The sequence below is a fragment of the Aegilops tauschii genome, chromosome 5 (assembly GCF_002575655.3).
Source record: "Aegilops tauschii subsp. strangulata cultivar AL8/78 chromosome 5, Aet v6.0, whole genome shotgun sequence".
NCBI lineage: Eukaryota > Viridiplantae > Streptophyta > Magnoliopsida > Poales > Poaceae > Aegilops > Aegilops tauschii.
The window spans coordinates 150,419,324-150,491,412 of NC_053039.3; the positions used below are offsets into that span (position 1 = coordinate 150,419,324).

The 72,089-nt window shown below is 46.1% G+C and overlaps 1 protein-coding gene and 1 long non-coding RNA gene across 4 annotated transcripts; one reads left to right on the plus strand and one right to left on the minus strand.

The window, feature by feature from the left end:
* Positions 1-13,655: 13,655 nt before the first annotated feature.
* On the minus strand, positions 13,656-22,479 carry LOC109781076 (uncharacterized). Of its 3 annotated transcripts, none has more exons than XR_005756637.3 (5): positions 22,043-22,479; positions 21,012-21,658; positions 20,793-20,881; positions 15,454-15,586; positions 13,656-14,117 (listed from the first exon to the last, which is right to left on the minus strand). It is a non-coding gene; the product is annotated as an uncharacterized lncRNA (long non-coding RNA). The 3 variants fall into 3 exon arrangements; XR_002237148.4 differs by having other exon boundaries at positions 21,012-21,710; positions 22,043-22,465; XR_002237149.4 differs by having other exon boundaries at positions 21,012-21,661; positions 22,043-22,449.
* On the plus strand, positions 16,819-20,683 carry LOC141023329 (uncharacterized). The gene has a single exon (XM_073500048.1). It carries the CDS (start codon positions 18,608-18,610, stop codon positions 20,411-20,413), a length of 1,806 nt encoding a protein of 601 aa, XP_073356149.1. The 5' UTR covers positions 16,819-18,607; the 3' UTR covers positions 20,414-20,683.
* Positions 22,480-72,089: the final 49,610 nt, after the last annotated feature.

Sequence of the window (72,089 nt, forward strand, 5' to 3'; positions counted from 1 at the left end):
CAGCTACTGTGCCGAGGCCACGGATGCCGATGATTGGCTCGTGGACATCTACAAGCATTTTGAATGTAGCAATGTCAGGCCTGAGGACTATGTCAAGTTCGCTTCTTTTCAACTCAAGGACCAAGCTGCTGATTGGTATCAACAATACAAAGATTCCAGAGGAGGTCGTGTGATCACTTGGACTGACTTCTGTCAGGACTTCAAAGCGCACCACATTCCACAAAGTGTTGTTGAGAGCAAGCGTGAGGAGTTCCGCAATCTCAAGCAAGGCAGCATGTCTGTGTATCAATTCAACATCCAGTTTCAGAAACTTGCTCGCTTCGCTAAACAAGACGTTCTTGATGAAAAGAGCATGATCTATCACTTCAGAGGTGGCCTTAGAGAGGATCTGCAGTTAGCTCTCGTTCTTGTTGAGCCTACTCAGTTTGATCAATTCTATAACATGGCACTGAAGCAAGAGGCTGCTCAGCTCAAGTGTGAGGCTTCTAAGAAGAGAGTCAGAGACACAGTTCAGTCTTCTTCTTCCTCACTTGTGGCAGCTAAGCAACAGAAGTTCTGGTTGCCTCCTCCTCCTCCGTTTCGTCAGCCTTACCAGCAGAAGAACAAAGGTGGCCATGGTTCTTCCAACTCTTCCAACTCTAGCTATCAGAACAAGTCTCAAAATCAAGCTCCAAAGTCCAATGCTCCTTATCACCGTCCACTCTCAGAGGTGACTTGCAACAAGTGTCAGCAGAAAGGTCACTATGCTAACAAATGCTTCAACCAAAGGCGCCTTCCGCCTCCTCCTCCTGTCAGATCTTCCAGCAATGCAGTGGTCAAGCATAATCCAAAGTTTGCAAAGGTGAACATGATGAATGCAGCTCAAGCGGAGGAATCGACTGATGTGTTAATGGGTAATCTTCCTGTTAATGATATTCCTGCAAAAGTTCTTTTTGATACTGGTGCATCGCTTTCTTTCATATCAAGACCATTTGCATCCAAGCATGAGTTGGTTTTCAAGGTTTGCCTAGACCGTTAGCAGTTGTCTCTCCGGGCAAATGCATGAATGCAAGCTACTTGGTTCCGGATGTTTCCATCAAGATGGGGAACTATAAATTTCTGTCTTCTCCAGTTGTTCTTGGTGACTCGGATATTGATCTTATTCTCGGGATGGACTGGCTTTCTAAGCACAAGGCTCAACTTGATTGCACTGCTAGGGAAATTCAATTGACACACTCTTCTGAGGATGTTATCATTTATGCCGCTCGTGATGAAACCATTCGGTTATTTTCTCTCAATGAGAAGGGCGAATTGAATGCCATCTCTCAAATTCCAGTCGTTTGTGAGTATCAAGATGTCTTTCCAGAAGAGCTTCCGGGTATGCCTCCTCACCGGCCAGTTGAGTTCGTTATCGATCTTGAGCTGGGCACTGAACCCGTTTGCAAGCGTCCATACAAGCTTGGACCCAAGGAGCTGAAGGAATTGAAGAAACAGCTCGATGAACAAGAGCGTCTGGGTTTGATCAGACCGAGTTCTTCTCCATGGGGTTGTGGTGTTCTTTTTGTCCAGAAGAAGGATGGCACGGACCGACTTTGTGTCGACTACCGTCCATTGAACAAGAAGACAATCAAGAACAAGTATCCACTTCCCAACATCAATGAGCTATTCGAGCAACTCAAAGGGGCTAAAGTATTCTCCAAGCTTGACCTTCGCATGGGTTATCATCAGATTCGCATTCATGAAGAAGATATTCCCAAGACAGCATTCAGAACAAGCTTTGGTTCTTATGAATATACTGTCATGTCTTTCAGCCTTGTCAATGCTCCTCCAACATTCTCTCGGATGATGAATTTCATCTTCAACCCCTATACCAATGAATTCGTCCTGGTGTATCTCGATGATATATTGGTCTTCTCCAAGAATAAGAAGGATCATGCCAAACATTTGCGATTGGTGCTTGACAAGCTCAGAGAGTATCAATTTTATGCGAAGTTTTCCAAATGTGAGTTTTGGCTTGATGAAGTTCTTTACCTTGGTCACATCATCTCTGCCAAGGGCATCGCTGTTAACCCCGAGAAGGTGTCTGCAATTGTGAATTGGGAACCTCCTCAGAATGTCAAGCAGCTCTGCAGTTTTCTTGGTCTTGCAAGCTATTGCCGAAGATTCGTTGAGAATTTCTCTAAGATTGCAAAGCCTCTTTCCAACCTCCTCCAGAAGCATGTGAAGTATGTCTGGTCTCCTGAGTGTGATGTTGCTTTCAACACTCTCAAAGAGAAACTAGTCACAGCTCCTGTCTTAACTCCTCCTGACGAATCCAAGCCATTTGAAGTTTTCTGTGATGCTTCTCTCCAAGGTCTCGGTGCTGTGTTAATGCAAGAGAAGAAAGTGGTGGCCTATACCTCTCGTCAGTTGAAGCCCAATGAAAAGAACTACCCCACTCACGATCTTGAGTTGGCGGCAGTTGTCCATGCATTAATAACGTGGAGACATCTCTTGTTGGGAAGGAAAGTGGACATTTTCACCGATCACAAGAGTCTCAAGTACATCTTCACTCAGCCCAACCTCAACCTCAGGCAGACTCGGTGGGTCGAAATGATTCAAGAGTACAATCCGAGTATTGAGTATACTCCAGGCAAGGCAAATGTCATTGCAGATGCTTTAAGCAGGAAGGCTTATTGCAACAGCTTAATTCTCAAGCCATTCCAATCGGATCTTTGTGAAGCTTTCCGCAAGCTGAATCTCCAAGTTGTTCCTCAAGGCTTTCTTGCCAACCTCATAGTCTCTCCTACTTTGGAAGATCAAATTCGTGAGGCACAACTTCTTGATGCCATGGTGAAGAAGGTGAAACGTGGTATCGACAAGGGTCTTGCCAAATACAAGTGCTATCGCATTGATGACAGAGACACTTTATTCTTCGAGGACCGGATTGTGGTTCCTAAAGGTGATCTAAGGAAAGTCATTATGAACGAGGCACACAATTCTCTTCTTTCCATGTACGAAGATGTACCATGACCTCAAGCAGTCGTATTGGTGGACTCAAATGAAGCGAGAAATTTCCCAGTTCGTGAATGAATGTGATGTCTGTCGAAGAGTGAAAGCAGAACACCAACGACCAACTGGTCTCCTCCAACCTCTTGCTATCCCAGAGTGGAAGTTTGATCATATCAAAATGGACTTCGTGACTGGTTTTCCAAAGTCCAAGCGCGGAAATGATGCTATCTTCGTTGTCATCGACAAGCTTTCTAAAGTGACTCATTTCCTTCCAATCAAAGAATCTATCACAGCAGCTCAGTTGGCAGAGCTATACACCTCCAGAATTGTCTCCTTGCACGGCATTCCACAATTGATTTCTTCAGATCGTGGAAGCATCTTCACCTCTAAGTTCTGGGACTCCTTCCAGAAGGCCATGGGCACCAACATTCGCTTCAGCACAGCTTTCCATCCTCAAACTAGTGGCCAAGTCGAGCGAGTCAATCAAATTCTTGAAGATATGCTCAGGGCTTGTGTCATTTCCTTTGGCATGAAATGGGAAGATTGTCTTCCATATGCCGAATTCTCCTACAACAAAAGCTTCCAAGCGAATTCGAGCAAAGCCCCATTCGAGATTCTCTATGGCAGAAAGTGTCGTACTCCTCTCAATTGGTCAGAGACTGGTGAACGCCAACTTCTTGGCAATGACTTAATCACTGAAGCTGAAGAAATGTGTAAAGTCATCCGTGATAATCTAAAAGCCGCGCAATCGCGCCAGAAGAGTTACTATGATAGTAAGCACCGTGATGTGGCTTTCGAGATCGGAGACCATGTCTACCTCCGTGTCTCTCCAATAAAAGGCACTCGTCGCTTCGGTATCAAAGGGAAGCTTTCCCCTAGATACGTGGGTCATTTCAAGATCATTGGCAAAAGAGGCGACCTCGCCTATCAACTTGAGCTTCCTTCCAACTTCGCGAACGTGCACGATGTGTTCCACGTGTCACAGCTTCGCAAGTGCTTCAAGACACCTGAGCACACTATCAACTTCGAAGAGATTGACGTCCAAGAAGATTTGTCTTATCATGAGCACCCCGTTGCTATTCTCGAAGAAACTGAGCGCAAGACTTGCAACAAGTCAATCAAATTCCTGAAAGTGAAGTGGTCACACCATTCAGACCGAGAAGCCACCTGGGAACGCGAGGACCACCTCCGTTCCGAATATCCAGAGTTCTTTCAGTCCTAGATCTCGGGATGAGATCCTCTCGTAGTGGTGGAGTGTTGTAACACCCCGGATGTAACTTTCCATATTTGTAACTCCAACTCTTGCCATTTTCGGCCATGTGATATGATATTCCCTTAGTGGTCGGGTTTTGTCTTTCGTTTTGCATTTTGTTCATGCCTTGCATTTCATATCATGTCATCATGTGCATCTCATTTTGCATACGTGTTCGTCTCATGCATCCGAGCATTTTCCCCGTTGTCCGTTTTGCAATCCGGCGCTCCCATCTCCTCCGGTGCATCCCTCTTGTTTTAGTTTCATGAGCGGGTGTTGAACATTCTCGGAATGGACCGAGTCTTGTCAAGTGGCCTTGGTATACCACCGGTAGACCACTGGTCAAGTTTCCTTCCATTCAGAGGTCGTTTGGTACTCCAACGGTTAACCGGGTAACCGCAAAGTCCGTTTGTGTGTTGCAGCAAAACCCCCCTTAAAACCAGCCCAAAACCCACCAAACTCTCTTCCATGCTCTAGGCCGTTCGATCACGATCGTGTGGGCGAAAACCGCACCTCATTTGGACTCTCCTAGCTCCCTCTACCTATATATTTGCATCCCCTCCCGAAAACATTCGCAGTCCAACCCTAGCCTCGCTCCCTCTCCGCCGCCGGACGCGTCCGGTCCGCGCCGGACGAAGCCCGCGCCGCCGCCCTCGTCCACTCACGCTGCGCCACGTGGCCCCCCGCCGCCGTCCACCGCCGTAGGCCTGCAGGCCCACGGGGAGCCCGCCCGAGCCGCGCCCCGGGCCAGATCCCGCGCCGGCGCCCGCCGCCTGTCCCCTCCAGCGCCCCGCGGCCTTCGCCTCCCGCCGGCGCCGCCGCGCCCGGCACCGGCCGCCGCCGCCACCATCGCCGTCCGGCGTCGCGGCTCCCCTGCCGCCCGCGCCTCCCGAGGTTCCCGCCGCCGGGCCCGTGTCTTCCTCCGCCGCCCGTCCGCCGTCCTCTCCATCGCGTCGCCCTCTCCTCTCCCGTCGCCGGCGAGCAGAGCCCGAGCCCTAGCCAGATCTGGATCGATCGAACGGGTTGACTTTTCTCCCCCCCCCCCCCGAAATTTCTAAGTCTTTTATTTTCACAATATGTGTACCTGCTCATAGCATCATAACTCTCTGCATATAGAGTGCTAGTTGTTGTTGTCTGCTGTTACTTAGCAGAACTTGTGGATTTGTTATTTTTGTTGCATTTAATCTGTGCATCTTATGGGCATGAGCTCTACATGTGTTTTGATGTATGTCATGCCATCTTTCCAGTGGTGTATGCCATGTATTTTTGTGATCTCTGTGGTGACTAGCACAAGCATGCAAACTAGGCTCCGTAATGTTTTTGATTTCAGGGACAGTAATTTCTCCAAGTCTTTGTCTGCTGTTATTTTGTTGCCATATAAACTTGATGCTACAGAGAGATCCATGCATATTTTGGAGATGTTCAGTAAGGATGTTTTGTAAATATTGTTGTAATTGATCCATTCCTGCCCTTGATTGCAATTATGGAATGTCATAGCATGTCTTAATCTTGCTCTACTTTTGCTATAAAATATTTCTGGCAGATTCCTAACATGATATTCAATTTTTCCAAGGCTGTTGTAGTCGATCCATACATGCTATGAACTTTATCTTGCCATGGTTAGCTTCATAAACATGCCATCTTGCTGTAGGTATGCCTGTTTTGTCATGCATTGCTTTGTCGTGAGTGCCTCAAGCTCAAAAAGATGCCCTCATTATGTCTGTTTCTGCCATGCTCTGTTTTCTGCTAAGTCTGAAACCTGTTAACGAAACTTGCAATATTTACCTGGTTCCCATCACATCTTCTGGTCCTTTTTGGCTTATGGTCAGTAAGGGACTTTTGTTCTATGCATTCAGTAGATTCATGCCATGCTTTGTTTTGCTATGTTAAGTTCCTGTAGCATGTTGATTTCGTGCTCTGAACATTGCTACCTGATGTTGTTTCTGCCATGTCCAGTAATTTCACCAAGTCTGTGAACCTGTTATCTTTTGCACTTTTGTCATGCTTGTTTGAACCTGCTGTGGTGTGATCTAGCCGTAGCTCGGTGTTCATCTTTTGTCAAGCATCTCCTGTAGATTACTTCCATATGCTTTGTTGCTATGGAGTGTTGTAGCTTTGTTACTTGTTGCATTCTAAGTGCTATCATGCTGTTAATCGCAGATTCGTGTCACTTGTTTTGCTTGCCATTTGCAAACCGTGCATCCGTTTCCGGTGATCTTTATATTGATTTCGACCGAAATCATTTCATCTTTCCAGTGGCATGCTTGGTTTGCCAAGTTACTGCCTTGTTCATCATTTTCCCTTCCGGAGCACGCATATGCATCGCATATCCCATCTCGCATATCATTCTTGTATTGCATCATGTTGCTTGTGCATTTCCCGTGATTGATTATGGTTCCGTTGCTTGTGTTCTTGTTTTGGGTAGAGCCAGGAGACGAGTTCGTGAACGAGGAACCTGTTGAGTACGCTTACGAGGATCAAGTTCTCGACAACTCTGAGAACCTTGCACGCAAGATGACCACCCCTCGAAATCACTTCTATCTTTGCTTTGCTAGTTGTTCGCTCTTTTGCCATGCTGCGCTACCTACCACTTGCTATATCATGCCTCCCATATTGCCATGTCATCCTCTAACCATCCTTTCCTAGCAAACCGTTGTTTGGCTAAGTTACCGCTTTTGCTCAGCCCTTCTTATAGCGTTGCTAGTTGCAGGTGAAGTTGAACTTGGTTCCATGTTGGAATATGGATATGTTTGGATATCACAATATCTCTTATTTAATTAATGCATCTATATATATTTGGTAAAGGGTGGAAGGCTCGGCCTTATGCCTGGTGTTTTGTTCCACTCTTGCCGCCCCTAGTTTCCGTCATACCGGTATTATGTTCCTTGAGTTTGCGTTCCTTACGCGGTTGGGTGATTTATGGGACCCCCTTGACAGTTCGCCTTGAATAAAACTCCTCCAGCAAGGCCCAACCTTGGTTTTACCATTTGCCACCTAAGCCTTTTCCCCCGGGTTTTCGCGAGCCCGAGGGTCATCTTTATTTAAACCCCCGGGGCCAGTGTTCCTCTGAGTGCTGGTCCAAACTAGAGCCACTTGCAGCGCCACCTTGGGGAAACTCGAGGATTGGTTTTAGTTGTACGTAGTGTTCATCCGGTGTGCCCTGAGAACGAGATATGTGCAGCTCCTATCGGGATTTGTCGGCACATTCGGGCGGCTTTGCTGGTCTTGTTTTACCATTGTCGAAATGTCTTGTAAACCGGGATTCCGAGACTGATCGGGTCTTTCCGGGAGAAGGTTTATCCTTCCTTGACCGTGAGAGCTTATGATGGGCTAAGTTGGGACACCCCTGCAGGGTATTATCTTTCGAAAGCCATGCCCGCGGTTATGAGGCAGATGGGAATTTGTTAATGTCCGGTTGTAGAGAAATTGTCACTTGACTTAATTAAAATACATCAACCGTGTGTGTAGCCGTGATGGTCTCTTTTCGGCGGAGTCCGGGAAGTGAACACGGTTTGAGTTATGTATGACGTAAGTAGGAGTTCAGGATCACTTCTTGGTCATTACCAGTTGACGACCGTTCCGTTGCTTCTCTTCTCGCTCTCATTTGCGTATGTTAGCCACCATATATGCTTAGTGCCTGCTGCAGCTCCACCTCATCTCACCATCCTTTCCTACAAGCTTAAATAGTCTTGATCTCGCGGGTGTGAGATTGTTGAGTCCTCGTGACTCACAGATTCTACCAAAACAGTTGCAGGTGCCGACGATGCCAGTGCAGATGATGGGATCGACCTCAAGTGGGAGTTCGATGAGGAACGTGGTCGTTACTATGTTTCTTTTCCTGATGATCAGTAGTGGAGCCCAGTTGGGTCGATCGGGGATCTAGCATTTGGGGTTATCTTATTTTCATTTGGATCTTGACTGTAGTCGGTCTATGTGTATATTTTGGATGATGTATGTTTCATATTTATGTATTGTGTGAAGTGGCGATTGTAAGCCAACTCTCGTTATCCCATTCTTGTTCATTACATGGGATTGTGTGAAGATGACCCTTCTTGCGACAAAACCACAATGTGGTTATGCCTCTAAGTCGTGCCTCGACACGTGGGAGATATAGCCGCATCGTGGGCGTTACAGACTATCGGTCTGCTGAGTCTTTTCTTGAAAACTCTCAGCTCACGTGGTGTATACATTCGACCGTTGGTGATGATCGCTCCTCCTTTCGTCCCCGAGTGCATTACACCAAAATGTCTAGCACACGGGAACGAAGGAGAAGCGACCCCCACGACAACAGTCGGGATTCTTCGTCCTATCATACATGGTGGAGACTCTCCCTCACTGAGTCCTCTCTGACATTTGCGACCGTCGGTGATGGTCGTTACTCCTCCTTCCCCTAGTGCATAACAATGGTCTAGCACAAGGAGAAGGAGAAACGACCCCCACAGCAACAGTCAGGATTCTTCATCCTCTCATATATGGTGGAGCCTCGACAGACTTAAAGTTAACCCAAAATATCGTTTAATTATCTTTCTAGGAAATCCAGGCCACTCGATATTTCCTACATATTCTAGCACAAGTCATGCCAGAATTCACGGAAAAATCCGGCATGACCTTTGCTAAAAAAGGACATATCGAGCGCCAGAAATTTGCCGGAACGGAAATTAATCAACACTCCAGCAAAACATAGGCCACTCGGAGGTGTAACCTGAACATGACCGGCCACTTGGGCAACCACAAATCCTATTTAAGCAACACAAGATATACATGTTTTTATCTACATCATATCTTATAGGACTCATATTGACATGGAGATTTGGCTGGTCTCACCTCGAGGTCGGAGGGGGTCGGTGACGGGGATGATGGAGGGGCTCCTTGATTTCTGCAAAAACAAAAACCCTATAAGTTATCACTAATACATCCCGAATAATTGCTTAAACTAAAAAAATAACAACAAATATGACATGTTCAACTAGTTCTATTAATTCAACTAGTTCTTACTAAATATAAACTTACTATAAATAGAAAAAACTAGTTGTTTCTAAAAATAAAGTAGTTCAACTAGTCATATTAATTTTCTTACTAAAAATACATTAGTTCTATTAATTCAACTAGTTTATTAATTTACTTACTAAACTAGTTCAACTAAAACTAAACTAGTTCAACTTGTTTATTAATTTACTTACTAATTATTTTAAACACTTACTAAAAACAGTAAAAAAACTACATTATACAATAGTAAAAAACATCTACTATTAACCATACTGCCCTAGTTAACTAGTACCATCACTACTACTAATTAACATCTACTACTACTAAAAATCATTATCTATGAACCCTAAATTAACATCTACTACTACTAAAAAACATCTACTAACTAAGTAGAGAGAGAGGGGCTGGGGGAGGGGTGGGGGCTTACAAAGAGGGGAGAGACGGTGGCGGGGAGGTGCTCAGCGACGGAGGTAGGGGCGGCGAGGGCGGGCTCGGGATCGGGAGGCGGCGGTCCTGGGCGGGCTCGGGCGGCGGCGGTGAGGTCGAGGGCGGCGGCGGTGAGGTCGAGGGCGGCGGCGGTGAGGTCGAGGGCGGCGACGGTGAGGTCGAGAGCGGCGGCGGGCGGCGACGGCGAGGTTGAGGGCGGCCTCGGGCGGCTGCGGTGAGGGCAGGCTCGGGCTTGGGCGGCGGCGAGGGAGGAGTAGGGGAACAGGGGGAAGGGAGGACTTTGCAAAATTTTGAGCCTGCGGGTGGTTAAGTCGAACTAGCAGTAGCGCCCTTAAGGAAACGCGCTATAGCTAATTTAGCTATAGCGCGTTTTAGGGAAAAACGCTACTGCTAAAGGAAGCAGTTATTTCTTTTGTTTATCCCAATATCAGTAGCGCTTTGTCCTGGAAAAACGCTATAAGTCTAAGCATGTAAAAACATCAAAAATATACATTGAACATCATTGATCTTTTTGTGTAGAATCTAAATAGTCAACATGAATCCTCACTGTACCTGTATAGGTACAGATGAGGATTCATATTGCAGCCACAAATCCTACACATATAGTTCAATGAAGACCAAGTGCTCGAGATAGTTTGAGAAGTAACATATTTAAGGTGGTAAACACCTTGTTCGCTTAGCAGTATGGGACTAAACTTAATTAGTTGCGGTGATACTTAGCAGCAGCGAGTTTCAAAGAAAAACGCTGCTACTGAGTACTTTAGCAGTAGCGCGTCCAGGAGAAGGGTGCTACTACTATATCTAGCCTGGAGGCAACGCCGTTGCAATTATAGTAGTAGCGCTTGTTTCACTTAGAGCGCTACTTCTATCGGGATGTTAGTAGCGCGGTTTCCTGGAGCTCGCTACTGCTAATTAGCAGTAGCGTTTGTTTTTAAACCACGCTGCTGCTAAGATTTTGTGTATAAGGTTTTCCCTAGTAGTGCCTTCCCGCCTAATATTTGGGAAGAGGACTCGGGCCTTTATAAATAGGATTAGCCACCACCATCGGAGGCAACTGATTTGGCCCCAACGGATCTTGGATCAGACCCATTCCACCCACACACACAAGCTCACCGAGCTCAAGAACACCTCTCCTCAGGAGGTAGTTCTTCCTTGTACTTGTTCATCCAGCCATCAAGGCAATCCACCACACCACACTGGAGTAGGGTATTACACCACATCGGTAGCCCGGACCAGTATAAACTCTTGTGTCCCTTGTTATTCGGGTTCGGCGAGCTAAGCTTGAGATCGTGGTGAGAGCGTGAGCTAGGGTAAGAGAGATCTTCGTGCGCACCCCAGAGTTCGAACCTCAAGGGTTTTGCCGGAACCCGCAATCCGACACAATCTAGACACCATCACGGAGGGGTTCACCACTTCCATTGGTGCCTCTCCGATGATGCGTGAGTAGTTCTTTGTAGACCTACGGGTCCGTAGTTAGTAGCTAGATGGCTTCCTCTCTCTCGTTTGATTCTCCATACAATGGTCTCTTGGAGATCCATATGATGTAACTCTTTTTGCGATGTGTTTGTTGGGATCGGATGAACTTTGAGTTTATGATCAGATCTATCTTTCTATCAATGAAAGTTATTTGAGTTTCTTTGATCTCTTATATGCATGATTGCTTATAGTATCGTATTTCTTCTCCGATATTTGGGTTTTGTTTGGCCAACTTGGTCTATTTATCTTGCAATGGGAAGAGGTGCTTTGCAGTGGGTTCGATCTTACGGTGCTTGATCCAAGTGACAGAAGGGGAACCGACATGTATGTATCGTTGCTACTAAGGATAAAACGATGGGGTCTATTTCTACAGAAATAGATCTTGTATACATCATGTCATCGTTCTTATTGCATTACTCCGTTTCTCCATGAACTTCATACACTAGATGCATGCTGGATAGCGGTCGATGTGTAGAGTAATAGTAGTAGATGCAGGTAGGAGTCGGTCTACTAATTACGGACGTGATGCCTATATAATGATCCTTGCCTGGATATCGTCATGATTATTTGAAGTTATATCAATTGCCCAACAGTAATTTGTTTACCCACCGTTTACTATTTTTCTCGAGAGAAGCCACTAGTGAAAGCTACGGCCCCCGGGTCCCTTTCTCACATTATTTGCCTTTGCGATCTATTTTTGCTTTGCTTTTATTTTCAGATGTATTAAACCAAAAATACAAAAATACCTTGCTGCAATTTATTCTTATTTATTTTATCTCATGATCCAATCTATCATATTTTTATCACGTCCGTTTGCCAATTTCCGGCACCACTACCCGAAAGGGATTGACAACCCCTTCTACACGTCGGGTTGCGAGTATTTGTCATTTGTGTGCAGGTGATGTTTACGTAGTGTTGCTTGGTTCTCCTACTGGTTCGATAACCTTGGTTTCATCACTGAGGGAAATACCTACCGTCGCTGTGCTGCATCATCCCTTCCTCTTTAGGGAAACACCGACGTAGCTTCAAGCCGCATCAGTATGAACCATGGAAAAGTTAGGATACAGTAGATATTAGACCAATATAAATAAAGAATGAGTTCACAACAGTACCAAAAGTGGTGATTTATTTTCTTATACTAACGGAGCTTATGAGATTTTCTGTTGAGATTTGTGTTGTGAAGTTTTCATGTTTTGGGTAAGGATTTGATGAACTATGGAATAAGGAGTGACAAGAGCCTAAGCTTGGGGATTCTCAAAGCACCCCAAGGTAATATTCAAGGACAACCAAGAGCCTAAGCTTGGGGATGCCCCGGAAGGCATCCCCTCTTTCGTCTTCGTCTACCGGTAACTTTACTTGAGGCTCTATTTTTATTCACCACATGATATGTGTTTTGCTTGGAACGTCTTATATGATATAAGTCTTTGCCTTTTAGTTTGCCACAATCATCCTTTCCGTACACACCTTTCGAGAGGGACACGCATGAATCGTGATTCATTAGAATACTCTATGTGCTTCACTTATATCTTTTGAGCTAGGCCATTTTGCTCTAGTGCTTCACTTATATCTTTCTAGAGCATGGCGGTGGCTTTATTTTATAGAAATTATTGATCTCTAATGCTTCACTTATACTCCCTCCGTCCGGAAATGCTTGTCCTCGAAATGGATAAAATGGATGTATCTATAACTAAAATAAGTCTAGATACAACCATTTTGAGGACAAGTATTTCCGGACGGAGGGAGTATTATTTTGAGTCTTTAAACAGCATGGTAATTTTCTTTGGTTATAAATTTAGTCCTAATATGATAGGCATACAAGAGGGATATAATAAAAACTTTCATATAAAGTGCATTGAATACTATGAGAAGTTTGATTCCTTATAATTATTTTGAGATATAAAGATGCTTATATTAGAGCCATGCTAGTGAGTAATTATGAATTGGAGAAATACTTTTGTTAAGGTTTGTGATTCCCTAGCATGCACGTATGTTGAACCGTTATGTAACGAAGTTGGAGCATGAGGTATTTTTTATTGTACCTTATGAGTGGCCGTCGGGGACGAGCGATGGTCTTTTCCTACTAATCTATCCCCCTAGTAGCATGCGCGTAGTACTTCGTTTCAATAAATAATAAATTTTTGCAATAAGTATGTGAGTTCTTTATGACTAATGTTGAGTCCATGAATTATACGCACTCTTACCCTTCCACCATTGCTAGCCTCTCTAATACCGCGCAACTTTCGCCGGTACCATACACCCACCATATCTATACCTACTATTAAAGGGAATAGATATTATTAAAGGGAATAGATATTCTTGGTTTGGTTTCGCTTTATTTCATCCCGTTATGAGGCTTTTGTATGTTTTAGCAAATCAAACGTGACATACGCTTGCTGGCCGGCCCATATATATATATATATATATATATATATATATATATATATATATATATATATATATATATATATATATATAATTGCCAAAACAAACGTAGCCACCGGACCGTATCGATGAAGGAAAGGACAGGCGTACAATTGCTGGTCGGCCCATGTATATATATTTTTAATTGCCAAAACAAATGTAGCCGCCGGACCGTATCGATGAAGGAAAGGACAGGCGCCGCTCGCTTAGAAACAAATGTAGCCGCCGGACCGTAGCCATGGATAATCCTATTTATATTCCTACAGGAGTCTTGAAACCTACTTAGAGGCAGCCATCTTTGGTGCTACAAATACATCCTATCTCCAATGATTTTTTATGTGACACAATCCCAGGTCTTTGGTTCAATTGACCTGTCAGTTTCGCACGTTGACACCTTCGGTTCAATTAAACTGTTTCACGAGTCAGCTTTACAATTAACCTGTCAGTTTCACAGGTCGTCACCTTCAGTTCAATTAAACTCTTTCACAAGTCAGCTTTACATCAGGTATTTTTTGTTATCTGTTTCCATATACGACATCTTCAACATGTCTATGAACACTGGTACCTATAATGAAAAAGAAATTAAATTTATAATCAGCTATTTGGATTATCCAAACAAGTAGTATACCAAAGTTTACTTTCAGCAAGAAATTTACAAGATTTTATATGCGACACATTGAATCATATTTAAACACTGATGCATATCATCGTTGATCAGCAGTAATTTTAGCTTATTTAACAAATAATGAGAAGTCAGCATTTTCGCGTATCTATTTTGTTATGCACAACCATAAGCAAGTTGATTTAGAGATCAATCGTTTGAGCAAAAAGATAGAAATAGAAGTTCCCCTGGGAAGCACCACATGTATGAGCTTAGCATATAGAAGGTCAACAGATTTAAATTTTGAAAATAGGAAAACACAATAATAATAGGACTAACAAAAAAATAGCAATATGTCTATACTTATTCCCCACAAATAACTTATATCCTCTGTTTTCATTTCACTTGGAAAGATAAGTGTTGTTTCAAGAGTAAATACTATATCAGCAAATGTCTGTGCTAATCAAGTTCCCATTTTTAATAAATAATATTTGTTTACATTTTTCAAAACTCTCATGCCGGCAGGCATTTTTGACAATATCAAATAATGAGTGCTAAGGAGCAACGGAGGAAGAGAGAAAGAGAGCGCTATGCAGAGATGAACGACGAAAAAAAACAGGAAAAACTCAAAAAACGCCGCGAAGCCTATCAACATCAGAAAAAAAAAAAGCAAAGCTCTATGCACAGATGAACGATGAAGCACAGATGACCAATGAAGCACAGATGACCGATGATAAAAGGCAGCAAAAACTCAAAAAACGTCGTGAAGCCTATCAACAAAAGAAAGAAAAAATAGCAAAGCTCAATGCACAGATGACCGATGGAGAAAAGCAGGAAAAACTCAAAAGACGTCGTGAAGCCTATCAACAAGAGAAAGAAAAGATATGTGCACAGCATAGGCAGATATATGCAAATATGCAGTCAGACCAAAAGAAAGCTAGAATAGAACATATAAATGAATTGAAGCGCAGCACAGCAAACAAAGACTCAATTGCGATGCAAAACCCTGCATATAGCTCAACTGAACAAGAAGTTAGTATTTCTACCCCTTCTGTAAATCACAGAAAGCATGTCACGCCAGGAGAAAGACAAACATTGCTGCACCACCGTAACAAACAATTCACGACAAGACGGAGGAAAAATGTTTCAGTATCATCAGAAGAAGATGCATCCATGACGGAAACCGGCAACAATTTCACAGAGCCTCTACATCAACCACAAGTAATGATTTACGGTAAAAATATAAATTTGACACAATACTAGCATTCAAAGTAAATATACATGTGCTTGTACAACTAACCATATTTTGTGGACAGACATCCCCTCATCAATGTTTCCAAGCATGAAAGAAGCAGATACCCCAACACAGACATTATACAATGGCGATCACAATAAGGTGGCTTTATGGCCAGACATCCCCTCTTCAATGTCTCCTACAATCAAAGAAGTAGATGCACGAATAGAATCATTCTGCAATGATGTTCGCAGTATGATAATCAATTGCATATACTTTTATACAATACTTAAACTATATGCATGTCTATATAAATCAAAAAATTCTACACAGCAAATAATAAAGTTATGTGTGAGAAAGATGCAGCCATCCAAGAAGCAGACGCACCAACACAATCAATCCACAACGAGGATCATGGTAAGGTTATCAATTTCATATATATTCTTATGCAGTACAGAGAAATATATATTTATATATATAAGATTACAACACAGGTAATGACGAAGTCATATTTGAAGAAGATACAAACGAGGACGAATACATGTTCTCTGGTGAAGGTATGCTCAATACAATTTAAATAGATTCGAAACATTATATTTCTCCTTTACTAAAAAAATTATGCTACAAACCATACTAGAATGGGGCAGAGAAGTGGAAGTTGAAATCAGAGAAGACGAAGAAATTCACAACCCTGATCCATATGATTTTGTCTACAGCAACATACCAAAAAATACACATGTGCTCAAACCGGAAGAAAATTGCAGATTATGTCATGCAAAAAAATTCAAGTACGAGACTAAGGGGTTATGCTGCAGAAAAGGACGGATAAGACTAGCCAGTCCAGATACACCACCTGAACTCATGAGACTTTGGACAAGCAACGACTCTGATGCAAGACATTTTCGAAAAAATATAAGATTTTTCAATGGACACTTCTCATTTACTACTCTATACTGTCACCTTGACAGAGACACAACTGACATGCGAACAGCTGGTATTTACACCTTTCGAGCTCATGGTCAGATCTATCACAACATACATTCATTTGGTAATAGTCACTCAGATCCAAAGCATTTGGAGCTATACTTCTACGACGATGATCCAAGCTTAGAGCATCGATATCGTCGTTGCCGCGAGGAAATGTACGAGCAAGACAAGCATGTGATTGGAATAATAACCGACATCCTACGCGGTAACCCGTACTCTCAACAGTATAGGAGTTTGGGACAAGCCCAAAACCTTGAGGACTACAGAGTCATCTTGAACCTTGACCAAAGATTGGACCAGAGAACATACAACGCACCAATCAATTCGGAGGTAGCTGCAGTGTGGATTGAAGGAAATGAAAGAAGAGATACTTATGACAGGAGTGTAAAACTACATGGGAACAACAACGAAAAAGAGCACATTCGATCATATTACGGGTGCTATGATCCGTTGTCGTATCCTCTATTCTTTCCAATAGCTGAACTGGGTTGGCATAGGAAAATCCCAAAGAAGAATACACAAGAGGAAGATATTGGTGCTGATAATATCAATAATGACGACAACCCAGGTAAAATATTCATATACTATTATATTCAAAATTAAATTTTCATATATGGTACAGTACAAACTTATGCAACTAACTTATTATGTTGCAATTTTTGCGCAGATTCGGTCAACGGCTTGTGGGTAACCATGAAAGAATACTACTCCTATAAATTCCATACATGACCAAGCATATTCAACCCAATATTGCATGGCGGACGGCTTTTCCAACAGTTTGCTGTAGATACATACATCAAGATTGAAATCTCCAGACTGGATTACATGTGGCATCATCAAAAGAAAATAAGAGCATATCTATACCAAGGCCTTCTAGACAGCATTCAAGCTGGAGAACAGAATGGAGATGCAGTCAGAAAACGGAGAGTACTTGCCTCATCATTTATTGGAGGGCCACGAGATAAACTTCGTCGGTATCTGGATGCTATGGCTTTAGTTAGAAAATATGGAAAGCCAGACATATTCCTAACAATGACCTGCAACCCCAACTGGGAAGAGATCACACGTGAACTAGAGTTTGGACAAACACCACAAGATCGCCCAGACATTGTCGTTCGTGTTTTCAGGGCGAAGCTAGAAGAAATGAAGAAGCAACTATTTGAGAAGGCCATTCTTGGAAAGGTTACGGCATATACATATGTCGTAGAGTTCCAAAAGAGGGGATTACCCCATGCTCACTTTTTGCTCATCATGACCGGAAAATACAAGTACACATGTCCAGAACAGTACGACAGAATCATCTCCGCTGAGCTCCCTAACAAGCACAAGTACCCAGAGCTATACAAAATGGTAATCAAACATATGATGCATGGTCCTTGCGGCGCATTGAATAAATTTTGCCCGTGCACAAAGAATCGTCCGTCATGCAAGAACAATTATCCAAGGCCATTTAACGAAACTACGATTCAAGGCAAGGACTCGTACCCAGTATATAGGAGACGCAATGACGGCCGGACCGAAACGGTACGAAATTGCAAACTAGATAACAGATGGGTGGTTCCTTACAACCCCTGTTAAGGATGTTCAACTGCCACATAAATGTTGAGATATGCTCAAGCATTAAAGCCGTTAAGTACCTATTCAAGTACATCTACAAGGGACATGACCGAGCATCTGTATCTGTAACCGACAAAGTAGACGAAGTCAAAATCGACGAGATTAAACAGTACAGGGACGCACGGTGGGTGACTCCTCCGGAAGCACTATGGAGAATATATGGCTTTGAACTAAGCAAAATGCACCCACCAGTCTTGCAACTGCAGCTACATCTCCCAAATATGCACATGGTTTCATATCATGGCACGGAAACAATAAAGAATGTTCTCGACCGTGATGGCACGGAAAGATCAATGTTAACTGCGTATTTTGAAGCAAACAGTTTACATGAGAAAGCACGAGGCATACTATACAGAGATTTTCCGGAATATTATACTTGGCAAAGACAAGAGAAGTTTTGGCAAGAGAGGAAGCGAGCCGCTGTGTTCCAGGTTGGCAGGATCGTCTCAGCACACCCAGCTGAAGGAGAACGATACTATCTATGAGTCCTCCTCAACCACGTGACAGGTGCCACCAGCTACGAAGATCTACGAACAGTCAATGGACAAGTAATGCCAACCTTCCGTGAAGCTGCAGAAAAACAAGGGCTCATTGAGGCAGACAACACATTAGACGAATGCATGACAGAAGCAGAGTTGTTTCGAATGCCATCATCTCTACGAAGGCTATTCGCGACAATCATGGTTTTTTGCGAGCCCAGCGACGTCCGTGGTCTCTGGAACAAACACCTCGAGGCAATGTCAGAGGACTACAGCAGAAACTGAAATGCAAGCACACTGTCGAACAAATGGTGCTGAGAAATGTTAGGGACATGTTGCACTCAATGGGAAAAGACATAGAATCGTTTCCTCTTCCAGAGATCGACAAACAGCATGAGATGACAAACGACCTGCCTAGGGAAATCATCGAGGAGACCTCCATCGAGGTGGACCCTGAGGACACATCGTTGCATAAAAACCTAAATACCGAGCAAAGGATGGCCTATGACGAAATCCTAGCCACAGTTGACCGCCAAAGAGGAGGTATATTCTTTGTCGATGGGCCGGGAGGCACAGGAAAAACTTTTCTTTACAGGGCGCTCTTGGCCACAGTACGCGGACAAGGCAAGATTGTTGTGGCGACAGCCACTTCCGGTGTTGTTGCTTCCATAATGCCTGGAGGGAGGACCGCACACTCAAGGTTCAAAATTCCACTAAAAATAGATGATGGTGCTATTTGTAGCTTCACAAAACAAAGTGGGACAGCCAAGCTACTCCAAGCAGCATCGCTAATAATCTGGGACGAAGCATCTATGACTAAGAGGCAAACAGTGGAGGCGCTAGACAAGAGCGTGAGGGACATAATGGACAGACCAGATCTTCCTTTTGGTGGAAGAACGGTCGTATTTGGGGGAGATTTTAGACAAGTGCTCCCTGTTGTCCGAAAGGGAACAAGGGCCCAGATAGTAGATGCATCGCTACGCAGGTCGGAGCTCTGGGATTGCATGCGTCAGTTGAAGCTTGTGCGCAACATGAGGGCTCAAAACGACCCGTGGTTCGCAGAATACCTACTACGCATTGGAAATGGAACTGAGGAGACGAATGATGATGGTGAAATACTTCTACCTAGAAGTATATGTGTGGCAAATAAGACGGATGATAATGGCCTGGACAGACTCATTGACAGTATCTATCAAACAGGCAATGCTTCCCTAATAAAGGATCCAAGGTACATCACATCAAGAGCAATTTTATCCACAAGGAACGACTGCGTGGACAAAATCAACTTAAAAATGATTGATCGCTTCCAGGGGGAGGAGATGGTGTACCACAGCTTTGATTCCGTAGAAGACGACCCACATAACTACTATCCACCAGAATACTTAAACACCCTAACCCCAAATGGACTGCCTCCACATATGTTGAAGCTCAAAATAAATTGCCCAATCATACTACTCAGGAACATCGACCCTGCTAATGGACTCTGCAACGGTACGAGGTTGGTCGTGCGTGGATTTCAAAAAAATGCAATTGACGCAGAGATTGTGGTGAGACAGCACTCTGGAATGCGAGTTTTCCTGCCTCGGATACCATTATGTCCCTCTGACGATGACATGTTCCCGTTCAGTTTCAAGAGGAAACAGTTCCCAATAAGGCTCAGTTTTGCAATGACAATAAACAAATCACAAGGACAGACAATACCAAATGTTGGCGTATACCTGCCTGAACCAGTTTTTTCACATGGTCAATTATATGTCGCGCTTTCTAGAGCAACCGCGACATCAAACATAAAGGTTCTAACAGGTACACATGATGAGAACAAGCAGAAGAATAAAAAGACCACTACATGCGACACATACACAAAGGGGGAGAAGAATATGAAGAGCACTACAAGCGGGACATATACGAAAAATATTGTATACACGGAAGTATTAACCAAATAGGTAATGCAACCTTTCAAATTATCTTGTTCAAAATTTCAGTTTCTACTTGGTAGGATCATCATTTAAGAAAAACTTAAGTATTTTTATATTTCACATTGCATTGCTTCTTTCCTAACCTTAAATATATTACTTGGATTCTACAGAAACATTAAATCCAAGTGACAACTTCAGAGTTGGAATTCCGAACTTGATCGTCTTGGAGGAGACTAACTCATTTGTGTATATACAAATCATTTATGGTATAATTCTCATGTATAATGTCCTGAACGAACAAATTATGTGTCCACTAACTCATTCATGGTTTTGCTATAGAAATCATTCTATGTATATATACAAATTTAGTACCAAAATGTGTAACTAAGGGTAGAAAGAGACTTACAAGCCAAAATAAGAACATATTTGTCATCTTGGAAATGCTGCTGTTGCCCAGATTTTTCTAAACATCACATTCTCTACATACCCCGAAACCTGAAATATACACGACCAATTATGTCTGTACTAGCTGTACCAAAATTTCTACTATGCAATCCTCAAAGAATTTTGACTGCAATATATGTTTCTGCGTGAGATTAACTGCTCCCAAGTGAATTCTACTCACCGAACACAAGAGAGCAGAGCTGAAACAGGGTAACCAGTCAAAAATTGTAGCCCAGGCCGTAGTGCACAGTCGCCACTCTGCACCGGGGAACAATGTTTCCTAAGCCCAGCACCAGCCGGCCAGCCACGGGCACAGACGCACGAGCACCACATCACCCAGAGAGATTGGACCTGCACCGAAGAACTACAACCGGACAAAGTCGCGCCATCGTCCAGATCGACGCCACACCAGAAACCCGAAGGGACGGCGTCGATCCAGAACGGCGAGGTAGCATGGCAATATGAATGACTTTTGAGCCAAGACAATAAATTAGTAAAAGAAGAGTGACTACATGCCCCACTCACTACTAGCTTTACCAGAAGTACGACCAATGTGAGTTTCATATCTACGACAAGTATCATGGTTGCATTTGCAGATGATGTAAAAACAGTCCATTTCTAATATTTGTGAGACATATACATCACCTTGATAAGTTCTTCCCGCATCTCAAGAAATTCCAGTTTTTTCCTCCTCAAAAACTGAATCTTCAAATGGCAATACTGTTCCAACTCTATCCACAACTTCATCTGGTAGAGAAATATTGCTACAACAGTCTCCTCAGGTTTCATTCTCCCAGATACGATAAACACTCTGACCCGTGGCCTTCACTGCTGTAGCAATACAAACAGCAGCACTCTTATTTCAGATCATCTCTACACTCTGCATTTTATTCAGAAAAGCATACAAAGTAAGGCAATCATTACATTTTGTTCTGTGCTACTAGGGACAGGTTCTCAAGTGTAGTTTAATCATGCAATAACTAACTGTCCTTCCCAAAAGTTACATAACTGAACCTTCCCACCAGTTCCTTGCCCTCTGCTATGCAAATCTATGGTTCAGTTAGTCTTAAACTTTGCATCTAAAATGTTAAGGGACGATGGCATGTTATTGCCCAGATTAACTTCAGTAATCTTTCGTGCTGCTTAGTACCTCGCTGCTGAAGTGCGGCACATGGAAAGAGAAGGGGAGAGGGGCGAGAGTGAGGGGTGGACCTCCATGGCGCCGGCAGCAATAGATCGGAGGAGCTCGGAGCAGTGGAGCCGTCTCCTCGCAGGGCTTCGTCGTCGGCGAGCAGGACCATGCTGAGGAAGCAGCGGCCTCTCACTCCTCCTCTACCGGCCAGGAGCGCCGCTGCAGCCACGCGAGGAGCCGCGCCGTCGATGGTGGCGCGGGTGGAGCTGAAATAATAGGGAGCCGCGCAAGGTCCCGTTGATACGGCGGCGCGGGTGGAGGGCACGACGGTGCAGCCACCAGAGGCGATTCTTCCTGCCCTCGTCCTCCGAGAACGACGAGAAGATGGGAGGCGGCGGCGGCGGCGCTGTCCAGCACTAGGGAGGGAGAATGGGGAATGGGAAGGGAGCTTTTTCTTAGTAACAGAGAGAAGATTTTCTTTTAGGATTTTTTTTTTTTGAGACAAAGATTTTCATTTAGGTGAACACATGGAGAAGAGAGAGTACGTGTTGAATGTGTGTGTGTCGGTCAAGTCCTTATGCTTGGGCCAAGCCCAAAAACAGTGCCAAAAAATAAATAAAAATGAAAAATATTTTTTCAAGAAAAATGTTTGTCACAAAAAATGATACAATTTCTAAAAAATGTCATGGAAAAAAATACAAAAGAACACCTTTTAAAAAAATGTGATTGTGTTCAAATTTTTTTTGTGATTTTTGAACAAGAAAAATATTATCGATCAAAAGACTATTCCATACACAACTACTTTTTCATCAAATGAAAGTGTGGAGCTGAATTAGATCCTGACGAACGCCGTTAGGATGGCTTCTTCATGTCCGGATCTTATGGTCCAAAATGATATGCTCAATATAACCTTATTTCTCACGTTAGCCAAAAATTGATATAAAAAGGGTTGCAGAATGCCATATAGAGCATGCTTAATTTTTTCGCCCGTTGGAACGCACGGGCATTTGTACTAGTACATTTCTCAAAACAGCCACCATACCTACCCATTATGGCATTTCAATAGCCATTTCGAGATATATTGGCAAGAAACTTTTCACCATTCCGTTAATTATGACACGTTCCATCATTGTCATATTGCTTTGCATGATCATGTAGTTGACATCGTATTTGTGGCAAATCCACCGTTCATAATTATTTCATACATGTCACTCTTGATTCATTGCAAATCCCGGTACACCGCCAGAGGCATTCATATAGAGTCATATTTTGTTCTAAGTATCGAGTTGTAATTCTTGAGTTGTAAGTAAATAAAAGTGTGATGATCTTCATTATTAGATCATTGTCCCATGTGAGGAAAGGATAATGGAGACTATAATTCCCCCACAAGTCGGGATGAGACTCCGGACGGAAAAAAAGAGGCAAAAAAAAAGAGAGAAGGCCCAAAATAAAAATGAGAGAGAAAAGAGAGACGGGGCAATGTTACTATCCTTTTACCACACTTGTGCTTCAAAGTAGCACCATGATCTTCATGATAGAGAGTCTCCTATGTTGTCACTTTCATATACTAGTGGGAATTTTTCATTATAGAACTTGGCTTGTATATTTCAATGATGGGCTTCCTCAAATTGCCCTAGGTCTTCATGAGCAAGCGAGTTGGATGCACAAGCACTTAGTTTCTTTTTGAGCTTTCATAAGCTTATAGCTCTAGTGCATCCGTTCCATGGCAATCCCTACTCACTCACATTGATATCTATTGATGGGCAGCTCCATGGCCCGTTGATACGCCTAGTTGATGTGAGACTATCTCCTTCTTTTTGTCTTCTCCACAACCACCACATTCTATTCCACATATAGTGCCATGTACATGGCTCATGCTCATGTATTGCCTGAAAGTTGAAAAGGTTTGAGAACATCAAAAGTATGAAACAATTGCTTGGCATGTCATCGGGGTTGTGCATGATTTGAATATTTTGTGTGATGAAGATGGAGCATAGCCAGACTATATGATTTTGTAGGGATAAACTTTCTTTGGCCATGTTATTTTGAGAAGACATAATTGCCTTGTTAGTATGCTTGAAGTATTATTATTTTTATGTCAATATTAAACTTTTGTTTTGAATCTTATGGATCTGAACATTCATGCCACAATAAAGAAAAATTAGTTGGAAAAATATGTTAGGTAGCATTCCACATAAAAAATTCTGTTTTATCATTTACCTACTCGAGAACGAGCAGGAATTAAGCTTGGGGATGCTTGATACGTCTCCAACGTATCTATAATTTTTGATTGTTCCATGCTATTATATTATCTATTTTAGATGTTTATATGCATTAATATGCCATTTTATATTATTTTTGGGACTAACCTATTAACATAGAGACCAGTGCCAGTTTCTGTTTTTTTCCTTATTTTTGAGTTTCGTAGAAAAGGAATACCAAAAGGAGTCCAAAGGGAATAAAACCTTCACGATGATTTTTCTTGGACCAGAAGACACCCAGGAGACTTGGAGTGCAAGTCAGAAGAGTCACGAGGCGGCCACAAGGGTGTAGGGCGCGCCCCCTACCTTGTGGGCCCCTCGGTGACCCCCTGACCTAGATCTTCCTCCTATATATTCACATGTATTCCCAAACCACCAGAAGTATCCACAAAAACACATTTCCAGCGCCGCAACCTTTTGTTCCCGTGAGATCCCATCTAGGGGCATTCTCTGGCATCCTGCCGGAGGGGGATTCGATCACGGAGGGCTTCTACAGCAACTCTATTGCCCTTCCGATGAAGCGTGAGTAGTTTACCACAGACCTACGGGTCCATAGCTAGTAGCTAGATGTCTTCTTCTCTCTCTTTGATTCTCAATACCATGTTCTCCTCGATGTTCTTGGAGATCTATACGATGTAATCTTCTTTTGCAGTGTGTTTGTCAAGATCTAATGAATTGTGGGTTTATGATCAGCTTATCTATGAATATTCTTTGAATCTTCTCTGAATTCTTTTATGCATGATTTGGTATCTTTGTAATTCTGTTCGAACTATCGGTTTGGTTTGGCCAACTAGATTGGTTTTTCTTGCAATGGGAGAAGTGCTTACCTTTGGGTTCAATCTTGCTTTCCCAGTGACAATAGGGGCAGCAAGGCACGTATTGTATTGTTACCATCGAGGATAAAAGGATGGGGTTTATATCATATTTCTTGAGTTTATTCCTCTACATCATGTCATCTTACTTAATGTATTACTCTGTTCTTCATGAACTTAATACTCTAGTTGCAGGCAGGAGTCGGTCGATGTGTGGAGTAATAGTAGTAGATGCAGAATCGTTTTGGTCTACTTGACACGGACGTGATGCCTATATTTCATAATCATTGCCTTAGATATCGTCATAACTTTGCGCTTTTCTATCAATTGCTCGACAGTAATTTGTTCACGCACCGTATTATTTGCTATCATGAGAGAAGCCTCTAGTGAAACCTATGGCCCCCGGGTCTATTTTCCATCATATAAGTTTCCGATCTATTATTTTGCAATTTTTTACTTTTCGATCTATAAACCAAAAAACCTAAAAATATTTACTTTATCGTTTGTTTAGTTTCATCTATCTCTACCAGATCTCACTTTTGCAAGTAACCGTGAAGGGATTGACAACCCTTTTCTCGCGTTGGGTGCAAGTTGTTTGAATGTTTGTGCAGGTATTGGTGATTTGTGCATTGTCTCCTACTGGATTGATACCTTGGTTCTCTAACTAAGCGAAATACTTATCTCTACTTCACTGCATCACCCTTTCCTCTTCAAGAGAAAAACCAACGCAAGCTCAAGAAGTAGCAACTACTATGGTAGAATATGAGTAGGCCCTGGCATAGCTGTTTTCCTCTCATTTTTACATGATGTTTGAACCATGACATATTGCTAGAATATGAAAGCCATTGGCTTACTTTTTTTAACTTGGGGTATGATTGTGACCACGGCATTGCAATTCTCTGGCTATGATCTGTGTCACTATTATAATAATATTAATTCCACACATACTCTGAACATGATTTTATATTTTTTTCCTTTTTGAGTCCAATTTGATTTGTTGCAGCAGACGAAAATGTGTTGGCCTTCATAATTCCAGGACCTGGAAATATACAAGTCAATGGGTGGTGGTTTATCGCTCATTCAACTAACCTGGTCATTTGATGCTCATTCGCACGTACCAAATTGACCAAACCATTTCATCAAACCACATGCAGTACAATGCCCCGGGCGTCTGTGATGGTGATGGCTATGGCTGCTTCATGTTCGAAAAAGATCCAAGCTCTGTTGGGCCAGGTGTATTCAACTGGAGGCGGGTTTACAGCCTCGGAAACCACTCCATGTTTCTTGGGCTCAATTATATCATCCAACCAATCATCAATCATATCACCGGCGATGATTACCGTGCTATGCAACTTCCATTCGCCAGGGGGAACTGTGTTTACGCATCATACCATGGGTTTCATGACTGACCATATCCAGAGATTCGTCGACACAGCTTATTGCCAGATGATCTTCAGTGTGTGAAAGGCATCAAGCTTCCAAGCGATGAATGGCTTTTGCAAACCCGACATGCGGCGATGGGGTTCATGCCAACAACAAATATGCACAACTTGATTCGTAGTGATATCTAGATTGAGCCATGTATCCAGTCGGTGTAGTGATACGTCTCCAACGCATCTATAATTTTTTATTGTTCCATGCTGTTATATTATCAATCTTGGATGTTTTATAATCATTTCATATCATTTTTTGGTACTAACCTATTGACATAGTGCCAAGTGTCAGTTGCTGTTTTCTGCATGTTTTTTACATCGCAGGAAATCAATACCAAACGGAGTCCACATGCAAAGAAACATCGCGGAGAATTTTTATGGACCAGAAGACACCTAATGGGCCCTGGCTGCGCCTGGGGGGTGCTCCGAGGAGAGCACAACCCACCAGGGCGCGCCAGGAGGCCCAGGCGCGCCCTGGTGGGTTGTGCCCACCTCGGGTGGCCCCCAGACCGCCTCTTTGCTCTATAAATACCCCAATATTCCATAAACCCTAGGGGAGTCGACGAAAATCAATTCCAGCCGCCGGAGAGTCAAGAATCACCATATCCAATCTAGACACCATCTCGGATGGGGTTCACCACCTCCATTGGTGCCTCTCCGATGATGCGTAAGTAGTTCTTTGTAGACCTTCGGGTCCATAGTTAGTAGCTAGATGGCTTCCTCTCTCTCACTGAATTCTCAATACAATGTTCTCTTGGCGATCCATATGATGTAACTCTTTTTGCGGTGTGTTTCTTGGGATCGGATGAACTTTGAGTTTATGATCAGATATATCTTTTTATATCCATGAAAGTATTTGAGTTTCTTTGATCTCTTTTATGTGTGATTGCTTATAGCCTCGTATTTCTTCTCCGATATTTGGGTTTTGTTTGGCCAACTTGATCTATTTATCTTGGAATGGGAAGATGTGCCCTGTAGTGGGTCCGATCTTACGGTGCTTGATCCAGTGACAGAAGGGGAACCGACACATATGTATCGTTGCTACTACGAATAAAACGATGGGGTCTATCTCTACATAGATAGATCTTGTCTACATCATGTCATCGTTCTCATTGCATTACTCTGTTTCTCCATGAACTTAATACGCTAGATGCATGCTGGATAGCGGTCGATGTGTGGAGTAATAGTAGTAGATGCAGGCAGGAGTCGGTCTACTAATCTTGGACGGGATGCCTATATAATGATCATTGCTCGGATATCGTCATGATTATTCGAAGTTCTCTAAATTGCCCAATAGTAATTTGTTTACCCACCGTTTGCTATTTTTCTTGAGAGAAGCCACTAGTGAAACCTACGGGCCCCGGGTCTCTTTCTCACATTATTTGCCTTTGCGATCTATTTTCCTTTGCTTTTATTTTTCGATCTATTAAACTAAAAATACAAAAATACCTTGTTGTGTTTTATTCTTATTTATTTTATTTGGCGTTCGATCTATCAGTCTACTTCAATTTATCTCACGTCCGTTTGCCTATCTTGAGGCGCCGTTACCTGGAAGGGATTGACAACCCCTTTAACACGTCGGGTTGCGAGGATTTGTTATCTATGTGCAGGGGCCGTTTACGTTGTGTTGCTTGGTTCTCCTACTGGTTCGATAACCTTGGTTTCATATCTGGGGGAAATACCTACCGCTGTTGTGCTGCATCATCCCTTCCTCTTTGGGGAAATACCGTCGTAGCTTCGAGCCGCATCAAAAGGAATTTCTGACATCGTTGCCGGGGAGGATCTTCAACATATACCAGGTTCCTAATCACATATCTCATCTCCTCGCAATTTACATTATTTTCTATTTGCCTCTCGTTTTCCTCTCCCCCACTTCACAAAAAATTGCCGTTTTATTCGCCCCTCTTTTTCGTTTGCCATTTTCTCGTCAGATCTATCCTTTGCTTGCAATCATGAGTGATTTCGGTATGGCACCAATAGATGATGGCCTAACTCCTATGATTGGAAGTACGGGCAGTCTGGATGCTATAACGTTTATCTTGGGGGAAGGGAATGTTATCGGAAAAGGACGTATCCAAGAATTTTTCAATTGTGTTGGAAATTTAAGCCTTGATGATGCTCCTATACTTAAGACTACTAGATCTTATGCGGATGCTATTTCAGCACTAGTTCTGAAACTTGAAAGAAAATTTATCTGTACTCACCCTACTTTGCAAAGATTGTTTTTTGAGCTCCCCGTTATAAAGAATCCCAAGGCTAAAAAGTTGGCCACTCTTGTTCTTATGAATGAGTTTGACTACATAATACGGGAAGCTAGGGAAATCTTTGATTTTTATGGTAGTGAAAAACCCATGATAGATGAAATCCTTTAAAATAGTGATTATGCACTAAGGCATTTGTTTGGGGATAATAAAATCTTTGATGAGAATCTTAAAAAGGAGGTCCCCATTTTAGATATAATCCAACAAGTTTTCAATAATGTTAATCAACATTGCTCTTGGATTGTTACGTGAAATCAAAGGGGTTATGATGAAAACCAACTTAGAAATGCTAAGGTTTCTGTGGATAATATGTTTTATGTTGTCTTTCCAAAACCCCATGATGAAAACACCTCTAAGAAAATTAAGAACAAAGATGACAAAACTTAGATCCTTGCTTTATGCCTAGCTAAGGGCGTAAAACTATATCGCTTGTTGGGAGGCAACCCAATGAATAATATTTATTTTTGCCTTTTGCTTTCTATTCTTGAGTGTTTTCACAATTATTCTACTGTTATGATTGCGTTTTTTGTGTTTTAGTTAGTGTTTGTGCCAAGTAAAGCCTTTAGGATCTTCTTGGGTGATAGTTGTTTGATCTTGCTGAAAACAGAAACTTTTGCCCTCACGAAAACAATTCTTATATTTAACCAGAGCCTGATAAAATACCAATTTGTTTGAAGTATATTAATATACAAATTATCCAGGTGTTCCTGATTTTTCAGAATTTTTGGAGTTCCAGAAGTATTCGAACAAATCAGATTGCTACAGACTATTCTATTTTGACAGATTCTGTTTTCTTTGTGTTGTGTGCTTATTTTGATGGCTCTTTGGTTTTCTTTGATGAGTTTTTGCCATAGAAAAGTTGGAATAAAGTAGATATAATGCAACAATAAAATATGAATTGGTTTGATACAGTACTTATAGTAGTGATTTATTTTTCTTACACTAACGGATCTCACGAAGGTTTTGTTGAGTTTTGTGTGATTGAAGTTTTCTAGTTTTGGGTTATCTTACGATGCATGAAGGAATAAGGAGTAAGAAGAGCCTAAGCTTGGGGATGCCCCGGCATCCCAAGCTATTATCCAAAAATGAGCAAGAAACTAAGCTTGGGGATGCCCCGAGTGGCATCCTCTCTTTCTTCTAACGGCCATTCGTATTTTACTCGAAGCTATATTTTTATTCGTCACATACTATGTGTTTTGCTTGGAGCATCTTGTATGATATGAGTCTTTGCTTTTTTTATTTTGTTTTTTAGTCTTGATTCCTTGCTGAACACACCTATTTGAGAGAGCCCAAATTATGTGATGACTTGTTAGAATTGCTCTCTATGCTTTAATTAATTTTTTATGAGCTCTGGACTTGCTCTAGTGCTTCACTTATATCTTTTTGAGCACGGTGTGCTTTAGTATTTCTGAAGAAATGCTCTCTTGCTTCACTTCGATCTACTTGAGAGTTAGTAAAATTTTAAAGAAATTCTCTCTTGCTTCACTTAAATTAATTTGAGAGAAAGAAAAATTTATGCTCATGATCTTCACTTATATTTGTTTGAGCTTATCAAAAGCAACATATGAAAATTAGTTCCAAAGTGATAGATATCCAATAAGGATATAAAAAAACTTTCATGAAGATCATTGGACAAAATAAACTTGATTCTTAGCAAAAGTTTTGAGATATGATGACGTGATATGTGAGTTATGTTGATGAGTAATTATGCTTTAGTAAGAATATTGGTGTTATGGTTTGTGATTCCCTATGCAAGCACGAAAGTCAATAATTATGCAATTAAATTATATCCTTCTTGTGGTGCATTACTCAGTGTTAATTATGCTTAATGCTCGCTTATGAGATTATTCGTTTCTTGGTTGGTCACTTCTCAATCTTTTGCTAGCCTTCACTTTGCATTAAGTATGATCTCTACTTGTGCATCCAAAAACCTTTAAACCACTTTTGCCACATGAGTCCACTATATCTACCTATAGGCGGTATTCTTTTGTCGTTCTAAGAAAATTTGCATGTGACATCTCTAATTTTCAAAATATACTCCTCTTTTGTGTGTTCGTTCCGCCCGCGGAGCGGTGAGGGGTGGCTAATATTTTCCATGCTAGATGTTTTATTCTCACAATGAGTGTTTATTCACTTGTCATTGCACGAGAGTAAAGGCAAAGGTATTAGGGATGCCCAATCCCGAAATAAAAAATGAATTTACTTTATGTTATCAAATAATAAATTCCTTGAAAAGTGTTGGTATGGAGGGCAACCGTGGATACGGCTAGCCATGGAAAGTGAAAGTATGGTTGAAAAGGGAATAAACTTTATTTTTTGTTTGGAACCGCCTATAATATATCTAGCATGGAAATAGTTGGGAACTCTAAGTCGTTTTCGTTGGTGGGAAGGATACACCTCCCAAAAAAAATTTATCTCTAAGTTTTTCGCTTTGAGCTCTAGCACCTCTACAAATCCCTACTTCCCTGTGCGAAGGGCCTTTCTTTTACTTTATGCCATTTTTATTTTCAATTTGAGTCTCCATCTTCTCTTATAAAAGCACCAACTAGGAGGCAATATGATCGTACTTGAGTATTGGGTGTAGCTAATATGCGAGTGTGTTTCATGAATGGATCAATGATTGAGCATGATGGGCTAGGGATAACTTATTTTAGCGTTGATATTTTGAAAGACATGGTTGCTTGTTGATATGCTTGAGTATTTAAATTATCATGTCAAAACTAGACTATTGCTTTGAACAATATAAAAGTCCAAATTTCCATGCTATAAAGAAAAGAAATATGATATGACATGATAGGCAGCATTCCACATCAAAAATTCTGTTTCTATCACTTACCTACTCGATGACGAGTAGGAGTTAAGCTTGGGGATGCTGATACGTCTCCAACGTATCTATAATTTTTGATTGTTCCATGCTGTTATATTATCAATCTTGGATGTTTTATAATCATTTTATAGTCATTTTATATCATTTTTTGGTACTAACCTATTGACATAGTGCCAAGTGCCAGTTGATGTTTTCTGCATATTTTTTACATCGCAGGAAATCAATACCAAACAGAGTCCAAATGCAACGAAACTTCACAGAGAATTTTTATGGACCAGAAGACACCTATTGGGCCCTGGCTCTGCCTGGGGGGTGCTCCGAGGAGAGCACAACAAACCAAGGCACGCCAGGAGGCCTAGGCGCGCCCTGGTGGGTTTTGCCCACCTCGGGTGCCCCCCGGACCGCCTCTTTGCTCTATAAATACCCCAATATTCTAGAAACCCTAGGGGAGTCGACGAAAATCAATTCCAGCCGCCACAGAGTCCAGAACAACCAGATCCAATCTAGACACCATCTCAGATGGGGTTCACCACCTCCATTGGTGCCTCTCCGATGATGCGTGAGTAGTTCTTTGTAGACCTTCGGGTCCGTAGTTAGTAGCTAGAAGGCTTCCTCTCTCTCGCTGAATTCTCAATACAATGGTTTCTTGGAGATCCATATGATGTAACTCTTTTTGTGGTGTGTTTGTTGGGATCGGATGAACTTTCAGTTTATGATCAGATCTATCTTTGTATATCCATGAAAGTATTTGAGTTTCTTTGATCTCTTTTATGCGTGATTGCTTATAGCCTCATATTTCTTCTCTGATATTTGGGTTTTGTTTGGCCAACTTGAACTATTTATCTTACAATGGGAAGAGGTGCTTTGTAGTGGGTTTGATCTTACGGTGCTTGATCCCAGTGACACAAGGGGAACCGACACGTATGTATCGTTGCTACTAAGGATAAAACGATGGGGTCTATCTCTACATAGATAGATCTTGTCTACATCATGTCATCGTTCTTATTGCATTACTCTGTTTCTCCATGAACTTAATACACGAGATGCATGTTGGATAGCGGTCGATGTGTGGAGTAATAGTAGTAGATGCAGCCAGGAGTCGGTCTACTAATCTTGGATGTGATGCCTCTATAATGATCGTTGCCTGGATATCGTCGTGATTATTTGAACTTCTATCAATTGCCCAACAGTAATTTGTTTACCCACCGTTTGCTATTTTTCTTGAGAGAAGCCACTAGTGAAACCTGATACGTCCATTTTGCATCATGTTTTCTTACTATTATTTATAATGTTTTTATCCATAATAATGCTTTTTGGAGTAATTCTAATGCCTTTTCTCTCACAATTTGCAAGGAACACACCAAGAGGGAGAATTCCGGCAGCTGGAAATATGGACCTGGAAAAGCTACGCGAGGCCACCTATTCTGCACAACTCCAAATGTGCTGAAACTCCACGGAGATTTTTTATGGATTATTTAAGAAATATTTGAGCCAATAAACACCAGAGGGGGGCCACCAGGTGGGCACAACCCACCTAGGCGCGCCAGGCCCCCCAGGCGCGCCCTGGTGGGTTGTGGCCTCCTCGGCCCATCTCCGGTGCCCATCTTTTGGTATATAAGTCATTTTGACCTAGAAAAAAAAGGAGAAGGATTTCGGGATGGAGCGCCGCCGTCTCGAGGTGGAACTTGGGCAGGGGCACTTTTGCCCTCTGGCGGAGCGATTCTGCCGGGGGAACTTCCCTCCCGGAGGGGGGAATCATCATCATCGTCATCACTTACAACTCTCCCATCTTGGGGAGGGCAATCTCCATCAACATCTTCACCAGCACCATCTCATCTCAAACCCTAGTTCATCTCTTGTATTCAATCTTGTTACCGGAACTGTAGATTGGTGCTAGGGGGTGACTAGTAGTGTTGATTACATCTTGTAGTTGATTACTATATGGTTTATTTGGTGGAAGATTATATGTTCAGATCCATGATGCTATTTAATACCCCTCTGATCATGAGCATGTTTATCATTTGTGAGTAGTTACTTTTGTTCTTGAGGTCACGGGAGAAATCATGTTGCAAGTAATCATGTGAACTTGATATGTGTTTGATATTTTGATAGCATGTATGTTGTGATTCCCTTAGTGGTGTCATGTGAACATCGACTACATGGAACTTCACCATACTTGGGACTAAGGGAATGCATTGTGGAGTAGTAAATAGATGGTGGGTTGCGAGAGTGACAGAAACTTAAACCCCAGTTTATGCGCTATTCCGTAAGGGGCCGATTGGATTCAAAAGTTTAATGCTATGGTTAGAATGTATTCTTAATGCTTCTCTCGTAGTTGCGGATGCTTGCGGGAGGGTTAATCATAAGTAGGAGGTTTGTTGAAGTAAGAACAACACCTAAGCACCGGTCCACCCACATATCAAATTATCAAAGTAGCGAACACAAATCGAACAAACATGATGAAAGTGACTAGATGAAATTCCCGTGTACCCTCAAGAACTCTTTGCTTATCATAAGAGACCGTTTTGGCCTGTCCTTTGACCCAAAAGGATTGGGCTACCTTGCTGATTACTTGTTACCATTATCGTTACTTGCTCATTACAAACTATCTTGCTATCAAACTACTCGCTACTTACAATTTCAGCACTTGCAGACAACACCTTACTGAAAACTACTTGTCAGTTCCTTCTGCTCCTCGTTGGGCTCGACACTCTTACTTATCAAAAAGAGCTACAATTGATCCCCTATACTTGTGGGTCATCAAGGCTATGTTCTGGCGCCATTGCCGGGGAGTGAAGCGCCTTTGGTAAGTGGAATTTGGTAAGGAAACATTTATGTAGTGTGCTGAAATTTATTGTCACTTGTTACTATGGAAAACAATCCTTTGAGGGTTTTTTTGGGGTATCTTCACCTTGTCCGGAACCACAATTAGCTACCCCTCAACCTACTGCACCTACTGAAAATATTGAATATGAAATTCCTTCGGGTATGATAGAACAGCTGCTAGTTAATCCTTATGCAGGAGATGGAACTGAACATCCTGATATGCACTTGATAAATGTGGAACAAATTTGTGGATTGTTTAAGCTTGCAGGTTTACCCGGAGATGAGGCTATGAGAAAGGTTTTCCCTTTATCTTTGAAGGGAAACACATTGGCATGGTATAGGCTGTGCGATGATATTGGATCATGGAATTGGAATCGTTTGAAATTGGAGTTCCACCAAAAAATTATCCTATGCATCTAGTTCATCGTGATCAGAATTATATATGTATAATTTTTGGCCTCGTGAAGGAGAAAGTATCGCTCTAGATTGGGGGAGGCTTAAGTCAATGTTATATTCTTGCCCCAATCATGAGCTCTCAAGAGAAATTATTATCCAGAATTTCTATGCTCGTCTTTCTTGTAATGATCAAACCATGCTTGATACTTCTTGTGATGGTTCTTTTATGAACAAGACTATTGAATTCCGGTGGGATCTTTTGGAAAGAATTAAACGCAACTCTGAAGATTGGGAACTCGACGAAGGTAAAGATTCAGGTATTAAACTTAAATATGACTGTGTGAAATCTTTTATGGATACCGATGCTTTTCAAAAGTTTTGCACTAAATATGGACTTGACTCTGAGATAGTAGCCTCCTTTTGTGAATCATTTGCTACTCCTGTTGAACTTCCTAAGGAGAAGTGGTTTAAATATGACCCACCTATTAAATAAGAAATTAAAAAACCAGTACCAATTAAAGAAGAAACTATACTTTATAATGTTGATCCAGTTGTTCCTTCTGCTTATATAGAGAAACCACCTTTCCCTGTTAGGATAAAGGAGCATGCTAAAGTTTCAACTATGGTTAACAAAAGCTATATTTGAACACCTAAACCTGATGAACAAATTAAAGTAGAACCTAGCATTTCTACGGTTAAATATCTATTAGAAGAAGATACGGATGGGCATGTTTTTTACTTCTGTGAAGAAGCTGCTAGAATTGCTAAACCTGATGGAAAAGATAAGCATAGACCTGTTGTTAGCATGCCTATTATTTCAGTTAAAATAGGAGATCACTGTTATCATGGTTTAAGTGACATCGGTGCTAGTGTGATTGCTATTCCTTACACTCTATATCAAGAAATTATAAAGGACATAGCACCTGCTGAGTTAGAAGACATAGATGTTACTATTAAACTTGCTAATAGAGACACCATATCACCTTGTGGGATTATTAGAGATGTTGAAGTCTTGTGTGGGAAAATAAAATGTCCTATTGATTTTCTTGTTCTTGGTTCCCCACAAGATGACTTATGTCCCATTATCTTTGGTAGACCTTTGTTGAACACAGTAAATGCTAAGAAAGATTGCAAGAAACAAACTATGGGTGTTAGCTTTGGTGATGAGTCTCATGAGTTTAATTTTTCCAAGTTTAGTAGAAATCATCATGAAAAAGAATTGCCTAGTAAGGATGAATTAATTGGTCTTGCTTCTATTGCTGTGCCACCTACTGATCCTTTAGAACAATGTTTGCTAGATCATGAAAATGATTTACATATGCATGAAAGAAATGAAATAGATAAAGTGTTCTTTGAACAACGTCCTCTGCTTAAACACAATTTGCCTACTGACACTCTAGGAGGTCCTCCTCCACCTAAAGGTGATCCTGTGTTTGAATTAAAACAATTGCCAGACACTTTGAAATATGCTTATCTTGATGAAAAGAAGATATATATTGTTATTATCAGTGCTAACCTTTCAGAACATGAAGAAGAAAGATTATTGAAAGTTCTAAGGAAGCACCGGGCTGCTATTGGATATACTCTTGATGATTTAAAGGGAATTAGTCCCACTCTATGTCAGCACAAAATTAATATGGAACCTGATGCTAAACCAGTTGTTGATCACCAACGTCGGTTAAATCCGAAGATGAAAGAAGTGGTAAGAACGGAAATATTAAAACTTCTGGAAGCAGGTATAATCTATCCCATAGCTGATAGTAGATGGGTAAGTCATGTTCATTGTCTTCCTAAGAAAGGAGGTATTATTGGTGTTCCTAATGATAAGAATGAACTCATTCCACAAAAAATTGTTACAGGCTATAGAATGGTAATTCATTTTAGAAAATTAAATAAAGCAACTAGAAAAGATCATTACCCTTTGCCTTTTATTGATCAAATGCTTGAAAGATTATCTAAGCACACATACTTTTGCTTCCTTTATGGATATTCTGGCTTTTCACAAATACTTGTCCTTTTGGAACCTATGCTTATAGATGTATGCCTTCTGGTTTATGTAATGCACCTGCTACCTTTCAAAGATGCATGATGGCTATATTCTCTGACTTTTGTGAAAATATTGTTGAGGTTTTCATGGATGGCTTTTCTGTTTATGGGAAGTCTTTTGATGATTGTTTAAGCAATCTTGAGAGAGTTTTGCAGAGATGTGAACAAACAAATCTTGTCTTGAATTGGGAGAAGTGCCACTTTATGGTCAATGAAGGCATTGTCTTGGGTCATAAAATTTCTGAAAGAGGTATTGAAGTGGATCAAGCTAAGGTTGATGCAATTGAGAAAATGCCATGTCCTAAGGACATCAAAGGTATTGGTAGTTTCCTAGGTCATGCTGGTTTCTATAGGATATTTATCAAAGACTTTTCTAAAATTTCTAGGCCTCTTACTAGTCTCTTGCAAAAGGATATTCCTTTTGTTTTTGATGATGGTTTTCTTGAAGCCTTTGAAACACTCAAGAAAGCCTTAATTACTGCACCTATTGTTCAACCACCTGATTGGAACTTGCCTTTTGAAATTATGTGTGATGGTAGTGATTATGCTGTTGGTGCTGTTTTAGGAGAAAGAGTTTATAAGAAATTGAATGTTATTCATTATCCTAGTAAAACCCTAGACAATGCTCAAAGAAATTATGCTACTACTGAAAAAGAATTCTTAGCAGTTGTGTTTGCTTGTGATAAATTTAGACCTTCCATTGTTGATTCCAAAGTAACTGTTCACACAGACCATGCTGCTATTAAATATCTTATGGAAAAGAAAGATGCTAAACCTAGACTTATTCGTTGGGTTCTCTTGTTACAAGAATTTGATTTACATATCATTGATAGAAAAGGAGTTGAGAACCTCGTAGCTGATAACTTGTCTAGGCTTGAAAATGTGCTTTATGACCCACTGCCTATTGATGATAGTTTTCCTGATGAGCAGTTAGCTGCAATAAATGTTGCTAATAGTACTCCTTGGTATGCTGACTATGCTAATTACATTGTTGCTAAATATTTAGCACCTAGCTTTACATACCAAAAAAATAAAAAATTCTTCTATGATTTAAGACATTACTTTTGGGATGACCCAAATCTTTATAAAGAAGGAGTAGATGGTATTATTAGACATTGTGTACCTGAGCATGAACAAGGATAAATCCTACGGAAGTGTCACTCTAAAGCTTATGGAGGGCATCATGCTGGAGATAGAACTGCTCACAAGGTATTGCAATCCGGATTTTATTGGCCTACTCTCTTCAAGGATGCCCGTAAGTTTGTATTGTCTTGTGATGAAATGTCAAAGAATAGGTAATATCGGTAAGCGACAAGAAATGCCTATGAATTATTCACTTGCTTTTGAACCATTTGATGTTTGGGGATTTGATTACATGGGACCTTTTCCTTCCTATAATGGGTATACACATGTTGTGGTTGCTGTTGATTATGTTACTAAATGGGTAGAAGCTATTCCAACTAGCAGTGCTGATCACAACACCTCTATTAAAATGCTTAAGGAAGTTATTTTCCCAAGGTTTGGAGTCCCTAGATATTTAATAACCGATGGTGGTTCACACTTTATTCATGGTGCTTTCCGTAAGATGCTTGCCAAGTATGATGTTAACCATAGAATTGCATCACCCTATCATCCTCAGTCTAGTGGTCAGGTTGAACTTAGCAATAGAGAAATAAAATTAATTTTGCAAAAGACTGTCAATAGGTCCAGGAAGAATTGGTCTAAGAAATTAGATGACACACTTTGGGCCTATAGAACAGCATATAAAAATCCTATGGGTATGTCTCCTAATAAAATGGTTTATGGAAAAGCTTCTCATTTGCCTCTTGAGTTAGAACATAAAGCATATTGGGCCGTCAAAGAGCTCAACTATGATTTCAAACTTGCTGGTGAAAAGAGGTTATTTGATATTAGCTCATTAGATGCGTGGAGAACCCACGCTTATGAAAATGCAAAGTTATTCAAAGAAAAAGTTAAAAGATGGCATGACAAAAGAAACCAAAAGCATGAATTTAAAATTGGAGAATATGTTCTTTTGTACAACTCTCATTTTAGATTTTTTGCAGGGAAGCTCCTCTCAAAATGGGAAGGCCCATATGTCATCGAGGAGGTTTACCGGTCTGGTGCCATCAAAATAAATAATTCCGAAGGTACTAACCCGAAGATTGTCAATGGGCAACGAATAAAGCATTATATCTTAGGTACGCCTATTAATGTTGAAAGTAATATTATCCAAACTTTGACACCGGAAGAACACATAAAAGAGTCCTTCCGGAACACTCCAGAATCGTCAAAATAAGGAGGTACGTGATACAGTAGGCAAACGGACTCCGAAAAATCCGCAAAATATTTTTTGTCAGTTTTGGAATATTTTAGAATTTTGGAAATAAAGAAACTACCAGGAAGCGTCCCCTGGTGGGCACAAGACACCAGGGCGTGCCAGGCTTGCCTGTGACACCCAAGTTTTTATTGGATTTTTCAAAAGGTTTCATTTGACTTGAAGGGAGTGATTTAAAATTTTTCTTCAAGAGAACTCTCCCTCTCATATATTTTCTTTATGGCAAAATTTTTATTTGGATTCACCCAAGATCTGCCTTTGACCTTGGAGGTTCTTGCTCTCTTTTGGACTCAAGACAAAATGGTTTTTCATTTGGGAAAATAACCTTTGGTAAATCTTCTTGAATTATGCACTATGGCTTTTGGAAAGTCTTTTGCCACTTTCAACAATTCCTCCTTGCCATGGCATTAGTGCAAATGCTCTCTCCTAACCTTTCCCTCACCTTTGGACCATGATTTGCATCAAATCCAGCAAGTTGAACCTCCCCATGTGATCATTTCCATTCAAATTCTATTCAAATAAATTTCTGTCTTCTCTTCTAGCACTTGGAGGTTTACAAAGGAACTCCTCTTTCTGTTTTGATTTTTGGCCCCAAACTTCTTCCCCCTCCTAGTCCTTTGAACCCCCAACCTAGAACCATGAAGATGCACTGGTCTCCAGTTCAAAATTTTCAAACTACATCAGCTGCAAGTTTGGACCAGATTTGCCAAATTTGGTGAAATTCATTCAAAACCTTCTCCAAAAATTCCAAGTAAATTCATACAGCCCCTGGGTGCTTTGAGTGATCATCTCACCAAGTTACAGCTCCAGAAAAATTTATATCTTTACCAAAACCTACTGTCGAACACCTGCAGTGCATGGTCATGTCAAATTCAGATAAATTCAGAGATTCAGTTCAGTGGCTACTGTCGTTTTCTTCAGAACAGGGCATCGATCTCGCCAGTGCCATCGCGTCGCCTTGCTCCTCGTCCTCGCCCTCTTGTTCCTGCACCGCACGAGTGCCTGGCACCTTGCGGGCGTCGGCGACGAGCAGCAGAAGGTGCGCCGCCCCGTGACCGACGCCGGCGGCGGCTTTGCGGACGCCAGCGGGAGACACGGTGCCGCCGACTCCACCCAGCGCCGCCCAAACCACCGGAGCCCGCCGCGTGGCCGTCCACTCCCCCGAATGCGCTGCCGCACTCGTCGTGAACCCCAGGGCACGGAGCGCGCTCTCTGCCGCCGTTGAGCCCGTGCGGTCACCTCACCGTGGACAGACGCCATTACACCCAGACCAGCCCCGTTCAGCTGCAAATCGAGTCCAGTAACAGCCACTGATGCTGCTCGACCGCTCAAACCCCCTGACAACCCACTGCTCCGCCGTAATCGCTCGCCGGAGATTCTCCGTTCACGGCCACCCCGTCGAGCTGCCTATAAATAGGGGCCCCGAGCTTCAACTCGAGCACCCACCAGCCCTACACTTCCCCTAGAGCACGCCCAGCCACTGGAAGAGCCGCGAGGGGGTCTCCTTCCTCGACTCCGGCCGCCGCGATCCGCCACGGGATCCAGCCCGATTCGCCCCCGTGTGTGCTCCGCAGTCTCCATTCTCTTGCCAGTAGCCTCTCCTTGCATCCCTCGTTCTGACCCACGCCTCAATTCGTACTTTGCAGCCCTCCACCGGAGTTCCCCAACCTCACCCGAACCGCCGTCCACCGGAGATAGTGTCGCCGTCGATGTGGTGCTCCCCGTTGGACGAGTCCACCACCCACCGACGTGGAAGAAGACACTGAAGCTCTTGGTACCCTCCGTTTCTCCTAACTCGCCGTGGTTCGACGCCGGCGTCCACCGCCGTCTTCGGGCGCCGGCGAGCTTTCAAACCTGACATGCGGGCCCCGCGTGTCAGCCTCTGTTTTATTTCCCCGAATCGTTTTCTGTTGGCGCCTTCGGGCAAAATACGTCTTCTCTCTTGCGCTTGCGCATTTCCAAACGAACCGTTTTCTGTTTTCTCAGTTAAAACCCTGGAACTTTTCCGTTTCATTACAGAAAGGTCCCTGGACAGAAACCGTTATAACTTTTTAATGAAAAGGTATTTTTGAGTGATTCTTTTTCTGTCAATCTCCAAATTTTGTCTAGTTTTTTATGGGATTTATTTGAAAAATATTTGGCAAAGTTTTCTGTGCATGTGTTGGTTTTCACGTTAGTACCCCCGTTTCGTGATTGCCGTAGGTTCCGGGAGAGGGGACGGAGCCGCGAACTTCGCCGAGCTAGACTCCGACTTCTCCGAACCAGGCAAGCATGTTTGAACATTTGATATGGCAGATGTTTTGCATGTTCATGTGAAAGTTTGTGCGTGGCATGTGAGGGTCGATAAATACCTCGTTGCTTGTAAGGCAACGACCCGGTTGTTCCAAGGTTGCGATGACCTCTGATGAGAGGTGGCCTAATCATGTGGTGACATGAAGGGCAGCAAGGTGGTACTGTTGTAGCATGCCAGCCTTGCGTCATCCGACTTTCTTTGACGTTAACGTGGTTGGAGCCACGTTATCGATCTTTTCCCGCATGTTCCAAGGTTGCGATGACCTCTGATGAGAGGTGGCCTAATCATGTGGTGACATGAAGGGCAGCGAGGTGGTACTGTTGTAGCATGCCAGCCTTGTGTCATCCGACTTTCCCGACGTTAACATGGTTGGAGCCGTGTTATCGTCCCTTCCCCTTTCCGTGCTACCACATGTCTCATTGCCAGGATACGGTTTAGTAAGTTGGTAACCTCTTTCCGTGTACACACCAAACAGAGAGGCCGGGATGATGGTACCTTGGCCCAGGATTAAAGCCAGTCATTCGGTCAGGGGGCATGGGTGTTTCCGGTTGGCACCGAGAGGGGGGGCACCCCCTTATAGCGCGCGTATAGAAATTTGATCCCATGCTACGCGAGGTTGTAGCCTCCCCGACTCAGGGTTTTTCCTGAATGTTGCCGAGGGTGATCCCTGGCTTCGGATGGTTGAATTGGGTGTGTACTGGTTAGACGTGTTCCTTCCAGAACACCGTAGACGGAACTAGTCCCCGTGACTACTGAAATCCGTTGGCAGTGGTTAAGTACAAACTCTGCAGAGTCAATTCTTTCCAAATCATCGTATCCATGATCAGTAATGTAGACTTTACATCCAAATCTATCCGTGTGAAAATCTTGCCCCCGGTAAACAAGCTCAAGCGGTAAAATCTCAGTTTTATTGTTATTCCAGTTGATGGACTAACTTTATTTTGTGTCTCATGCTTGTGATAAATTATGTCTCCGAGCTATTGTATTAATGAGTTGTGATATAAGCCCTTTATGTGATGTCGCTCAGACGTCCGACTGCGGCATGCACTGTCTTTACTTTCTGTTATAAGCCCTTTATGTGGTGTCGCCCCGACGCCCGACGGCGGCATTGTATTTCCGCATTTTCCGCTCGAGGAGTCTTTCAGACACTCGTTTGGCACCTGTATTATTATTCCGCATTTTCCTCTCAAGGAGTCTTTCAGACACTCGTTTGGCACCAATATTACTATTCTGCAGTTTCCGCTCGAGGCGTCATTCAGACCCTCGCTTGGCACCCAGTATTTATTATCTCTATGTCTGATCGCACTGGTTAACTTATTCATATGCTTCATGTTTGCGTTTGTTATACCTTATGTCCGAACTGTCTTGCGAGTACTTCATAGTACTCACCTGGCTTGTTGATTTGGCCAGATGTTGACGAAGGCGATCTCTTGGATGAAGAGTTTGATAGCGCGTCCGACGCCTAGAGGAGTCCCAGTCAGTCCTGCGCGATCCCGGATTTTGGTCACTTATGTTGTTTACGCTTCCGCCACCCGCAATAAGTCTTCTCGAGCCTCACTCCGACGCTCGAAGAGCTATAGTCTTCTGGAGTCATATCACTCGCCCCGCGGTGATATCTCCACCACCGTTTTTTTTCGTGAGTTAGTAGTTTGCCACCCTACCCGCCGTATTGTTTTATCGGCGTGCATGTAATAAATTGTTGGGCAGTCCCTGCTCAACCTTGTATTATATTTAGTACTCCTGGTATTTTTCTTCTGTGACCAATGTTTTGTCTATCAGTGAGAAGGAATTCTTCCTCACTGGTCCGTAAAAGGGATTGGTTTCTCAATAATTATTTTTATTGAAAAACCGGTCATGACATTGCCTGGCGCACCCAGGTGGGTTGTGCCCGCCTGGGACACCTCTCGTACTCCGTTTTTCTTCCATATGCTTGTCCTCCAAGATAAAAAATCTGTATATACTTCCCAAACCTGTTAACCACCGTATCGCGAAAAAAATCCTCTGTTCTCTTTTCTTGCTGTTTTCTGTGTAGTTTAAAAAATATGTTGTCCCAAGACTCCGACAGAGAGAGCTATGTCTCCCACCTCATTGCTGACCCAAAGACCTATGGGGATCTATCTCCTTGTGGTCGAACTACAGATGATGAGGAGGATGCTCATTTGACGAGGATCGATGATTCAAGTTCGGAGGAGGAGGATATCCCTCTACCTCGACTTGGGGATATGCACGTGGAGTTCAAGAAGTCCAGTCTCCCTAAAAGAGCTAACCGATCTATTCCTCTTCGTTTTAAGCAGAAAAGCAAAGGGGATTTAGGTGACAAGATCTTGAAGCTCGAGTTGGATGTCGATGATTTAAAGGAGGAAATTGCTCACCTCAACTACAATATGAAAAAGTTGAAGGCACAATTATCACCACCATTACCATCTACTTCACCACTCAAGGAGAACTAAGTATTGGGTATGGGCACTCCCCTTGGCTTCCGCCAAGCTTGGAGGAGGTGCCCCAGTATCGTATCATCCCACTATCTTTTTGCTTTTATTTTTCTTAGTTCAATCTTTTGCTTTAGATGAAATAAAGTTTAGTCCGATCCTTTCCTCTTTCAGAGTTTGCTTAGTGATCGATCATTGTAATCGTGTGAAAGTTATATAATAAAGTTAGTTTGAGTTTTTGCTTTCTTTACTTTCATGTTGCAAATAAAGAAAAGAAATAAAAGGAAAGAAAAGGAGAAACGAAATAAATAAAAGAAAGGAAATAAATCAATAAGATTATATATTAATCCTATGGTAGGTGATAGCACCACATAAGGAAAAGTATAAGTAAGAAAGTTTTATTAGAGATTGACAAACATAGCATTAGTCAGTGATGCAACTCATGAAAGAATTAATAAGGTAAGAGAATATTCACATATAAATATACCATCCTAGAAATCTTTTGTGATTGTGAGCCCTCATCAAATTATTATATGCCAAAATTGTTGACGTTGGACAAGGAAGACAACTTAATGATTTATGTTTGTTTATATTCACGTAGAAGTCATATTGTCATAGATCCTTCAACATGTGGTGCTTGCCCCTATGTTTGCTAGCCAAAAATTCTGCACTAAGTAGAGATACTACTTGTGCATCCAAAAACCCTTTAACCCAAATCTTTTTCAAGTGTCCACCATACCTACCTATGGATTGAGCAAGATCCCTCAAGTAAGTTGTCATCGGTGCAAAAAGGCAATAAAAATTGCTTGTAAATATGTGAGATCATTTAGTGTAAGAGAAAATTGAGCGTTGTACGAACTTGGATGACAAAGAATAAAAGCGACAGACTGCATAATAAAGGTTGTCATCTTAAGGGGCAATACAACATGACGTTCTCTTGCACTAAGGGATTGAGCATGCAAACAAATAAGCACATGGCAACCTCTGCTTCCCTCTGTGAAGGGCCTATCTTTTACTTTTATGTATTTACTTTTATGCAAAGATTCAAAGTTTTCCTTCTATTCCTTTTTATTTTCTCTTTTGGCAAGCATCATGTGGTGAGGAGAGATCTAGGCACATATGTCCAGTTGAATATAGATAGCATGAGTTATTATTGTTGACATCACCCCTGAGGTGAGTATGTTGGGAGGCGAAACTATTAGCCCCTAGCTTTCTATGTGTCCGGTTGAAATGTTTTGCTCATGGGTACGAGGTGAGTGTCAGCAATCATAGAAGACTATATGATGGTTGAGTATGTGGACTTGCTTTAAAGGCTCCGACACGTGACTCTTCCTGAAAAGATGATGAATTGTAGTTGCAAAGTTGACTGAGAACATAGTTTGTTGGTTTAGAATATAGTTTTTGCTTTATACTTCGATTGTGTGATGAACTGTTACTTATTCATAGGAAGTATATGATGCAAGTTCTATGATAAAAGTCCTATGTTAAATTTTGTTGCTGTTATAATATTCAACATGATGCTTCTATGTCCGTATTATGTTTTTATCGACAGCTCTCTCTCAAAGCATGTGGACATGTTTTTCGATTTCGGTTTTCGCTTGAGGACAACCGAGGTCTAAACTTGGGGGAGTTGATACGTCCATTTTGCATCATGTTTTCTTACTGTTATTTATAATGTTTTTATCCATAATAATGCTTTTTGGAGTAATTTTAATGCCTTTTCTCTCACAATTTGCAAGGAACACACCAAGGGGGAGAATTCCGGCAGCTCGAAATCTGGGCCTGGAAAACCTACGTCAGGCCACCTATTCTGCAAAACTCCAAATGTGCTGAAACTTCACGGAGATTTTTTATGGATTATTTTAGAAATATTGGAGCCAATAAACACCAGAGGGGGGCCACCAGGTGGGCACAACCCACCTGGGCGAGCTAGGCCCCCCAGGCGCGCCCTGGTGGGTTGTGGCCTCTTCGTCCCACCTCCGGTGCCCATCTTTTGGTACATAAGTCATTTTGACCTAGAAAAAATAAGGCGAATGCTTTCGGGACGGAGCGCCACGGTCTCGAGGTGAAACTTGGGCATGAGCACTTTTGCCCTCTGGCGGAGCGATTCTGCCGGGGGAACTTCCCTCCCGGAGGGGGAAATCATCCTCATCATCATCACTAACAACTCTCCCATCTTGGAGAGGGAAATCTCCATCAACATCTTCACCAGCACCATCTCATCTCAAACCCTAGTTCATCTCTTGTATTCAATCCTGTTTCCAGAACTATAGATTGGTGCTAGGGGGTGACTAGTAGTTGATTACATATTGTAGTTGATTACTATATGGTTTATTTGGTGGAAGATTATATGTTCAGATCCATGATGCTATTTAATACCCCTATGATCATGAGCATGTTTATCATTTGTGAGTAGTTACTTTTGTTCTTGAGGTCACGGGAGAAATCATGTTGCAAGTAATCATGTGAACTTGTTATGTGTTTGATATTTTGATAGTATGTATGTTGTGATTCCCTTAGTGGTGTCATGTGAACGTCGACTACATGACACTTCAACATACTTGGGACTAAGGGAATGCATTGTTGAGCAGTAAATAGATGGTGGGTTGCGAGAGTGACAGAAACTTAAACCCCAGTTTATGCGCTATTTCGTAAGGGACCGATTGGATCCAAAAGTTTAATGCTATGGTTAGAATTTATTCTTAATCCTTTTCTCGTAGTTGCGGATGCTTGCGGGAGGGTTAATCAGAAGTAGGAGGTTTGTTGAAGTAAGAACAACACCTAAGCACCGGTCCACCCACATATCAAATTATCAAAGTAGCGAACAGAAATCGAACCAACATGATGAAAGTGACTAGATGAAATTCCCGTGTACCCTCAAGAACGCTTTGCTTATCATAAGATACCGTTTTGGCCTATCCTTTGCCTCAAAAGGATTGGGCTACCTTGCTGCATACTTGTTACCATTATCGTTACTTGCTCGTTACAAACTATCTTGCTATCAAACTACTCGCTACTTACAATTTCAGCACTTGCAGACAACACCTTACTGACAACTACTTGTCATTTCCTTCTGCTCCTCATTGGGTTCGACACTCTTACTTATCGAAAAGAGCTACAATTGATCCCCTATACTTGTGGGTCATCAAAACCTACGGCCCCCGGGTCTCTTTCTCATATTATTTGCCTTTGCGATCTATTTTCCTTTGCTTTTATTTTCAGATCTATTAAACTAAAAATACAAAAATACCTTGCTGTGTTTTATTCTTATTTATTTTATTTGGCGTTCGATCTATCAATCTACTACAATTTATCTCACGTCTGTTTGCCTATCTTGAGGCGCCGTTACCCAGAAGGGATTGACAAACCCTTTAACACGTCAGGTTGCGAGGATTTTTTATCTGTGTGCAGGGGCTGTTTACATTGTGTTTCTTGGTTCTCCTACTGGTTCGATAACCTTGGTTTCATATCTGAGGGAAATACCTACCGCTGCTGTGCTGCATCATCCCTTCCTCTTTGGGGAAATACCGACGTAGCTTCGAGCCGCATCATGTACCATGACCCTCTTTTGTTCGATATTATGTATTGTAGTTAGTTTGAAGGATAGATACTGTCGTGGAATTGTCATGGCAGATTTCCTAGTGTGAGGACTTAGTCATGAGGCCAACGCATCTATATGGTAGCTTGAGAGGGGTTGATCGGAATCGAGAGACGCAACGCAAGACAAGGGTTTAGACAGCTTCGGCCCCCGGGAAACATCATCCGATAACAACCCTACATGCTGTTTGTGGCTAGGTCTTATTATCATCACGAGGGAGTCACCGTAAACCGGCTCTCCTAGTTATGTCTAGCCTTAAAGATTATTCTCCCCTCTCCCTCTTTGGGGTGCCCTGCCCCTCCTTATATATGTTGAAGGGGTGGGTTACATGACTAGTCCTAATAGGATTAGGATTACTCTATTACAAGTGGAGTCCTAGTCTTGCTTCCTTTGTAAGGGAATATTCCTTACGCTTTCCTTTAAAGCCGGCCCACCATCACATGAACCGGCCTACTGGGCCTTGGGCCTTGTCGTCCATCTGACCCGCCCGCCGGGTCTCCGATGAATCGTAAACCGCCAGGTCCAAGCGGGTCGCCAGTGAGTCGCCAAGATCCAGCCGGGTCATACATCCGGCGGTTTATACCACGAGGTATATCCCCGACATTAGCCCCTAGTTTAATTTGGATTTATCCATGTTAAACTGATCCTGCAACATAAACACAAGAACAAATTTGACAGGTTGTGCTCCGGGTTAAATATTCTTGTAAGCCGGCACCTGATCATCCTTAAGTCCTTGACATTTTCTCTTGGAAAATCCGGGTCAATAGGCCAGCTTCATAATCCATTTGCTGACATTGGCTCTTGTAAAGAAATATTATAAGAAATAATTCATTTGAGTCGTCCTTCAATGCTCTGATTTGACAAAAATATTGGTCTTGAAATATTCAACTGATATTCAGCTGTCGGAGTAAATGGCCACGGGTAGCCTAACCGACTGCCCCTGGCTCTTCCAAAAAATTATCAGGCCTTTGGGCCTTCAAGCATTTCAAGCATTGGGCCGCCTTCCCTGGCCGGCTACCTCTGACGCCGACTCACGGAAGGCGACCCAGCCTCAGCAACCTCCCCCCAAGATAACCACGGGGTGGCCGACTCTAGGAAGCCGGTCATAGAGGATGCCGACTCCCCAGAGCCGGCCATGAAGAACGCCGACTCCCCAGAGTCGGCCACGAAGAGCGCCGACTCCAAGGAGCCGGCCAAGACCACAACCACCAAAACTACACCCACATAACGGTGACAAGACGGGGTGTGGCCACAGTGCGGCCCACTACCCCCGAAGCCCGAGGCAGGCATGGCCACAGGACGCCGTACGGGACGGCCATCTCCCGTCCGGCTCGGCATTGTAGCCATGCTGGCCTCAACGTCACCGACGGCAGATGCCAGTACGGCCCACGGGCGACGGGCCCCTTCAGCCAGAGAGAGGCGCGAAGGCGGCCCGGCCTCCCCCAGTCGGCCAAGGGCGTAGCCGGCCCCCAGAAGCCGGCTACCCCCTCCCTCGAAGCATGTGCCACATTAAGGAGACAAGACGAGGTAAGGCTACAGTGAGAGCCCTCGAGGCGGCACACTGTAGCCACACTTACCTCGACGGAGCCCTCGTCATCAGGGGCGAGGCTATAGTAAGCAGCCGCCGACAAGACCCTAGGCGGTGGGGCCGGCCTGTCGACCAAGAGGCCGGCAGCCGGCGGGACATACCAGTCGGCGGGCCCCAACGGCCGGCGGAGAAGCCGGCGAGCGTAGACACTGACGGCTGGGACCAGCGCCCAGCCGGATTACAATTGTACCCCCGGGGGGTAGGCCTATATAAACCCCCCGGGACACCCATGCAAAGGGTTGGCTTCTTAGCATTACACACACAACATAGAGAGAGAAGCGAGAGCTAGCTAGCCTTGTTCTCCTTCTCCCTTGAACCCAACAGCTCTAGGAGCGATTGTAGTTACTCTTTCTGATCTAGTGATCATGCGGAGACCCCGCAGAGCAGGACTAGGGGTGTTATCTCCTCGGAGAGCCCCGAACCTGGGTAAGATTCGCCGGCGTGCATGTCTTCGCCTCATCCCGTTTCCAGGCACCGGCGACGTCTTATTGGCACACACAATGATAAGCCACCCGTTGGCATATGTCGCACCAACCACCCGACATTTGGCGCCCACCGTGGGGCCAGGTGCACCGTCGTCCGGAGACCTGTTCTGGACGGGAACCCTCTTCCTTCCCCGCGAGCGCAGCCAGCCTGCTACGCCCGATGGCGTTTGCCTCAACGCGCTGCAAGGCGTCGATGAGGCCTGCGCAGCGAGCTGCCTCGCCGATCTTCTCGGCGAGACTCGCATCTCCGACGAGCCTGCATCCGACGCAGGCACGGACTACCCCGAGAGCCGCCTCGTCAGCCTCCTCGACCAGCTTCACGTCTCCAGCGAGCCTGCTGCAGACTTGGAGTTGGTCGGCTCCACCGACCCGATGCTCGTCGACTCCGACACGGCATCGCTTGATGCCTACCCCTCCGACGTGGTGGCCTTCGACGATCCTCTCCCTCGAGCTGACAGTGGCAGCAGCGCTGTCACCAAAGTGTTGGTCATCAGCCACGTCGCCAACTCGGGCGGGAACGCCCACGACGCCCTGCAAGCGGCGATGCACGACCTCTCCGTCCCCATCCCGGCCGACGCCGACGCCGAGACCTTGGAGGCACGTCGCCTCGCCCTTGTCGCGGAGGCCAGAAGATAGCCTCCATGAGATGCCTCACCGAGGCCCACCAGCGCGAAGTCGACCGCGCCGCCTTCGGTACGCCGCCGCCTAGCGGCCCGAGCCGAGCCGGCTTCGTCGAGAAGCGCGGCGCGGCTATTGCCAGCATGCTGGGGGCAGATCGCCCCGTCTACGCCACCCCGCTCGAGAATCTGCGAGCCGCTCAGGCGGCCGCCGAAGAGCTAAATGGGCTGGGAGCCGATGAACTCCCCTACATGACAAGACGGATCCAGCAGCTGATCGACGCGGCTGCAGAACGGCACGAAGCCGGCGCCCGTGCTGATAGTCATCCCCCGCGACGTCCCGCTCGCCGACTGCGAGCAGCGCCCGCCAGAAGAAAGACAAGGAGCCGGCTGCTAGCCGCAGCCGAACTCATATCACCATCGAGCGCGACGCGGAAGGCCGCCCTCGAGCGGTGGAGCGCCAAGGAAACCTGCCTCCTCCCCCGCCTCGAAGGGAGAGACGCCTCACCCCGCCGCCCGTCGTGCACCCTATTCTTGGCGACCGACTCGGCCGCCGAGAAGGAGTCGGCGAGAACGACGCCCGCCACCGGATTGACCGCCTCGCTCGATCCTTGGCGTTAGAAGAAGAAGACGATGTCGGCCCGCCATGCTTTGGCCCCCGCGTCCGCGACGAGCCCTTCCCCAAAGGGTTCTCGCTCCCCAGAGACACGCCCAAGTACAACGGCTCAGTGAAGCCGGAAGATTGGCTCATCGACTACTCCACTGCTGTCAGCATAGCCAACGGCAATCGGCGCGTAGCCGTGAAGTATGTCCCCCTTATGCCGCAAGGCACGTCGCGCACCTGGCTCAACAGCCTCAAGCCTTACAGCATCAACAGCTGGCTGGACTTCACGGAAGTCTTCGTCCGCAACTTCACCAGCACGTACAAGCGACCTCCCAAGCCTCTCCAGCTCTCCCTATGCGTCCAAGGGCCCGACGAGTCGACCCGCGACTACCTCATGCGGTGGGCCGAGCTCCGCAACTCCTGCGAGGGAGTGCACGAGGTCCAGGCCATCGAATACTTCACCGCCGGGTGCCGAGAGGGCACCCTCCTCAAGCACCGACTCCTCTGCGACGAGCCGGCTATCCTCGACGAGCTGCTGGTCATCGCGGACAAGTACGCCACGGCCGACTCCTCGATGAAGACTGAGCTCCGAGTGGACGCCTCTGGGAAGGTGATTGCTCCGGCTCCCAAGACGCCGGCTGGCGACTCCAATCGGCGCCCCTACCAGAACGATCACAAGCGCAAGGCCCCCATGCCGACTTCCACTAGCCGGCAGGTGGCCACAGTTGAAGATGAGCAGCCCGAAGAGTGGCCCGCTCCCAAGAAGAAGGGTGGCAGGCCGGCTTGGCAGCCGGCTTTCTCCTACGAGCAGGCTGTTGACGCCCCCTGCAAGTTCCACAGTGGCGCGAAGCCGTCCAACCACACGACCCGAAAATGCCAGTGGCTGACGCGAATCTCGAAGGGCGAAGGACTATTGCCGCCTCCGCCTCCCGGCCCGCCGCCTCCAGCCCCTCAGCAGCCAGCGGCTCGGCCGGCAGTCGGAGCCATCCAAGACGAATTCCCTGAAGAGCACGCCGCCTACGTCGTCTTCACCAGTCAAGCCGACGACAAGCGTAGTCGGCGCCGTCAGCATCAAGAAGTCAATGCAGTCGCCTCTAGCGCCCCCGAGTTCATGCACTGGTCAGAGAAGCCAATCAGCTGGAGCCAGGCCGACCACCCAGAGGTGATGCCATCCCCTGGCTCCTATGCAATGGTCTTGGATGTCACCCTCGCGACGGAGAGGCGAGCTGCCCGATTCTCCCGCGTCCTGATAGATGGCGGAAGCAGTATCAATATACTGTACCGCGATACCATGGAGAAGCTGAACATCAAGGCGAAGCAGCTTATGCCAAGCCGAACCGTGTTCCATGGTATCGTCCCCGGCTTGTCTTGCTCCCCAATCGGCAAGATTAAAATGGATGTTCTCTTCGGAGACAAAGATCATTTTCGCCAAGAAGCGATCTGGTTCGAAGTAGTGGATCTGAAGAGCCCCTACCATGCTCTGCTTGGCCGACCTGCTCTGGCCAAGTTCATGGCTGTGCCCCACTACGCCTACCTGAAGATGGAGATGCCGAGCTCGAAGGGGATCATCACCGTAGCCGGCGATTACAAGAAGTCCATCGAGTGTGCCATGGCCAGTAGCCGGCTGGCCGAGTCCCTCGTAGTGGCAGAAGAGAAGAAGATGCTGGAGCGGGTTGTGGCCATGGCCGGCAAGCAGCCGGCCCTGTCCCCCAACCCCAAAGATTGTGATGCGCAGGGCTCCTTCCAGCCTGCCAAAGAGACCAAGAAGATACCTCTGGACCCGGAGAATCCGGAGAGGTTCGCTGTCATTGGGGCGAACTTGGACAGTAAACAGGAAGGCGAGCTCGTCGACTTCCTCCGTGAGAATCCAGACATTTTTGCATGGTCCCCAAAGGACATGCCGGGTGTCCCGAAGGATTTTGCCGAGCACAAATTACATGTCCGAGCTGACGCGAAGCCGGTCAAGCAACCCCTCCGCCGACTGTCAGAAGAGAAGCGAAGAATCGTGGGAGAAGAGATAGCCCGGCTCCTTGCCGCTGGCTTTATCATGGAAGTGTTTTTTCCAGAGTGGCTTGCCAACCCAGTTCTGGTTCTGAAGAAGAATAACAAGTGGCGTATGTGTATAGACTACACCAGCCTGAACAAGGCCTGCCCAAAGGATCCGTTTGCTCTGCCACGGATTGACCAAGTGATAGACTCCACAGCCGGATGCGAGCTGTTGAGTTTTTTGGACGCCTACTCAGGGTACCATCAGATCAAGTTGGACCCAGCAGACTGCCTGAAGACTGCCTTCATCACACCATTTGGAGCTTTCTGCTACCTGACTATGACATTTGGCTTGAGGAATGCCGGTGCCACTTTTCAGCGTTGCATGCAGAAATGCCTCTTGAAACAACTCGGAAGAAATGCCCACGTCTATGTAGACGACATTGTGGTGAAGACAGAGAAGCGCGGCACCCTGCTGGAAGATCTCAAAGAAACATTCGCCAACTTGCGCCGATTCCAAATCAAGCTCAACCCCGAGAAGTGCGTGTTCGGAGTACCAGCCGGCCAGCTGCTAGGCTTCCTGGTCTCCGAACGCGGCATCGAGTGCAATCCTGTGAAGATCAAGGCCGTCGAGAGGATGGAGATTCCCACCAAACTATGAGATGTGCAGAAGTTCACCGGGTGCTTGGCCTCCCTGAATCGCTTTATCAGCCGACTAGGAGAGAAGGCTCTCCCCCTGTACCGACTCATGAAGAAGTCCACTCACTTCGAGTGGAATGACCAAGCCGACTAAGCCTTCCATGAGTTGAAGAAAATGCTGACCACTCTGCCTGTCCTGGCAGCGCCGACTGAAAAGGAGCCCATGCTCCTCTACATCGCCGCGACTAGCCGAGTGGTCAGTACTGTTGTTGTGGTCCAGCGCCCGGAAGAAGGCCGAGCCCAGCTAGTCCAGAGGCCGGTGTACTATCTAAGCGAAGTGCTATCCAGCTCAAAGCAGAACTACCCGCATTACCAGAAGATGTGCTATGGGGTGTACTTCGCCGCCAAGAAACTGAAGCCCTACTTCCAAGAGCATCCCATCACGATCGTGCGCACCGCCCCGCTCGCCGAGATCATAGGCAGCCGGGATGCATCCGGCCGGGTGGCTAAATGGGCCATTGCACTGGTGCCATACACGATCTTCTACCAACCCCGCACCGCCATCAAGTCCCAAGCATTGGCCGACTTCCTCGTCGACTGGGCCGAGACCCAGTACCTACCACCGGCTCCCGACTCCACCCATTGGCGGATGCACTTTGACGGGTCCAAGATGCGCACCGGCTTGGGAGCCGGCATCGTCCTCACCTCTCCCAAAGGCGACAAGCTCAAGTACACGCTGCAGATCCACTTCGCCGCATCCAACAACGTGGCCGAGTACGAGGCGCTCGTACATGGGCTCCGGCTAGCCAAAGAGCTCGGCATACGCCGGATCCTGTGTTACGGCGACTCAGACTTAGTGGTCCAGCAGTCGTCTGGCGACTGGGACGCCAAGGACGCGAACATGGCGAGCTATCGATTCCTCGTCCAGCAGATCAGCGGGTACTTCGAAGGGTGCGAGTTCCTTCACGTGCCAAGGGCCGACAACGACCAAGCAGATGCCCTAGCACGGATCGGCTCCACCCGACAAGCCATACCGACTGGCGTCTCCCTCCAGCGCCTCCTCAAGCCGTCCATCAAGCCGTCTCCAGAGTCGGACTCTATCTTCATACCGCCTGTGCCAGATGCAGCCGGATCCGACTGGAGGAACCCCACAGGCGGCACGGGGACTTCGACAACTGGCCCGGGGACTGCCGTAGTCGCACCTGGCCCGGGGACTTCAGAACCCGGCCCGGGGACTGCAGCAATCGGCCCGGGGACTGCAACGACACAAGAAGCGGTGGCTGACTCCAATTCCACGCCACCCAACCCACCCACCCGAGTCATGGTGGCTACGCTAACAGAAGAAGAAGTCACAGCTCCATCATGGGCCCAGCCCATCCTCAAGTTCCTAGTCAGCAGAGAGCTGCCGGTTGATGAGATCTCAGCAAGACTAGTGCAACGACGAGCCGAAGCATATGCAATAATCAACAGAGAGCTTGTGAAGCGCAGCGTCACTGGAGTCTTCCAGCGTTGTGTCGAGCCAGAAAAAGGAGTGGCAATCCTCAAGGATATCCACCAAGGCGAATGCGGCCACCACGCAGCCTCAAGATCACTTGTGGCCAAGGCTTTCCGCCATGGTTTCTTTTGGCCGACTGCCTTGGAAGATGCTAAAGAGATAGTCAAGAGCTGCAGAGGATGCCAAGTTTTTAGTTCCAAGCAACACCTACCGGCTTCTGCACTCAAGACCATTCCCCTCACCTGGCCTTTTGCCGTCTGGGGACTGGACATGGTGGGCCCTTTCAAGACAGCCCGCGGCGGCTTGACGCATCTACTTGTCGCTGTGGACAAGTTCACAAAGTGGATCGAAGCAAAGCTGATCAAGAAGCTAAACGGGCCGACTGCCGTGACATTCATCACTGACATCACTACTCGGTACGGCGTGCCGCACAGCATCATCACCGACAACGGCAGGAACTTCGCCAAAGGAGCACTGGCACGTTTCTGCGCGACGCAAGGCATCCGACTGGACTTAGCGTCCGTTGCCAACCCGCAGTCAAACGACCAGGTCGAGCGAGCAATTGGACTCATCCTCTCCGGCATCAAGCCCCGACTGGTTGTACCACTGGAGCGATCGGCCGGCTGCTGGCTCGATGAGCTGCCGGCTGTCCTCTGGAGTCTGCGCACTACACCCAACAAGTCAACCGGCTTTACTCCATTCTTCCTTGTATATGGTGCTGAGGCTGTCATCCCAACAGACATCGAGTTCGACTCGCCTCGGGTCACCATGTACACGGAGGCGGAGGCCAAGGAAGCAAGAGAAGACGGCGTCGACCTACTAGAAGAAGGCCGGCTGTTAGCACTCAGCCGGTCCGCCATCTACCAGCAAGGGCTGCGCCGCTACCACAACCGCAAGGTCAAGCCAAGATCCTTCCAAGAGGGCGACCTTGTGCTCTGGCTGATCCAGCGAACAGCCGGCCAGCACAAGCTCTCGGCCCCTTGGGAAGGCCCCTTCGTCATCAGCAAGGCACTAGGCAACGACTCGTACTACCTGATCGACGCGCAAAAACCAAGAGCACGCAAGAGAGACGACTCCGGCAAGGAGTCAGAGCGACCATGGAACGCGAACCTCCTGAGAAGATTTTACAGTTGAAAGCAGTATGTATCATGCTACCCTTTTGTATTAAGTACGAACCAACAGGCCCCCCGAACAGTACTCGGGGACTGCCTTTATTTATCTATGAATGGCGAGTGTCATATCCATGAATGTATTATTACATTTGATTTCTTGTCTGGCACCGGGTCCGACTAGTCAGCCCGGGGACTGGCCGCCTTGAGCTATATTAAAAGTTCTACCTGAAGTCAGACAAGTAGTGTGCCGGCTCCCGAGTCCTCTCTTGTTGAAAGTCGCAGCTCGAAGAACCGACTGTCCGACTAGCAAGAGACAAGGCAGAAAGGATGCCCACACGAAAAACGGCTAAGGACCAACGAACTTATATAGCAAAAAGACGGCCTCCAACCACGCTTGCCGGCTGTCAGAACAGCCGGCTAGCCGGCTTCCTAAACACTTAGCTCTAATCCAACAAAGCTAGAGTACTTGCCCCCCCCAATTGGCCAAGCACTCCTCCAGCTACAGATTGCAGAGCAACTGTTTGACTGGGGAGGCAGCAACCAAGGGAGGGCGGCAAAGGAAACAGCAGAAGGATGAAAAGCAAAAGTACGAGGAAAAGCCAAAATGCATGCATAAGTTATATATACATATAAAGCCCCCAACAGGCCGGCAATAGACATAAGTTCGAATACACCCCCAGTGGGTGGAATTGTGCAGACTTAACAGAATACTGTTCCAAAAGTGACAAAACAGGAAAACAAAAGATAGCAGACTAGACTAAGGCGCGGTGCGGGAGCCAGGCTGGTCGGTGGAGACGGCGTCGCCGGCTGAAGGAGTGGCCGGCTAGTGGGTCTCGGCTTGGTCACCACCAGTGGCAGCGACGCACCCGCGCGTGACGTGGTGCTGGAGGCGCGGTCAGGCTGAGGCTGGTCGGCCGCTCCACCATCCGGCTCGGCGTCTTCACCCTCCTCCTCCTCCTCGCCCTCGTCGCTGGAGTCGATCTCCTCCGCCGAGTCTTCACCGTCTGCCGGGTTCAGCCCGAACCACTCCTCCGGCTGGGCGACACCGTTGTCATCTACCTCAGGGGCGAAGACGCTGGTGTCGGTGTAGTCGGCGATCGTCGAAGCCCGCCGGATGATAGCCGGCCGCGCCGGCTCCACCTCCGTGTCGGCTTGCTGCCGCCAGGTAGCCAGCTGATCCAGGCTTAGGCCGGGGTACCAGGCCTTGACGAACTCCAGCGCCCGCCTGGCGCCGGACCGAGCTGCCGAGGCCTTCCAGGCTTCGAAGCGGCCGACTGCCACCTCCAGCTAGTCGGCAGTCCGACTGGGGGTGCGAGGAACCACTTGGCCGGGCCAGAGGGCGGCCAATACTTGCGCCCCGGCGCGCTGAAGCCGGCGGAGCAGTCGGTGAGCCGGCTGGAGACGGGCCTGGATCGCCAAGAGCTGCTCCTCCAGCGAACGGCCAGCGGTTGGTGCAATCTTGAAGCCAGCCTGCCTTCGCGCTTGGCGGCGGGCCTCGATGATCTGGTTGGCGGCGGTAGAATAGCCAGGGAAGTACTCTGTGCAAGAAAGAAAAAGAAAGAAGAGAAAACACCAAGTCAGAAAACGAGCCAAAAGCGGCAGACGGCAAGAAAGGACGAAGAAGTAGGCGGCTTACCGTCAACCAGATCCTCGATCTGACCATAGCCAGTGATCAGAGTCTGCCTTGATTCAGCCCAGCCAGCCGCTTCTGTCTCATACTCGGCCTGGAGGGCGGCTTCACGGTCCTGCGCCGCCTTTAGAGCCGCCTTGTGGCCCTCCTCCTGGTCGGCCAACTTCTTGGCCAGGCGGTCGCGTTCCTGCACCAAGGCGGCGAGCTCGGCCTCCTTGACACGAAGGGCAGTCTGAGACTCTCCCAGCTGTGCCCTCAGACCGGCGTTGGCCGCTGCAGAGACGGCAGGAAAAAGAAAAAACAATAAGAGGAAGTCGTCAAGGAAGATCCGACCCGACTGCTCAGCAGTCGGCCCGAATCTCGGGGACTACACCCAGTGGGTGCGCTGATGCGCCCCCACGTGAGATCAAGAGCAAAGCACTTACCCCGGCTCTCAGTTAGGTCAGCGGTCTTCTGGGTCAGCTCCCGAGCCTAGGAGTTGAAGGCAGCCGCACGAAGATTGTGGTAGTCCTGCAAGACAGGCAGGAGATCGGAGTAAGAACAAGAATAGCAAAGCCAAATCCACTAAGAAGTTCCAAGCCGCCTGCTCAGCAGCCGACTCGGAACTCAGGGACTACACCAAGTGGGTGCACTGACGCACCCCCACGGAAGAAACCAAGATCAAGAAGAAGCAAGATAAGAAGCCTAACCCGGATGGCCGCCCGCGTCGCAAGGAACTCGTCGGTGTATTGCCTCAGCGCCGTAGCCTGGGCTTGGAGCCGGGTCCGGACGTCCTGCGCGGCCACGTTCATCACGGCCGTCCCTCCGCCCGGCGTCCACCCTGAGGTGGCGCAGGCCACCTCCACATCCTGGGCCGACGAGCTGGAGCCCATGGCCGGCTGCGGTTCCGACGCCGCCTTCTGTGGCTCTGACGCAGCCTTCCCCGCGCGCCGGCTCGGCGGCATCCGGACAGCCAGCTCGGTCCTCGCGGCCGGCTCGCCCCCCGCCGACTGCGCAGACGGCAGATCAGGTCGGCCGCCTTGAGCAGTCCCAATTGGCGGAGTCGGCACCGGCCCCCTCTCCAGGATGACGACGTCGTCATCCCTCTCCAGCCCCGGCTGGTCGCCGCCGGCCTCTTCTGGCGGGGGCTCCGGGGCCCCGGGCGCTGCGACGCGCAGTGGGGTGACCAACAAGGCCCCCTCCGCCGTCGCCGCAGCTGCAGCCTCCGCCTGGGCCTTGGCTGCGGCGTCGGCGCGCGCCTTCGCCGCCTCTTCCTCCTGCGCCGCCTGGGCGGCAGCCACCTTCCGTGCCTGCGCCTCCCGCGCCTCCCGCTCCTCCTGCGCCTCCCGCGCGTTCTGCTCCGTCGCCGTCGGAAGGTCGGCTCAGGGGTCCACGCGACGAGTGGTGCTCCCAGACCCCCTCGGCGACTCAACGACGGAGGCGGCAGCCGCCCGCTCGAGCGACAATGGAGCTCTGGTTGTTTGGAGAAAAAGACAAGGATTCAGGAACCACCAGAGAAAAGAAAGAAAAAAGAGTACATGAAGGAGTTTAAACTTACGCCGACACCGTCTGCGGTTGCTTCACCGTCTTGCGGAAGCGAGCCGCCTTCGCGGCCGCCTCCTCCCGCCTGGTCGCCGCCGCCCCACCCCTGGGCTTCTTCGTCCGACTGCCGAACAAACCCTGTGCGGCGCGACGCTTTTGCCCGCCGCCCCGAGCAGGCGGTGCAGCGGAGGAACCCGCGCCGCGGCCAGATGCCGGCCGACGGCACTGGACGACTTCGGCCTCGTCGTCGTCCGGCCAGTCGTCGAAGGTGACTCCATGCCCGGAGCCGCCTGCTTCGCTGCCGGCTTGGCCACCACCCGGCTCGGTGTTGTCGTCCATAGCGGCCGCCCCCAAGTCGGGGTCCTCCAGATCGTGCTCCGTCCGGTCGGGGGCGAATCGGCGCTCCGCGTCCGACTCGCTTGCGGGCCGAAGAAGAGGGCTCTGTCGAAAACAAGCCGACTAGTCAGAGTGGCCAAAGGAACTCGGCGACAAAACTAAGAAAAGAGAAAGAGACAAGGAGAACATACCGTGGGCGGCGGGTTGGCTCGGCTATATGGCTCCTTGCCGAACTGCCACTCTTCGGAGAGTTTGCAGTTCGTGAGGTAGTTCACCATATAGGCCACCTCCTCGTGCGGCATGTCCTTGGTACACATCCGGCTTGGATCGAGCTGGCCGCTCATCTGACAAATCAGATGAGGGCGGCTCTGGAGCGGGAGTACCCGACGCGTGACGAAGGCGGCCAGCAGGTCGGGCCCCGACAAGCCCTCCGACTGGGTCATCGCTCGCACTCGAGCGACAGCTGCGGATCCAGCCGGCGTCAGCGTCATGGCCCGGTAGGACCACTGGGGCCGCCTGCCCGCCGATGGGCCGGCTACGTAAGCCGGCAGGTTGACGTAGTCGCCCTGCGGGGCGATGTTCCTGACGTAGAAGTACGACTTTTGCCATAATTTCACCGACTGGATCAGCATGATGATGGGGAAGGGGTTGTCGGCAGCCACCCTCCGCATCGCGATGAAGGCACCAGTCTGAGCCGGCACGCCCTGCGAGCGCGTGCCCAGCTTAGACTGGAAGAACCCCCCCAGAGCTCGTGGGTGGGGAGGACGTTGAGGTAGCCTTCGCACAAGGTGACGAAGGCAGACAGCAGCACCACCGCGTTCGGGGTGAGGTGGTGCGGCTGGAGCTGGTAGAACTCGAGCCAGGAGCGGAAGAAGGCGCTCACGGGCAGGCCGATGCCGCGCAAGAAATGCGAGCGGAAGACCACCTGCTCGCCCTCCTGCGGCTCCGGCGTAAGCTCCTTCGCCGGCGCGAGACGGACCTCCACCTTGTCCACGCTGGGCAGCCGCCGCGTCTTGCGGAGGAATTCGACGTGATCCTCGTGGACGTTGGAGCCGTCCCAATCCCCGCCGTACTGCTCCGTGGCGGGAGGCATGGTGAAAACGAGCGCGGCGGCAGAGGAACGAGTAGTGGAAGAGCGCGGCGGCGAGGCACTGTTGCAAGAAACGGCAGGAGGAAGAAGATGGTGGAAGGGGGAGGAGCGTGCGAGAGCCTGCCGCTCTCCCTCTCCCCCTACTTATAGCTTCGCGAGGTGAAGCCGGGGAGGCCGGACGTGGGGTGAGACGTGGGATTAATTGCACCCACGCCTCGCGATTATTACGCCCTAAAGGCGTGACGAAACTGCCGCAAGGAGACGTGCGGGCGGTTTCGGGCTGCAGAGAATCCGCGCCTGGGCCCGGGCGTGGACGTGGCGGGCCCCCGCCCAGCGGCGACGTCCCGTTGCGCGCGTGGGCTGGCAGGCTTTTTGGCCGAGAGAGGCCATGTGGTTCGCAGGCAGCAAGTGGCCGGCCCGCGGCCCGGTGCACGCGCTGGCGAGCTCCCACCCTCCGACTCCAGAATTTTTGGCCAAGACGGCGCGCCTAACCAAAGCCGGCTCCCAGCTGCCGACTTGTCAAGATAGGAAGCTGATCGAGCTTCTCAACTCCTACCCAACCTCGAAGCACAATCAGCTTCGGGGAGTACTGTCGGAGTAAATGGCCACGGGTAGCCTAACCGACTGCCCCTGGCTCTTCCAAAAAATTACCAGCCCTTTGGGCCTTCAAGCATTTCAAGCATTGGGCCGCCTTCACTGGCCGGCTACCTCTGACGCCGACTCACGGAAGGCGACCCAGCCTCAGCAACCTCCCCCCAAGATAACCACGGGGTGGCCGACTCTAGGAAGCCGGTCATAGAGGATGCCGACTCCCCAGAGCCGGCCATGAAGAACGCTGACTCCCCAGAGTCGGCCACGAAGAGCGCCGACTCCAAGGAGCCGGCCAAGACCGCAACCACCAAAACTACACCCACATAACGGTGACAAGAAGGGGTGTGGCCACAGTGCGGCCCACTACCCCCGAAGCTCGAGGCAGGCATGGCCACAGGACGCCGTACGGGACGGCCATCTCCCGTCCGGCTCGGCACTGTAGCCATGCTGGCCTCAACGTCACCCACGACAGACGCCAGTACGGCCCACGGGCAGCGGGCCCCTTCAGCCAGAGAGAGGCGCGAAGGCGGCCCGGCCTCCCCCAGTCGGCCAAGGGCGTAGCCGGCCCCCAGAAGCCGGCTACCCCCTCCCTCGAAGCATGTGCCACATTAAGGAGACAAGACGAGGTAAGGCTATAGTGAGAGCCCTTGAGGCGGCACACTGTAGCCACGCTTACCTCGACGGAGCCCTCGTCATCAGGGGCGAGGCTACAGTAAGCAGCCGCCGACAAGACCCTAGGCGGTGGGGCCGGCCTGTCGACCAAGAGGCCGGCAGCCGGCGGGACCTACCAGTCGGCGGGCCCCAACGGCCGGCGGAGAAGCCAGCGAGCGTAGACACTGACGGCTGGGACCAGCGCCCAGCCGGATTACAATTGTACCCCCGGGGGGTAGGCCTATATAAACCCCCCGGGACACCCATGCAAAGGGTTGGCTTCTTAGCATTACTCACACACCATAGAGAGAGAGAAGCGAGAGCTAGCCTTGTTCTCCTTCTCCCTTGAACCCAACAGCTCTAGGAGCGATTGTAGTTACTCTTGCTGATCTAGTGATCATGCCGAGACCCCGCAGAGCAGGACTAGGGGTGTTATCTCCTCGGAGAGCCCCGAACCTGGGTAAGATTCGCCGGCGTGCATGTCTTCGCCTCATCCCGTTTCCAGGCACCGGCGACGTCTTATTGGCACCCACAATGATAAGCCACCCGTTGGCATATGTCGCACCAACCACCCGACATCAGCCGGCTTAAAGATGTAGATCTTGCCGATTTATGATTGCCAAAATTGTCGGGTTATAAACAAATGATGCCGGGTCATGTAATTGTTGTTGATGCTGAGTTAATCTTATGATGACGTCGGGCCATAAACTTTGCAGATTTCTTCGATAATAATGTAATACCTGATTTGCTCAAAACTGAGAATTTGAAGTTATTCCTCCCTTATATGCATATCACCTGTAGCCGCCAAGTGCCGGGTTGTCATGCTTGCAACAACCTGGGACTTGTAATTGCCTTATGCTCATAAAAATTTCAACCAGTGTAGCCCCCAAGGGCCGGGTCATTATGCAATAATGAGCAGGGACTTTGTAAATATGATCATGTAAACTTGAGCAGCAACGTGTAGCCCCCAAGGGCCGTCTAGTAAGATATTACTGAGCTGGGACTTTGTATATGATTCATTGATAATAACATCATATGATGTAATCTCCACCATGGGGCTTGAACCCATGTCCACAAGGTTAAGAGCTTTATACTCTACCAACTGAGTAGTGGATCTTTCAATATAATGGATTAAGGCTTGTGTATCTTGAATATTCGACAGGAGCAATTGGTATCCCCCAAGGGCCGGCTCATTTAGAATGTGATGAGTCGGGTCTTCAATAAGTTGAGCAAAAAATGACTTTGCATTAGCCCCCAAGTGCCATGGTGCATGCTGGCAGTGACATGGGACTTGCATATTTGATGTAATCTCAATTTGAATAATGTAGCCCCCAAGTGCCGGGTCGCAAGCCTGCAGTGACTCGGGACTATTCCTTCCATTGTAGAATAAACCATATCCATTGATAAAATAATAGCCATTGCGCCAAACCGACTTTGAATACCTTATCTGTTGACAAGTAAATCCGGAGTTTAAATACCCGGCGGCTCTTGACCGATGGCGATTTAATACGCCTCCATTGTAAGCCAGAACTTTTATAACCCAGCGGCTTATAGCCTTTGAGAAAATCTAGAACGGATCATCATTTTGAAGCATCAATTTTAATGATGAGCTTGGACTTAAGCATTTATATAAGTCATAGTTCTGCAAATCCTGCACAGAGTTTAAACAACATATGCCCTGGCGACTTAACGTCAAAAGCCAGGGCTGGCTTAAACATAATCATGTATAAACAATATCATACCTGTGATATTGAATCGTACTGCCGGCTTATGATACCTATGCAGTAAGGGTGATAACCTAATCTTTAGAAGCCAAAACTTCCAAATGTTTATGATTGTCATATACTGGCAACTTATCGTCCAAAGTCAAGCCGGGTTAAATAGAAACCACTCATATATGCTTCAGATATGATCAAAAAAGTCTCAAGACAAACCCAAAAGATTGTTTTCAAAAACCTTAAGCCAAACAGAGAGAAAAAAGTGAGGCTTCTGATTCGAATACGATTAGTAAGCCGGCCAAAAGGGGTTAAGCTATGATTCGAATATGATCAGTAAGCCCCCTACTGGGTTTGGCATTGCGCCGATCAAGAGGGTATCGACAGCTATGTTCTCTTTGGTTCGAATACGACCTATGTTTGAACAGGAAGCCCCCAAATGACCTTGAGACTTTTTTAACGACTCTGATTCGAATACGATCAAAGTCGGACCAAAAGGGGTTAAGCTATGATTCGAATACGATCAAGAAGCCCCCTAGTGGCCTTGGCATTGCGCCGATCAAGAGGGTACCGACAGCTATGTTCTCTTTGGTTCGTATACGACCTATGTGAAAGTGCAACTATCCCTGGGTGGTTTTGGTAATTCCTAACAACATATAGCTCATTGAGCTAATGCTATTCCAAGATAAATATTTCAGGAAAGCTCAATGTTTGGCATGGCATGGATTAGAAAGTGGACCCTTCAAAATGCTAAGGACAAAAGATTGGCTCAAGCTCAAAGCACAAGACTCTACATTTTCTATTTTAGTGATCCAAGATCACATTGAGTCTATAGGAAAAGCCAATACTATTAAGAAGGGATGAGGTGTTGCTTAATGAGATTCTTGCTCAAAATGCTTAGTGATATGCTCCAAAACGCTCCACTACTTTCTCATATCCACATATGTCCTAAACCAAAAAGTCCAACTCGGCCCCACCGAAGTTTCTCATCCGGAGCCACCGAGTTCAGTTGACATAGCCACTGCCAGAAACCCTAATCAATTTGGTCTCACCGATAGGGATCTCGGTCTCACCGAGATGGGGTTGCAAACTCTCTGTTTCCCTTCGTAATGTTTCGGTCAAACTGAGATGACCGATCGGTCCCACCGAGATTGCAATGCAAACTCTCTGTTTCCTTTTCGTAACATTTCGGTCCAACCGAAATGAGTGAATCGGTCCCACCGAGTTTGCCTGACCAACTCTCTGTTTGGCTATTACCAAAATCGGTCTCACCGAGTTTGTGTAATCGGTCTCACCGAGATTATGTTATGCCCTAATCCTAATGACATCGGTCCCACCGAGTTGACATGTCGGTCCCACCGAGAATCCTAACGTTCACATTTTGAACTAAATCGGTCCGACCGAGTTTAATGATTCGGTCCCACCGAGTTTGGTGATTTGTGTGTAACGGTTAGATTTTGTGTGGAGGCTATATATACCCCTCCACCCACTCTTCATTCGTGGAGAGAGCCATCAGAACATGCCTACACTTCCAATACATATTTTCTGAGAGAGAACCACCTACACTTGTGTTGAGGTCAAGATATTCCATTCCAACCACATAAATCTTGATCTCTAGCCTTCCCCAAGTTGCTTTACACTCAAATCTTCTTTCTACCAAATCCAATCCTATGAGAGAGAGTTGAGTGTTGGGGAGACTATCATTTGAAGCACAAGAGCAAGGAGTTCATCATCAACACACCATTTGTTACTTCTTGGAGAGTGGTGTCTCCTAGATTGGCTAGGTGTCACTTGGGAGCCTCTGACAAGATTGTGGAGTTGAACCAAGGAGTTTGTAAGGGCAAGGAGATCGCCTACTTCGTGAAGATCTACCCTAGTGAGGCAAGTCCTTCGTGGGCGACGTCCATGGTGGGATAGACAAGGTTGCTTCTTCGTGGACCCTTCGTGGACTCGCGCAACCGTTACCCTTCGTGGGTTAAAGTCTCCATCAACATGGATGGATGATAGCACCACCTATCGGAACCACGGATAAAAAATCTCCGTGTCAACATTGCGTTTGCTCCCTCAAACTCATCCCTTTACCTTCATATGCAATTGTTTTACATTCCGCTGCTATACTCTTAGAATTGCATGTGTAGGTTGATTGCTTGACTTGTGCTAAGTTGCTAAAATCTGCCAAGAACTAAAATTGGGAAAAGGCTAGATTTTTATTTGGTCAAATAGTCTAATCACCCCCTCTAGACATACTTCCGATCCTACAAGTGGTATCAGAGCTTTGGTCTCCATTTGCTTTGATTTCCATAGCTTTTGGTGGTCATAGCCTTGGTTTCACAACCTAGGAGAGTATGGCGTCTAGCGAGGGAAATTGCCACCGTAGAGGTCCTTACTTTGATGGCACTAATTTTGCTAGTTGGAAGCATAAGATGAAAATGCATATTCTTGGACATAACCCCGCCGTTTGGGCTATTGTGTGTATTGGCTTGGAAGGTGAATTCTTTGATGGGAGAGAACCAAACCGTGAAGCTACCGTGGAAGAGTTGAAGATGCTACAATACAATGCTCAAGCTTGTGATATTCTCTTCAACGGATTGTGCCCTGAAGAATTCAACAAAATTAGCCGTCTTGAGAATGCAAAGGAAATTTGGGATACTTTGATTGATATGCACGAAGGTACCGACTCCGTCAAGGAATCCAAATTGGATGTGCTTCAAAGTCAACTTGACAAGTTCAAAATGAAGGATGGTGAAGGTGTCGCTAAAATGTACTCTAGGCTTGCTCTCATCACAAATGAGATTGCCGGCTTAGGAAGTGAAGAGATGACTGACAAATTCATCATCAAGAAGATCCTAAGAGCCTTGGATGGAAAATATGATACCGTGTGCACATTGATCCAAATGATGCCCAATTACAAAGATCTCAAGCCAACGGAAGTCATTGGAAGAATTGTTGCTCATGAGATGTCACTCAAGGATAAGGAAGAGCTTCACAACAAGTCAAGTGGTGCTTACAAAGCCTCATGTGATACTCCCACGTCTTCAAGTGAGAAACAAAACTTCAATGAAGAATTGAGCCTAATGGTAAAGAACTTCAACAAGTTCTACAAGAGTAGAAGCAAAGAAAGAAGTTCCAAGTCAAGGTCCTACAATGACAAAAGATCTTCTAGTCGTGAGCGTAATTGCTACAATTGTGGAAGACTCGGACACTACTCCAATGAGTGTACGCCCCCCTACAAAAGAAGAGAAGATTCTCCCAAAAGAAGTAGAAGAGAAGAATTACCACCAAGAGAAAGGAGGAGTAGAGATGATCGTTATGAGCGAAGACCCTCTCGGAGAAGCAAGGATTCGGAAAGAAAGGAAAAGTCATCAAGGAGCTACACAAAAAGAAGACATCAAGCTCATGTTGGTGAATGGGTATCCGGCTCCGACTCTGACAATCACTCCGAAAGAAGTTATCACTCCGACTCCGAATATACTCAAGATGAAGGTGTTGCCGGTCTAGCACTTGTGTCAACCAACTCCTATGACATATTTGACTCACCAAATGAAGGAATTGGAAGATGCATCAGGGCCAAAGGTCCAAAGGTAACACATCCCGAGTATGTTGATTTCAATAGTGATGAAGATGATTTGCTAGGTGATGATGATTTACTTGTTGACAACTCTAGTGATGAAAACTATGATGAAACGTCAATTAATCATGCTAATCAAGATAAAACGAATGATGATGATAAGAAGGAGATTGAGCATCTAACTCAAGAACTAAACACTCTTAAGTTAGCTCATGAAACTACCTTGGAAAATCATCGAGAACTTTTAAAGACTCATGATAAGCTACGCTTTGAAAAGCTCAACCTTGAGCAAGAGCATGAGTTTTTAAAGGCAATCAATGATGATCTTCGCAAGAAAAGTTCTTCTTACATTGCCAAGCGTTTACTCTTGTCTACTTACATGCCACAAGTTAAATCTAGCAACAAGAACAAGAAAGATTCTTCATCTAGTAGTAACAACAATCATGCTAAATCCAATGCTAATGCTTCTAGTAGTTCTCTTGATTCCACTAATGATTCTCTTAGCCAAGTTACACTTGAGCAAGAAAATAGCTTATTGAAGGGAATCACAGAGAAAGGTGTTTACAAGAGTCTTGCCAGAAGTAAGCAATTTGAGGAAATTGTGCGCAAGCAAGGAAGACACCGGAAGAATCAAGGTGTTAGTTTTGAACGGAAGTTCGATGCCAATGGAGTTGAGTGGGAAGAAGATCAATATCCCAAGACGAAGTTTGTTCCTCAACAAGAGAAGTATGATCCTACTTCTTTCAAAGGAACACAAGCTCAAGATGATCTTCCACCACAAGACCACAAGCAAGAAGGCAAGGATAAGCTTCAAGAGGAAATTGATGCATTTGAAGAAGCACCTAAGGCCTTGGTCAAGTGGGTTCCCAAGACTACATCAAGTTCCACTTCATCAAGTACAACTACGACTCCAAGGGTTCCCATCAAGATGGTGTGGATCCAGAAGAAGAAGAACTAGAGAGTTCTTGAGGGTGACTCCGCCAACATACTTCACTCCTATCATTTTGGCAAGGACAAGTGCAAACAACTTCCATATCTTGCACTAGTTCAAGGAGTCACAAACCCTCTTGTTGGTAAGACAAGGGACAAGGTAACCTAATGACTTCATGGACATGATCTTGTGTATGCGTCACTCTATGCCTATGGATATCCTTGTTTGTTCCTTGTGGGACTAACCCGTGTAGGTATTGAAAGTGCAACTCACTCCAAAGGATTGCTCCAAATGATCTACATCAACATTGAGCATCTACATCTTCAACACCTACATGAAGTCATCATCGACAAAACCCAAGGTTAGTTCATCCCTCTTAGGGGGGATATCACATCTAGGGGAGCTTTACTCAAATCAATGAGCTAAAGAAACTCTAATGGTGTGAACACAACAATGCTTTATGTAAAAGTGGTAACCCCACTCGTGCTTAAACGATGAGTATGACTTATGATCAAATGTTCTCATTTGACTCCTAAGTCAATATACTCATATATAGATGACCTAGTCATCGCCAAATTGCTTGATAGATGCTAGAGTGTTTGTGCATGCTTTGTCACATATTTCATTTGCCATTTTATTGTGTGAGCATGTTGGTTGCATATTTTACTCATTCGAGGACATCCATTTGTTGCTTTGATTGTTTGGCTCTTTCTCTTTTGCCAAATGGATGGACAAGAATGCCTAAGAACACCCTCTAGCTATCTATGCTTTTCTCGTCTCAAACTCTATTCATGCTACATCACAAAGTTTGATCAAGTCAGATTCGAACCACTCTGTGTGAGGAGCACTCGGAGATCCCGATTCGTCATAGACTTAAACCTCCAAAACCTCTTTGTGCATCTCGGTCTGACCGATTCATCCTTTTCGGTCCTACCGAGTCACCAAGTTGATCTAGGGTTTTCAATCTCGGTGCAACTGATTAGAACTTTTCGGTCACACCGAGTTGTAGTAACTGCTTGCAGTTTTGCATCTCGGTGCCACCGAGTTGTTCCACTCGGTCACACCGACAGGGTCAGGTTATATATACCGCTGGGTCAAAATTTGGAAATTTCTCCGAACCCCTTTGCCCGCGCGTAACCTACTCTACCTCCTCTGGTCTCCGGATCGTCCTCTCATCGCCAGCGACCTCCCGCCGCTGGTCTCCGCCGCCATCAACGGAAATCTTCTCCGCCGTTGCCGCTGTAGCAAGTTCATCGCCGCACTAGGGTACGGACTTGATCATTGTGCTAATCTTTAACTCCCATTCTTAGCACATTGCTGTGCCATGTTTCTTGCCATAATTGAAATCATCCTATCCAGTGAAAACATCTCATAGATTAGTTTTGATTTGAAAATTTAAGGTTAGGTCTCCACCGAATTCATCTTGGACCGACCGAGTTGTAGAAATCGCTCTCACCGACTTTGGCTTAGGCCAGAGCACACACATTTTCGGTCCGACCGAAAATTGCAAATCGGGGTGACCGAGTTCAATTCTCTGTGAAACCCTAGCAGTCTCGGTACCACCGAACTGTGACCCGGTTTGACCGAGTTCACTAGTTTAGGTTCCAAAAGGTGCTTCGGTATCACCGAGTTTACAAATCGGGTAGATCCGAAATGCTTTCTCTGAAGAACTAAAACTAAGTTTTTAAGCCATCTGTTTTGCAAAAACTCCTGTACTTTGTGATGCTCATCTACTCTACCTCATCTACAACCTATTCACAGGGTCTGCTGACACTGTACTTGCAAGATTTCTAACCAAAGTGACAGCCAGAACAAGTCAGAGGAATAGGTTCAGTTAAGTGAGGGCACTAGTCCCTCTAGCAGCCATGATGAAGGCAGCAGGAGCACTCCAAGCAATCTGCCAAAGGCTGCTACCAGAACAAGGAAGAAGAGGACTTCTGACTCTAAAGATGAAGATTATGTGGCTGTTGAAGATGAAGCCACTTCTAAGAAGAAAGTGCTGAAGAAAGAGTATGGCTCAGCTGCTGCAACTAAGCCAGGTCTGAAAACTAAGATGCCAGCAAGAAGACAACCCATGTCTAAGCCAAGGAAAGTTGCCATAGGAGAAACAATGGAGTTCGCTCTTGAACCCAAGGAAACTGGAGATGGTAAGAAGAGGAAAAAGGGTCAAGAAGACCATTGCCAGAGTTATTGGTAAACCTTCAATGATGAGAGATTTTGAAGAAGAGGAAGAGGATGCAGCACCAGCACCCAAAGCTCAAAAGCTTATGGGAGATGCAATTAAGGCAGGGGCTGCTCCATCTAAGCCCAAAACTGCTCCTAAGACTGCTGCTCCAGCTCCAAAGCCAAAACCCAAGAGGAGCACCAGGAACATCCCTGCTGAGGAGAAGAACAAGGCCCCAGTGCCTCAAGCTACTGTAGAAGAAGAGGAAGATGATTCTGTTGTTTTGAGGAAGCTGAAGCCCAAGATCCCTGATCACAATGATGCACACCCAGTTGCAGAGAATATGAAAATCAGGAAGGATTCGGGATTGAGGCTATGGAGAGAGTCTGATCCATATGCCACCAGGAGAAGGACTGTTGTGGACTACAGATTCCACACTAAGGAACAACAGGACTTCTATGAGACTGTTTTACTTGACAAGAAGCCCATAGTGTGTGACATGAGATGGGTTGATTGGAAATTCATTAAGGAAAATGAAGATCACTTCCCTGGTGTATATGACAGCTTCAAGGCATGTGGAGTTGATGAGTTTGTGGCTCAGAAGTTCACCAAGTGGAATGATGAGCTCATTATGCAATTTTACTCCACTGCACACTTCTATCCAGATGGAAGGATAGTGTGGATGTCTGAGGGTACTAGGTACCAGTCTACAGTTGAAGAATGGGCCAAACTCATAAATGCTCCTGAGGAACATGAGGATGACTTAGATGTCTATGCCAAGAAGAAGAAAGACCACAACTCTATGGCCAATATGTACAAAGAGATCCCTGATGCTGCTTTGGACACACATAAGTTTGGATCTGTACACTATTTGTTGTCTGGTCTGCCAACAATCAATTGGATTCTGAGGCACACACTTCTACCCAAGTCAGGTGATCACAAGATGATCAGAGGACATGCCATCAACCTGCTGCACATATTTGATGTCCCACAGAAGTTCAAGGTTATGAGCCTGATTGTGGAAACAATCAAGAGGACTGCAGCTGATCAGAAGAGAAGTTGTGGATATGCCCCACACATCCAGGAGCTCATCAACTCAAAGATGGGCAAAGGCAAGTACATCTTGGACAAGGAGCATCTACCCATCTATCCTAATTTTGAGGACAACACAGTTGTCATGATTGAGAATGAACCATCATCTGTGCAAGCACAAGAGAAGAAAGCCAAAGCTAAAGCTGAGAAGGCTGCAAAGATGCCAACTGTGGAAGAGGCATCTCAGGTCTTCTTGAAGAGCAAGCAAGACCAGCTTGGATATCTGATCCAATCCACTCTGAGGATTGAGCAGGGCCTGGCCACCTTGACCAAGAACCAGGAGAGCTTGGAAAGGATTGTTGAGACAAAATTCTATGACCTTGATGTCAAGATCACAGAGATCCAAACTGCAGTTGAGCAACTTCAAGAGGAAGCAGAGGAGAAGAAGGGAAAGTCTACCACAGATGCATTTGCTAGAGTGCCAGAGGACAGAGATCTGCTGCAGTGCCAGTGACAGACACTAGAGCTACAACATCAGCACCGGCAGCTACAGCTCCAGTTCCAACTCCAGCAGCTACTCCACCAGCTCCAGCCACTTCATCAGAAGCTTTCGTCCTTGGCGTTCTCTCAACACCACCTCCCAAAGATCAAGCCTGAGAGTCGTTTAGCACTATGCATTTTCAAACTTTTTGGTAACTTGTTGCCAAAGGGGGAGAAAAATGTATAGATCATAGGCTTCGAGAGAGAGAGAGAGAGAGAGAGAGAGAGAGAGTGTGTTGGTTTTTATCTCTCTTTGCACTCTTTTTGGTTGGTTTGAAACTTTATTGCGTGCTTGTGTCATACTACTTTGTG

What these genes read in the sequence shown, in the direction of transcription:
- LOC141023329 (XM_073500048.1), top strand. Translation starts at nt 18,608, where the DNA reads ATGCATGACAGAAGCAGAGTTGTTTCGAATGCCATCATCTCTACGAAG.